The 71,586-nt window shown below is 36.2% G+C and overlaps 7 protein-coding genes and 1 long non-coding RNA gene across 14 annotated transcripts in view; 2 read left to right on the top strand and 6 right to left on the bottom strand.

Moving 5' to 3' along the window:
* Nucleotides 1-218, bottom strand: part of LOC149408294 (protein CLAVATA3 INSENSITIVE RECEPTOR KINASE 5-like) — a 3,277-nt gene extending 3,059 nt beyond the window's left edge. Inside the window, exon 1 of the mRNA XM_089616648.1 lies at nt 1-218. This exon is cut by the window's left edge and continues 261 nt beyond it. The gene's annotated coding sequence lies outside the window, so the exon portion shown is untranslated.
* Nucleotides 219-13,875: 13,657 nt separating this feature from the next.
* On the bottom strand, nt 13,876-16,080 carry LOC149408293 (uncharacterized). 7 transcript variants are annotated; one of them, XR_016301736.1, is made up of 6 exons: nt 15,954-16,080; nt 15,575-15,649; nt 14,953-15,059; nt 14,599-14,859; nt 14,425-14,508; nt 13,876-14,264 (listed from the first exon to the last, which is right to left on the bottom strand). It is a non-coding gene; the product is annotated as an uncharacterized LOC149408293 (long non-coding RNA). The 7 variants fall into 7 exon arrangements; XR_016301732.1 differs by lacking the exon at nt 15,575-15,649 and adding an exon at nt 15,772-15,882 and having other exon boundaries at nt 14,599-15,059; XR_016301733.1 differs by having other exon boundaries at nt 14,587-15,059.
* An 8,900-nt stretch (nt 16,081-24,980) lies between these two features.
* On the bottom strand, nt 24,981-26,194 carry LOC149408292 (Late embryogenesis abundant protein (LEA) family protein). Its single transcript, XM_089624859.1, has 3 exons — nt 26,135-26,194; nt 25,171-25,239; nt 24,981-25,055 (listed from the first exon to the last, which is right to left on the bottom strand). Exons 1-3 carry the CDS (start codon nt 26,192-26,194, stop codon nt 24,981-24,983), a joined length of 204 nt encoding a protein of 67 aa, XP_089480985.1.
* Nucleotides 26,195-30,806: 4,612 nt separating this feature from the next.
* LOC149408291 (uncharacterized) lies at nt 30,807-32,905 on the top strand. The gene has a single exon (XM_089616636.1). It carries the CDS (start codon nt 30,877-30,879, stop codon nt 32,632-32,634), a length of 1,758 nt encoding a protein of 585 aa, XP_089472762.1. The 5' UTR covers nt 30,807-30,876; the 3' UTR covers nt 32,635-32,905.
* Nucleotides 32,906-35,337: 2,432 nt separating this feature from the next.
* On the bottom strand, nt 35,338-37,107 carry LOC149408290 (S-adenosylmethionine decarboxylase proenzyme-like). The gene is made up of 2 exons (XM_089616623.1): nt 36,955-37,107; nt 35,338-36,856 (listed from the first exon to the last, which is right to left on the bottom strand). Exon 2 carries the CDS (start codon nt 36,688-36,690, stop codon nt 35,596-35,598), a length of 1,095 nt encoding a protein of 364 aa, XP_089472749.1. The 5' UTR covers nt 36,691-36,856; nt 36,955-37,107; the 3' UTR covers nt 35,338-35,595.
* Nucleotides 37,108-55,365: 18,258 nt separating this feature from the next.
* On the top strand, nt 55,366-60,525 carry LINC1 (little nuclei1). Its single transcript, XM_089616612.1, has 8 exons — nt 55,366-55,984; nt 56,067-56,276; nt 56,366-56,619; nt 56,701-56,971; nt 57,067-57,150; nt 57,437-59,490; nt 59,584-59,713; nt 59,888-60,525. Exons 1-8 carry the CDS (start codon nt 55,796-55,798, stop codon nt 60,143-60,145), a joined length of 3,450 nt encoding a protein of 1,149 aa, XP_089472738.1. The 5' UTR covers nt 55,366-55,795; the 3' UTR covers nt 60,146-60,525.
* A 729-nt stretch (nt 60,526-61,254) lies between these two features.
* On the bottom strand, nt 61,255-63,685 carry LOC149408288 (histone acetyltransferase HAC12-like). Its single transcript, XM_089624839.1, has 4 exons — nt 63,179-63,685; nt 62,102-63,073; nt 61,868-62,001; nt 61,255-61,759 (listed from the first exon to the last, which is right to left on the bottom strand). The coding sequence occupies exons 1-4, from the start codon at nt 63,683-63,685 to the stop codon at nt 61,255-61,257; spliced, it is 2,118 nt and encodes a 705-aa protein (XP_089480965.1).
* Nucleotides 63,686-66,203: 2,518 nt separating this feature from the next.
* Nucleotides 66,204-67,628, bottom strand: LOC149408287 (aspartic proteinase nepenthesin-1-like). Its single transcript, XM_089624838.1, has one exon. It carries the CDS (start codon nt 67,626-67,628, stop codon nt 66,204-66,206), a length of 1,425 nt encoding a protein of 474 aa, XP_089480964.1.
* Between the last annotated feature and the right edge of the window lie 3,958 nt (nt 67,629-71,586).

Genomic DNA, 71,586 nt, shown 5'->3' with positions numbered 1-71,586 from the left:
TCCCATTCTATTAAAAGTAGTGTTATCCCATTGTCACTCAACCAAGAAAAATCGTTTGTATTCAAAATTAAAAAAAAAAAAAGTTTCTTTTGGTGTGGTCGCAGAGTGTAGTGGTGTTTGTAAAGGAAACAAAGCATGCCAGTCGTGGAGCCAAGAGAAAGAGAAAGTAAAGAATGATATATAATAATTATATATGTAATGTATGTATGCCTTCCCAAGAACTGGTTCAGACAGACAGACCAAACTAGAAACCAACTCTACGAGAGAATTTGAGTACTACAAGGAGAGAATGGGAAATTCCCTTGGAGCAAAGCCAATCATGCATTTCCCCCATAAAGAGAAAAATATAAAACTGTTTTTCAAAGCAATTCGATTCAGTTCATATCATATATCACATAATAAAAATATCTCAGCATTACAAAAACATCTCATATCATAATAAATCCATGGAATATATAAAATTACTCAATTAAATTAGTATCTGGCAACCATATCTTTTTTTTTTTTGCAAGTACTTCTAATATTTATTTGACACCTCGTAAATTATCTCCTCCTAATTATATATATGTAGAAATTATTCTAATATTTTTCCTAATTTTATTTATTTTACTTTTCATCTCAACAAATGTTATTGAATAGAAATGGGATATGGTTTGTTTACTGTATACGTTATAATTTTATGTTTTTTGAAGAATGTATATATATATATATATATATATGTATGTATTGTCTTTTTAAATAGAGTATTTAAAATATTTATCAAAATATCAAAACAGATTAACTTTTAAATTAATAACGTGTTTTACTTAGTCGGGTCTGAACATTAATAATCAGCTTTTGTGATTAATAGCTTAATATTTTTTTTAAAAGAATATTTATAGCTTAATATGAAATCTTCTTTGCGAAACGCGGTATTCCTTTATAGATATATGAAACCCTATTTTCGCCCCCCCAAATACTACATAACTACTCGTTTTAAAATACGACTAAAAGATTTTGAGAAAAAACGATAATGGCATAAATCCTCTCTTAGTATTAAGTATCAATTATTACACATGAATCATTTTCTCGTATCATTTTTGTTTCTGGTTTTGTTTTTGTTTTTCTCGACACAATTTAAGACACATGTAAAAGTGAATCAGTTTGTTTTGTGTTCTGTGTAGTTTTTTTTTTTATTTGCTAAATGTAGAAAAGAGTGGATGATTAATATGTGTGTGGAAGTGGGAAATGCCTTACTTGCTTGGGACTGCGAGGGAATCAAACATTCCCTGGGCATGACCATCATCAAGTAAACTAAACCTCCCAAAAATAAAATATAAATTAAAAGTTTAAAACAAACAATTATATTGTATATATATATATATATATATTTTTTTTTTTATTTAAGGAAACAAGAATGTGAGAATATCGAGGCAATGAGAAGAAAAAAAAAGAGTATATCTTGGGGCTCGATATTGAGGTTATTGGATTTGTTTACCCACTCATTTATTTACTTACTTACTTAACCTTGATTAAGAGTATCTTTACTTTTTTGAAATAGAATTAGTTTTTTTATTTTTTATTTATTAATTGTTGCTATTGTTTTTGTTAATGCAAAGAAACGTATGTGCCCTGCCCATTAGTACTATAGGTGCATGAAATACATGTATACTTTTTATTTATTAAATGGGTAAAGCTGGTTTCTTTTGGCTGGAAATGTTGTGCATGCTTTGTAGATTCTATATTATCAAATCACTATCACTAGTTTTTTTTTTTTTTTTTAAATCAGTTTTACCCATAAACAATAACATATGCTCAATCTCCACTATTCTCTAAAAACAAATAATAAAAAAATTGTTCAAAAAGAGAAATACTTTAAAAAAGTTAAAGCTGCAATTGCCTCCTCTTTTGTCAAGTACCTCTCTCTTTCTATTAATTTATTTAATTCAAGAGATTAATTAAATCATATTCCCAGCTGGTGGTTTTTGTTTAGCTTTTTCAGGATTTATATTTTCTTCATCTTATTAGCTCAACACGCATTAATGAAAACTACACAAAAATTATCACACACACCAAGTTCATAACGCTTTATTGATCATTGTATACCATAAAGAAAGGGTACTATAGCTAAGTAGCTAAAAAGAAACTATAAATTTACAAAATCAAACACAATGTTTTTTGTTGTTTGTGTTCGTTACATAAGAAAATAAAAATGGCTGATAATCATCTACTCTCATGAAACATTTGAATATGTTTGTATATTTGTTCATAACTATTGTTCAAAAATTGGGTTGGATTGTGCTTGCACATTGTTATTAATGTTAATAGTTATTAATATCTATTAGTCAAAGTTAAATATAGTGGGTTGTTGATAATATGAGGAGTTATTATTGATATATGTTACTAATAAACCTTTTCAGATCATGGTTATCAAACGAAACAACATGATAAACAAATTAATAATGGTAAAATAGCAGTTAATACATTAACATTCAAATAGCATAAGTACATAATTATACATGATAAACAAGTTAATAGTAGTTAATACGAATATATTAACTGCAAAAAGTATCATGATAAAACAAGTTAATAGTAGTTAATACGAATATATTAACTGCAAAAAGTATCATGATAAAACAAGTTAATAGTAGTTAATAGGGTTTGCGAACATAAAAAATCACGAACTTACAAAAATCAATAGAAAATTCAAAATTATTTGGAAAAAAAAATGTGAATAAACAAATAACCCTACAAATCAACTACAAACTGAATAAGAACTGATTACTATAGATAAAAACTAAAATAAAAACAAATCAGACGCATTTATTTGCAAATAACTCCACAAAATAGGGAAATAAATTGGTTAATTGATATTTAAAAAGTCAAACCAAATTTCAGATACGATTTGAATTTTGATTCGGATAACTAAATAAAAAATGTGAAAGATAGGAAAAGGTTTCAAACGGAATTTTGCAGCGACATCAATGATGCCACATATATAGAACAAATGGCTATTTTGCTTAAACTTTGTAAATATTGGTTATTTCTCAAACTGTGTAGTTTGATGTGGCTTAGTTAGCTATAATTTTGATAAAGAAACAGGTGTCACAAAAATTAAAATCATGCTTTGTGCACTCTTTTTAAAAACTTTGCACACGAGATTACAGGCTCTACAATTTATATCATATAAATATATTTTTGTAGTAAAAAATAATTCCCTCTTGTGTTTCTTTATGAGTCATGTTTGATGTTCTTTTGCCCTTTGTTGAAGGCTTTTTCTTGCACATCAATATATATATGCATATATATATATATATATATAGAGAGAGAGAGAGAGAGAGAGAGAGGCTTTTTCAAGGTTCAAGCTTTGTTTGAACTTTGAACTTACGGATTAAGCAAATTAACCTTGTAACGGTAAATTTGTTAAAATTGTGATGAACACACTTTAGTCTTTGGTGCTAAACAGCAATATTGCGGCTCTAAATAAAATCTAGATTTGCCATATTTTGTTTTCTGTGCCCACAAAAAAAAAAAATAATTACAAACTCGAAATAGACCAAACACAAGATAAGAACAAAGTAATTTAATTGTTGGAAAATGACAAAACTATCCAGGGCTTCAAATTGCAAGCTAGCAAAATATTGTCCATTTCTTCTTCACATCAGTTCTAACCCAGATTCTCCTCTTCTGATCAGGACCATTACCTTTAGATTTCTTTTTTCTACTTATATTTTGTTTATCATACTTAATTCATCAATTATTTAACCCACCACTCCAATTTTTGTCTGCACTGGGTGTCTTTTTCTCTCTTTTTTCTCACCTATGTTTAGTGGAAATGACAATGATAGTGTGCCCCAAACCTGATTTCGCTACAAGACAGCCAAACAAAATGTGACACCTGGACAGAACAGTGTGACTGTGCTGCTTCTATTCCTTAAGCATTGAAATTAGCTTTTTTTTTTATTTTTTATCATATTCATTTTACTTTAAATGGTAAAAAATAGCGAATTTGTATTGCTCAAGGACAAAAAAAAACTATGTTGAACTTGCAGATCTCATAGTAAAACAAGCACATAAATTACATTTAAAAAAAAAAACCAAGCATATACGCACAAAGGCACTTACCACAAGATAGCTAAAATCAACTTATACAAGTGTACGTATTACCGTGAATCTGTGGTGAACTAGAACTTTGGTAACTAATTAATGGTCTTATATTGTACCAACCGGTACTTGTTATACAATAAGGTAACTTAATTTATTTAACCAAGATTATTTGTTGGGTACTAATGAAAATATGGTCAAAAGTCATTTGCTTTGTTTTATTTAAATCTCCGAAAAACTTTTGATTCAAATGACAAGTAAAAATCCAGACGAAACTCATTGACTTTCTTGCAGTATCCGGTGATTTATTTTTAAGAAATTTCATTTGACGAGTTGCCAAATTTAAAATTTCTCATATAATATATAAGAATGGACATTATAAATGTTGACGGTTGGAAATTGTCTACAATAAAGACGCAAGCAATAGTCGGAATCAAATGTCAAAATTGTAGGTACAAATGCAAAACTTAATGAACACACAATATTATAGAGGTTCGCCGAATTGCAGCTACATCTTCTTAATTATAAGGCTTAGCGATAGAAGTTTTATTATGTAAAAAATAATTACAAGTGTTTGAGTGTAAAAATAACTGACCCTCTCTTCGTTGTTCGAATGGTCTTTCTATAGAGTTGTGCGACAATAAAATTCAATATTTTCAATCTTTAAAAGTGAAAGATATATAGCTTCCTTTAGCGTTGCATGCCAGGTGACTCGAGAGTTTGGAGTGAATAACCATGCGCTCGCGGGTTGACGCAATTCCAAACTTTATAGTATAAAATGTTTGTAAATCAATGCTTCGTTTGTGAGGTAATTGTGATGCTCCGTTTTCAAGCTAACCGTGTTTTTTTTTTTTTTTTTCTCTTTGCGGCTCAATCTTAACTACCTTAACTTGAATAGTTGTATGCCATTTCTCCGGCTGACTAAATTATTGACATTGACTCTTTTTTAATTATCTCAGCTAATTTAGGTCATATAATTGAGTTTTGCCTCCTTGGTGATACTCGAATGAGCTCGAGCTACATCATAAAAATTGCGCTATTAGGTGTCTTAGTTGGACACAAGTTCAACTTTATCAAATTTTTAGTCTCCGTAATAATTAAATTTATCGGTACTTTTTGTTCGAAATAAATCATGGGCTAATTATCACTTATTAACATTTTAATCAGTGACTAGTTTCATTTTGTTCACCTTGACTACCTAAAATAAGAGATGAACCTCTCTATTATTGTGTATATTTGAATCAAGAGAATATGTCTTTTATTTTTCCTTCTTGTTTTGAACGGAAGAGAAGTACGGCTTTGCTCAGTGCATAATTCTATTTCATTTATTGAAAGAAAAAAAAATTGTGAATGAGATATGGTGATCTTGAAAAGACACTAGAAGATTTTGCTTTTCCTTCCTTTTAAGTATCAATCAGATTGCTAGGTGAGCTTTCTTATTCTGAGGCTAATAGGTTTAGAAACTAAACGAATTGATGTTTAGCAAAACAAATAAATAAATAAATAAAAGAGAGATCAGTTACAGTTAGTACTCATTAAAATTCTAACTAAACTATTTAAAATTAAGAAAATAGTATAAACTAAATCATATTTAAAATTAAGAAAATAGACTAAACTAAATCAAGATGCATGTGTCAATATTATAGAGAAGTAGGCATGAGTTATGTTGTTTTTTTAATATTTGAATAATTGATCTGTAATTTTAATGAAAAAAATAGTCATTTGACTAGTTATAACAGTTTTTCTACATTAAATTGATAATATATATATATATATATATATATATATATATATATATATATATATTAGAGACATAGTTGAAAATAAAATATAAGTTATAAACTGGCTTTCTTCCTCTAAAACAAATCTGGCTTTCTTTAGGAAAAATAATAAATAAATTCAAAGAAAAACAATATTTAATGAGAATCAAATAGTGAAGGTTTTTTATGCCAAAAAAAAGAAAAAAAGAAAAAAAAAATTATAAGTGAAGTTTAGACAAACTATGCAATTACAGAATTCTTTTAGATGAAGAATAATTTGTAGTATAATAATTTTAAGGATCCTAATTTTAACTTATCATTATTTAGAGTTAATGTTAGGTTGAGCTTCATGTAAGGTATGCTTTTTTTTTTTTTTTTGGCTTCCATTGTAAGATATATACTGAACTCGTGGTATTATGATCCAAGCTCGAAAAGCTATAAATTATGCACGACAATCATATAAAATAAAAAGTGCAAATATATAATCTGAGAAGAGAGATTCAGGAGACTTTGCCTAATAATATGAGACACTGTTATGAGTCTAATAGTCATCTCTCTACTCTATGAATACTTCCAAAGTTTGTATTTAAACTATTAATTTGTCTTTTAAGCTACGCAGCATATAACCAAATAGTAATGACATTTCAGTAAGTGCTTTACACATTAAATTATATTCAGACAAGTTAGACAAGAAGGGCAGTACTTCAGATCTGACCTCCATTCTTGAAGAAACTACACATCAACAAGAAGGAAGAAAATAATTCAAACAAATAAAAAGAAGGAATAAAAAAAAATTGTATAATAGAAAATAATTTTAATGTATAAGAAGGAAAAGAATATGATGTCAAATATGTGGGGCTGGTTTGGTGGAAGCTAAGAGAGTCAAACAATAAAGATAGTCTCAAATCAGTATGAAATAATTGTTTTTCTTGAACTACTTGGTATGGTTGTTGAGAGGGATTGGGAGGTTTGAATTGAAAGAAGAAGAAGCTCTTCCACTAACTTAATATTGCAAGTACTTTTCATTTCTTCTGGAATGAAAACATCAAGTACATACATAAATATACATACCCACATGATAATAGGGCTAGCTAGCCATTTGGCCATGCAATTGAAATTCAATTGCAAGGGACCTATAGTTTTACATGCATTATTAGACCCCCCATCTTTGTCTCCATTATGTCACGACCCACTAGTAAATTCTCTCAATCCCTCTAATAAATAGATCTCCACAATTTTGAGGAATCTATGTGGTCACCCACTCCTACTACAATGGTACCTTGAATTCTCATTTTCATTGTTTTTTAGTGGGGGTTTTTTATTGGATCATATCATTATTAGGTAGTACTAAACAAAGTCAAATATATGTCATTTAACTTGTTTTGCTAATGGATTGATCATGTTTTGTACTTATGAATTACACTTACACGGCTTGGTTTTGTAGCAATGATCATCTTCTTTGTATTACACAATCATTCTTTAGTGGTTTTAAAAGTCTAATATCCTTGTACACTAGAGACATAAGAGAAAGGTGGTGAATTTTTTAAAAGTTTAATAACTCATAAATTGAAGATTAGGCTAGTCTAAGTTATTTCTTTCAATCTTTATTAATTTTGTTAAAAAAACATTCTAAGAAAAATTATCAAATGTATTTATCGTTTTTCGATTGAAATTAATTTTGGTTAATTTTTGATGTTCTAAACAATTTTATATAAAAAAAGTAATTAATATATATATATATATATATATATATATATTTTACTGAGACGTGCACCTTTAATAACTGTTTCATTTTAGTGAAACACATCACTTTTCACTTCTATAGACAGATAGAGATAAAATGGACCAAACCACTTACTTTCTTATTTTTCACATTTTTTTATTAATCAAAATATAGGGAAAGAAAAATCTAGAAAAGAAAGAAAAATAAGTTGAATGATTCACAAGACCAAAGTGAATTTGTACATTGATAAGAAAGAGAAAGTGATCATCGAAGTGTCGATGAGATGAGCGACAATCATGGTACAAAAATTGCCAAAGAAAGCTGTTTTGAGGGAACAATATGTCCCATCTTTTTTCCCCTTCTTTGATGGATGATAGTATCCCAAAAAAATGGACCCCCAAATATAAAATAAATGAACACGATCACTTCATCCACAACAATTATTTGGTCCCTTGGCACATGCGTTTCCTCTAGCTACTTTAACTTTGTGTAAAACTGTTAAATAAATAAATGCAATGATTTCTCTCATGCTTTCTCACTGTAATTAATCTCCCCACCATTCTTTTTTGGAGGGTAATTATGCCTCCTATCCAAAGGACCACTCATCATCGCGGTTATATTTCAAAGACACATAGTCAGTATGAGTAAAGTAAATCCATATCATGATATCAAATAATTGGGTTTAAACGAGATTCCTAATTTATATTTCGTAACGGTGACTATATGAGGTATCTTCTTTTGAAGTAGTGTTTTTAATACTGCTTTTTTGTTAACGTGTATGGGTGTAGATTCTGTTTACTAAGTTACTTATCATCTGATAATAAAGTTTTCTCGGTTATATTTTGAATGTCTTACGTTATTTTATTCTTATATGAAAAATAACGCAACACGCTGATATACATTTGCCTCGACTCGACACGTCAGTTTTTTCGCCGGTTTGTATTTTGCCAACCGAAAGTAGGGGTTTTTTTTTTTTGGTTTATATGTTTGCCGGTTTTTCAGTGACGTCGATATAAAATTCTGAGAAAACCCCAGTGATTTTTTTTTTCTTTATATAAAATATTCATGGGTCAATCATCAGCAACTGGCAATTTGAACCACGGTCACAGTCTTAATACCGTAAAATCACATGCTTGGTCGAAGTATTTTGAATCAATAACATGACTGAGACATGTCTTGAACTCTTAAACATCAAATTTATAGGTCTCCTAAACTGGCAATATGTGAAGTTGCTGAGAAACAAAGGATAATACACTAGTTTTATGGGGGGGAAATAATAGCAACTCATCATCAAGATATGATAGCAAATTTTGTCTCTGCTATATATATCACAACTTGTCATCTGTTTCTTTGCTAAAAACTGGGTTAAATATATCAACACGGGTTCGTCTGTCATTGAAGAAGCTTTAACACAGTAGAAAACTCCAAACCAAATTCTCGCTCTTATCTTTCTAGAAGAGGAAAACATTCGAAAATTTTCATCATAATACATTGTAGAAAATGCCTCTATGTGGCCTCACTCCTAGTGCCTACGTTGTTGGGTCACTCTCATCACGTTTTGCTCACATCGTTCAGTCTCATTCAATCCTTTTTTTATTTATTTTATGGCTAGATAGGCAAGAACTTGTCTCCAACTGAGAGGGCTCAGGAAAGCTACAAAACGAACAAAACTAGGAACCCAATCCCATAAATGTTTTTTAGGCAACTAATTACATTTCACCCACACCATCATATCATTCAATTCCAGATCAAGTGAAAGTTGCTCTTAAGACCACCACTCACATGGTTTGTCTTGTTATATATTTCTGTGTTTTACATTAGTTCTTGACCGTGAACGTTGGGTCAGGAAACTGGCTCGTATGAGCGATTATGACAATTACTACATCAACAAATATTACAGGAATGGAACCAAAAAGATAGAAAGTTGAGCAATAATAGAATGTGTTTATGTGACGCCCAATAATAGAACCAAGGGCAAAATGATTTTTTTTTTTGTTTTTCATAGAAACTGAATTGATTTTTTTTTTCTTTCTTTGAAAAAGCTTCATCTAGAACGAAGCACGATATACAAGCTAGATGGCACTAGGCCAAACTCGAGAGAGATCAGTCAGGCTATAGGAAATCAAATCTGAATCCTGTCCCAGAGTTCCTCGAAACAGAAATCAGAGTCCTCGAAAACGCTTTTGTTCCGTTGATTCAATAGATAGAGCCCAACATGTTGCTATGAAAGCTGTCGTTGTTCCGGTCAGATGGGCCGGGAAGAGGGGAATTTCACTACCAAATGTGCTTCGAATAGCCATCCTGTAAGTTCCACTTCACTCTCGCAAAGAATTCATTAATAACAGAATAGCCAAGTGCAAAATGATTTCACCCTCTACTAAAACTTGTCACACTCGGAATTGTTAAGGAAAGATAATTTATTTTCTATATCTTCGGCAATCCATAATTGTGGTTTCTGAAGAGCAAGGAAAACAGTCGAGCCAAAAATTCTGAACTACAAATATCTTGCTAGCATGCTACAACAAAACAAATTCCGAAACTACAAAAAGGAAATGCATTTGTGATCTAAATACATATACATAAAAAAAAGGCTTAGTAGGCAAAGGACAGACCGGACCGGAAGCATTGGAAGTGAATAGATTCAAAACATCATGGTTGTTACGAACGCGAGAAGCAAACCGGTCGAGACGCGCTTCTTCGAAATTTCCTTCGCGAATGCTGTCGCTTCTTCTTCCGTTCAACAAATGCAGTCATGGTATTCTCAAGCACCCACTTGACTTGGTGTCCACTAAAAAAACAGGGAGACACTCTTAATGTTGAACCTGTTCTTGGTCTTTGAAGTTGGGTTGTCAATGATGACCAAGTTCTTGCCGAGCTCGGCGACTTTGACATCTTGTTCGGCTTCAAAATGTTTATGGTGTAAGCCCCTTTCGCATTTGAAACAACTCCGCTCCGTAACTCACTTCTCATCCCACCACTCTCAGCTCTCAAACCATCACACATTTCTGCGCCAAAAAGAAACCCACCTCAAGTTACCATTTTTTTTTTTTCATGCATAAAAGAAAAACACGAAGTCACAGGCATGGATGAAGCCAGAAATTCAAAATAGAGGGGCTAATATTCAAAACAAACGTTGAGAGGGGGCTAATTTGTAAACTTTTAGGGTAAAAATTGTAAAAAAGTTTAAAAAAGGGTAAAAAAATGCAAAAAAAAAATGAGGGAGGGCTATAGCCCCCTCTCACTCCCATGTGGCTTCGTGCCTGGTCACAGGAAAATTGGGCACCACCACTCACAGCTCGCTTACCGGGGGCGTGAAGGAGTGAAGCGAGAGATCTGAGCATCTCCGTACAGATGAGGGGATTTGGTAGGGCCTACGAAAACAAACTTCCTCTTCATCTGAGCATGAAGAGGAAGTTTGTTTTTGTTGCCCCTACCAAATCCCCTTAGAAGCTTTTCAAGCGAGCCTTTCTTTTTCTCGTGCTTGTATTGGTGGGAATGAGAATTGAATGGAATAAAATAATAATTGAGCATTGATTCCTGCGATTGCTACCCCGATTTCACCATCTCCGAGCCCGTCACCGTGCTCACCGTCAAGCCCGAAACAAAGCAAATCGTCAAGCTCATCTAAAGTCATTTTTGAAATAGTGGCAATTGCAATGAACATGTTATGATATATATGAAATATGTTTCCAATGGCATGTCTTCTTATTATGGCGTTAACCACAACATTTGTTGTATTTTTCAATGAACTATTTTTTCACCTTGAAAGGGTAGTCGATTTAACCTTCTTCGTCCAACGTTGCTTTTCTTCTTGCGACCAGTTGGTCTCTTTCCTACTGGTACATCAACTTTCATGTTTTCTAATATCTTTCAGTGCGTGCCACTCTTCTTCATTACCATATTTATGATTCTCCATACAAACCTTCTTGAAATATAATAGACAGCACAATGAGTAGACATCAACACTTCGATGCTGTACCAAAGCAATGGTGTGTCTACAAGGGATTCCAAGTTGTTGAAATAAACCGCAAGTGCATGTATTCGCCAACAAATCCACGTCAGAATCAAGTCTTCCACTTGTGACATGACTCTGGTGTTGACTTAGTAGATGCACAGTAACATATTGTGCTTTGTTAATCAGATTTGTTAGATCAGTTTGCATCAACAACATCAATACTGTGTCTAACTTGGTGGCGATCTCGCGTCGATCGTAAAAACAACATTTGTAGTGTGAATCGTATGAACTCAATCAATGTTGTTATAGGAAATGTCTTTGCAGTTCCGTCTTGTGGTTGAAACTTTATGCGTTATTACTTGTCATTATGTTGTACCTGGTGCAAGCATAATTTTGTTTTATTAATACTCCAAGTTATGAACACAATAAATACAATTAATACAAATCGTGACCATCAAGACAAAGTTAGAGCTATACCGTTTACCAAGAAAGGCAAATCTTGCCTAACGTTCAATTCTTACCTTTGCAATTTCTATATCCTTTTGTCTGAGGCATTGAAAATGATGCTCAAATATCTGCTCTCCCGAAGGCATACGTTGCAAGGTAGATTTCTTCGCGATGATAGCAAGTTGCATTAGGAACACCAAGGAACGCAACGTCCATAGCATGTATAATACTAATGTGTTGATCGGATACGAATGATAGATCCTGAACGTCATCACCAATAGCTTCTTTCACCTTCCTTAAGAAATATGTCTATGATGGGTGACACTCGCTGTCTACAACCCAATACGCAATTGGAAATAATTGAGTACTCGCATCTTATGCAATTGCAACCAAGAACTGCCCACAATATTTTTTTTCTTCAAATGTGCACCATCCAAGCTTATGACTGGACGACAATATTTGAATCCTTTATGACATGCTATGAGAAAAGAAACAATACTTGAACTTGTCATCCACTTTCTCGAACTCCGTTAGAGTCACGAGATTCTTTTGTTGCAGATGAACAACTAAGAAAGTAACTTATGATAAGACTCTTCTTGTGTATCCCTCACGTATCCAACAACCTTCTCTTTTGATCTTCAGGCCTTTATATATAAAATGTTTACACCTCATCTCATCTTCATTTCTTCCCTGACGTTATGCGTCGAGAATTCAACCACTGACTGAATAGTAAATTTATCTTTAACTGCATGATCAATGACCCATTGTGCAGCTCCTCGATGTCCATCTGTTCAAACCACACGCGAACACAAATGTCTACTCGCGTATGCATAAATCGGCCACATTTCGAACCACTCATCCTTCACTCCATTGAGCTTCCAAGTAAACATCTCATTTTTACAAAGGACACATCGCTTTTCGATGAATATTTCACTCTAAATTCGAAATTACTTCAGATCATATATGTGAACCTCATTTTTCAACTCTTTCTTGCCAGTTAACATCTTTCCAAGATAAACATTTTCTGAGCTACCTGTATTTTCAAATGTTAATTGAATACGATTGAAAGTATAACTTAATATACCAATATGTCAAATCTCAATACTCGTAGATGACAATGTATATTGACTAGATTATTCTTCCAAGATCTCATCCTCTTTGAACTCTGAAACCTTCCATGAAAAAGGCATGAACTTTATTGTAAGTGCTCTCCGAGACGGCAAGCATGACGGTTGACGTGGTGGTGAATGTACTACAAAATTTTACACGTATTCTTCATAGTCCTCGTAGTTGTGCTCCAAGTGAGTCAATGCTCCGATCGTTCCTTTATTCTCTTTAGCGGGGTATGAACCCAATGCGGAGATCATTGTCCCATCATCTCTATGTATATTATCATATGAACCTCTTATGGCTGCAATATCTTTTTTCATCAAGCTTACACGGAATGGAAATCTCTTTCGATGTTTGTTCTTCATATAATACGCAATATGAGATCGTTATTCACTACTAAAAAAAGCTTACCAGTATAAAGTTGTAGTCATTCTACTTCGACTACAATTTAATGACTGACATCTATCAAACTAGAGTCTTTTCTCTTTGCATACAACTCCAATTTTTTTTTACAGAATTTATTAAACTTATAAAATTGTAGCGAAAACATGTTACTACAATTTATACATGTAGTGTTCACTGGTGTTTACTGATCTTATAAGTTTAAACTACAGTGTAGCAAATAATTTATATAATTCAGTTATTATATATTATAGACTACTTATATTTGTTGTTATCATATTTGAGTATCTTGTTGTTATTTAAAACTACGGTAGTAAATAATAATCTAATAATTATGAAATTATATTACAATAATATAGACTACAGAATCTCTATTGTAGTTTTACGGCACTATCTCCCCCAATTTAAGTTTTTATAATTAAATATAGCAAATTAAAATATTAAATATGATCTAATAACTCCTCTCTTTGACAATGCCATACATATTCTAAGTCATGAATTACAAATTTCTAATTCAACTAAAATATACTAGTAATGGCATAAAAAAACACCTAAAATCAATGAAATATCACTTTAACACCTTTGGATATCTAGCGCCTAGAGTCATCCGGTTCCGAGCAGCGTCACACTTGAACCCATGGCAGCAGCGATGTAGAAGAGACGTGGATGGTTCTCCAGCACTCGAAAAAATTTCAACTCATCTCTTGACTTGTTTTAGCAAAAAGTTTCCTCCAAGAAGCTCGGCCTCCATCACTTTGAGCTCTTCCTCTCGTTCTTGACGTTCCTGTGAACGCATAAACAAATTGCTAGAAGACCAAATCGGCGATTGGATTGACGATGAAAAAAATTCACTCCCTTCACAACATAAGAAGAATAAAAAATAAAAATAAAAATAAAAAAAGCTTTTTTCAAGGTCATAAAATTTGTTAAACACGAAACCATACCTGCAAAATTTGTTAAACCTGACGTCGCAGGGAAGCCCTTTTCCAGTGGCCGTAGCATGTCAGTCTCCACAGCGACCTTTCGTTCTAAAAACACAATCAGATTATACACACACTCATACTCACATACTCGAACACACACAGACACAAAAACATATTACACACACTCACACTCACACTCACAGCAGCGCCGAGGACAAGTTCGGGCAGTATAGCTTCTACGGCGAGATCAGGCAAGCAATGTCAATGGCAAGTTGAAGATATGTTGAGACGGGTTATGATGAAACACGTCAAAGCTCGGCATTCAGCGTGAAACTGCTTTGTCGTTTGACTTGATGTACTCTTGCAGCTCCGCTACGGAGATCATCTCGGGGGATCATGGACTCTCTGCGCAGACCCACGTCTCACGACCAGCAGCATCGTTGCCCTCTCGCAATTCTGCTACGGAACCAAGCCTCACACACACAGACACACACACACACACACACACATATATACATATATAACAAATCCTTACTTCATCCAAATTACCTTAATCGAGGCAGAGAACTTCGGCGAGACGTCCTCATGGACGGCCTTGTCAGAAATGGACTCTGAAATCTCACCAGCAAACCGGATCTGTGGGCGGGGATGAGAATCTGCAATATAAAACAAATTATTACAGGCTACAGCACACAATACAGATCAGTACACACACACATAATTGTATTAAACCCTCTAATTCCTTTTACAATCTACTATCTCTCAAGAATGACAGCAAAAGCAACCTCAACACAGTCTCAGAAAAAAAAAAAAAAAAAAAAAAAAAAAAAACGAAGATCAAATCAGACTAATAATTATCCCAACAAATATTTGTTCAGAAAATTGCATGATCTAGATCAAATTTTACAAACTGAGTAACGTCTTCTGCGTCAACGGAAAATATATATATTAAAAAAATGCCGAACTAAGACCATGAAAAAAAGCTGGTCAATGGCGTGTAGTTAATTCAGTATTTCCAGATCAGATTTCGACGTATCAAAACAGAGTCGGGAATAAGACATATTAAACAAAACCTTGCTGTGTGAAAACGATGATCAGAACAAAACATTATGAAATGATATTTATTCTAAAAGTATATAAACAAACCAACAAAAAAATTTCAAAAACTTACCTTAAAAACCGACGGGAGCGGCGGCGAGCGGTCCAATGGGCGGCGAATGGTAGAAATTGGTGGTACGCGACAAGTCTAAGTGATAGTCAGCAGCCAAGAACAAAACATTAACATCGATAGTGGAATTTAAAAAAAAAAAAAAAAAAAAAAAAAAAAAAAAAAAACCCCACTAAAACCAGAAAACCCATTTCAGCAACCTACGACGACCGGAGGAAGGTAATGACACCGGCGATGGGATGTGTGAGGTCGGAGATGAGTTGAGGCGGGTCGAGTATGAGAGTGGGGAATTTTTTTTTTTTTTAAGCAAACTGTGAGTGCAGAGAATAGAAGATAAGAAGAAGAAGAAAATGTAGAGAAGATAAGAAACCGTGAGAACTACCTCACTTGAACTCCGACGATGATATTTGTGGTGGTGGCGTGGCGGTGGTTTTCGCGGTGATGGTGTCTCCCTCGTTCTCAGCTTCCCTCTTCTTTTTTTTTTTTTGTTCTTTTTTGTTTTCACTCTGAATGGTAAAGTGAAATATTGAAATATTTGTATATTTAGTTAAATTTTGGCCAAATAAAATAATGGAGATAAATTTTCCAACTTGTAAAAATTTGGGTGAATTTTTATGTTTTTGTTATTTAGACTACTTTATTATATTGATCGTAATATATATAAAGTTAATCACTACCGCTGAATTATAATGTGCTAGTTTGGTATTGTTGTGTTTTTAATAAAAGTGCTTTTAAATTTTGTTGTAAAAAAAAAAAGTTGTTAAAAAATTGTTGTATGTTTCAAAAAAAAAAAAAATTGTTGTAAAAAATAGTAAGGTGTTTGGTAAACTATTTTCAAAACTGCTGTTGTTTTAAGCAGAAGCAGATTAAGTGTTTAGTAAAATTTATATGAATATGAAAAATTACTAATATGGAGATGTTTTTTTATAATTAATTATTTATTTATATATAATGGATTTATATATTTAATAAATAAAATATCTATTTATTAATAATTAAAATTGGACAATTACTACTGAAAACTTCATATCACAAATATAATACTTAAGTATCACATAAAAAAAACAAATTATACTAACTTGATGATGGACATGGTAATTTTAATTTGGGTCAAGCGGCTATATAGCCAAATAGAACTTAAGCTTTTGCAAAATAGCCATAGTTTGCCAACTATAAGTAAACTAGCCAAAATAAGATTAATCTAGACTGGATTAAATTTAATCCCAACGAACTATAAAGACAGAATGTAAGTTTTATGAAGGCTGGATTAAAATTAATCGAGGAAGGATTAAAAATCGTAGTACTCTCAATTGGCTATTTTGCTATACCCAATGAAACTATGGCTATTTTGCAAAAGTCATAGTTTGAATTGGCTACTTCATACTATTTTTCCTTTTAATTTAAGAAAATGAATGACGTTCAAATTAACTATTCATTTATCATCTCTATTAAATTTGAAGCACAATATCATGCCTCAATTTAATCGTAGAAGTTTGAAACTCTTCTTCTTTATCTTCAGTTATGTTGTCTTCACCATTTTGCTCATCGTTCGTCTCTTCAAACGTCTCATCACATATTGCATGTCTCCTGATGTAGTTATGTAGAGCCATAGTTGCAATCACTATTTTAACTTGTTTCTTGAATGGATAAGTTGGCATGCCTCTAAGAATCCTCCACATCTTCTCCCACACTCCCAAACTGCGCTTTATACACTTCTAAAGGAAGAATGTGTGCGGTTGAAAATTTTCTTGGGACTAGTAGGTTGTGTTCTTCTCGCGAGGAATTGTTCAAGATGGTACATTTGCCCATTATACGGTCCAAGATATCCAAGCATATTTGGATAGCCTGCATCTACTAGATAATATTTTTCTGTCACAAGTCATCATTCAAACATGATTAGTAAGTTAAAAATATATAATTATTTAAAATTAAATGATACATATACTTTAATACCTTCTGGGGGTTTTGAAAAATGGAGCGTAGTATCACGAAGAGCATCAAGGAATACTCTTGTATCATGTCCACTGCATTCCCAACCAGCATATGCATAAGTGAACTGCATATTGAAATCAGACTGTCATTACGTTTTAAGTCGGAATCTTTTTCTGACCAAGAAATGGTACTTGATCTTCTGACGGCAACGAAGTTGGAACATGAACACCATCTATAACACCAATGCAATCCTTAAGAAAATACAAATAAGTCAATTTTCTTATATATATATATATATATATATATATATATATATATATATATGTGTGTGTGTGTGTGTGTGTGTGTATATATATATATATAATTAAATACTATTATGAAAACAATGAACAAATAATTTAACAATAATATACATTAACATGTAGCATATATCATAAATCTCTTGCTATTTTCTCTGGTATATCTTTAAATTCTGGATCAGATGGTTTGATAACATCTATCGCCATGAGACATAATGCATCCAACATCGATGTAAAATATCGACTGATGGTCTCACCTGAATGTTGAAACATCTCTTGCACTAATCGATTTGCCGATCCATGTCCTAGAATGCTCAGAGTCATTCCTAAAATCTCCAACGCATGTATTCTTCTTGGTCCTTGAAATCCATAACTTGTTTCCAAGTCGTTGCATAAATTTAAGAGTATATGTTTCTCCAATTTGAAATGCACTTTTACATCGACTTTCGTTTCCTCTTAACATTTCTTGCAACCTTACGTGTCCCGTATGATTAGAATCCGTACAAGGAACTTTATGTATATATAATTTGTAATAGCATTCAATCATATGACCAGTGCTGCATACGACGTCATTGAACTCATTGTCATTCGTTTTTACAATGACTTCCAACTCTTCATCTTCAATAACATCCATATATTCCTGAAAATAAATATTATTATTAATATATAAAAGTTATTACATTATTCAGTTCATTGATTATTTAACACATAAAAAAAAACAATTTATAAATAAAAAAAACAATTAGTACCCTTCGGGCCTATTTTTATACTCATAATTAAGCCAACAAAATTTAAGTCTATCTTCTTTCATAGTCGCAAACATCTCCCTCTTCTCTTTATTTAGAAATAGTAGAGTAGCGTGATGTCACAACTCATCTCCAACTTCTATGTTGGGTAGTGATTCAACAAATTTCATCACTTCAGCAATACTAGTACCAGGCATCTCTTTGCGCACTACATACATCGTGTTACTTCGCTTCAATTGAACTTACAAGACGATAAATTTGAGTTGATAATTTGGCCACACCACCAACTTTGTTCCTTCCGTCCACTTTTTTGAACTGCCGACTCTTGTTGATGTTCAGGATTTTTTTTTTCGTTCGTAGTACTTCTAGGATTTAGCTGAGGTGAAGACTCGTCTGCTTCGTCACTACTTTCGTTGAGTGTTTGAGCATCAGCAAACATATCGTTTGTCTCATACTGAATAGGGTATGATGCTGACGAGAAAACATGTACTCCAGTAGCTACTATATCCTTGAACATTAGATCCAACTTATCTTCCATTTCAGGAGAAATGCCGTCTTTGCGAAATTTTGCAACATTTGGGTACGCCTATAAAGAAATAAGTATTATTGTACTACTAATTAGTTCAACATAATTTTTGTGTTTATTTGCTATAGTGAGACGAACCTATATTTTACTTTTCCACCATTCATCAGATGCATCGATCGTGTTTTTCTGCTCACTCCAACCGAGACCGGTTACCTTTCCGATAAGTTGCTTCCATAGTTTTCAATCACCTTTTAGAGAATCTCATTGTTCTTCAGCTGTACCTTTGTGCAAACTTTATTGGTTCTATGACTAAATTTTTTTCACCAAATTCTCTCATCATGCCATAGAAAAGACAATTTACAGCTTCTACCTCTTCAATACAGATGTCACATAATAGATGAAGAGTGTCTTGATGCCATGTCGCTTTAATCGCGACCCGCTACTACTACTTTCAGCCATCTATATAAATGAAATATATATGCGTCATTCACTAAGTAAAATGCATGTATATGACATTGTGTATGGGATTTAAAAATATATCCGAATGCCTTTAGGAAGTTATATGGAAAAACGAGACCAATGCATCTACAAACTTTAATAAAGAACGAATAATATATTAGTACGTTGATATAAAAAGTGGGTATATTTATATTATTTTCTTCTAGCAAAAAAAAAAGATATAGTGTTATTAGTATAGCAAAAATAAGAATATGCATTATTATTATCTACTAGCCTACCACTACTAGTAACATAGGACCTATGGGAGCAATCCGGAAGATAGAAAAAATTACTTGGCAACAAAAAAGTACTTACACAAGACAATTATATTTATATATATGACATATTCTAAACTAAATATTTAATAATATTATAATAAGTATACCGGTTAATTGTATGAAATGGGTACAATAATGACTAAAAGTAATATAATATAAAAAATAAAAAATAAAAAAGTGGGTAGTAGCAAGGTTTAAATTGCTGGGGAATGTCGTGGAAAAGTCGTCGGAATTTCGAAATTTGGAGAAGTCCGGCAAAAAAATGTCCATTTGTCGTTTCTCGTTTATGTGTCGTTGATATTTCCAGAAAATCCTCGTCATTTCGACCGTGTCCACATTATTTCGACGCCATCTGTGCAAAATCAACAATATTTCCATCATTTCTTGGTAATTTCGGCGACATTCTCGTGTTATTCCCACTGTTTTGTGCCGACAATTTGAGTTTGTGATGAAATTGAATTGTTTTTATTTTTTTGGAAAAAGCTTGCTGAATGAAATATGTGTATTTTTGTTATGTGGTTCACATATGTTTTTCTCAATTTTTTTTAATAGAATCCAAATTTATTTGATATTTGAGACTTAGATTTCAAAGTTAGAATTTATTGTTGTTTTTAATAAAACCCGAATTTATTTCATGTTTGAGATTTAGATTTCAAAGTTAGAATTTCTTGTTGTTTTGATAGAATCCGAATTTATTTTAATGGGTTGATTACTGTGATCTCCAAGCACGAATTGGGGGTTACTATCAACTTCACCGCCACTCAACCTACTATTGAGTCTTTTTATCTATGTTGAACTTAGTATGTGTTTTGAACTTATCTTTGTTTTTGAACCTATTAAGTGTTTTGAACCTTTTGTTTATGTTTTTTTATGATGTGTGAACTTATTACGTGTGTTGTAAACTTGAATTTGGACTTTAAACTTATTATGTGTGTGTTTGAAACTAATTTTGTCACGTGTCTGAAGTATGGATTTTATTTGTTATATTAAGAAGTATGCAACATTATTTCCGTCGGCATTTCCATGTTTTATCGAAATTTTCGTCGGCACAATTTTTTCAAATTTCCACATTTTTTCCATCGCAATTCCCATCGGCCACCGCAATTTCCGTTTTTTGAGGTCATCGGCACGAAATCGGCCGTCGGCATTTCAATCATTGGGTAGTAGTATGTAGCAACGAATAAAAGTAAAAAAAAAAAAATAGAAAGAATATTATTATAAACAACTCCACAACTCTAGAGACTAGATGATTAGACTATACAACTTTTGGTACAATCTAATCTTCTTACTAGTTAAAATAGAAATATTATAGTAAATAAAAAAATCTATTTAAGCTCTGCAAAATCTATAATATCAGGTGAATATACAGAAAATGTACAAAAAGAGGTGTTCACATCTGTATTGTTCAGCGAACGTTGGAAAAAAATAGAAATAGTTATAGCTATGACACAAGCCTAAAATACTTTAATATCGTAAATGTATTCCATATTTTTAGCAGAGTCTTTTCTTTCTCACTTTCAAAGCTATTCATAGCCCAAACTTCAAAGTCTCTCTATGAACTTAGTAGAAAAAACCCTCCATAAAAAAAATAAGCAACCCTATAAAAAAGGACGAATTGGTGTCGGGATTTTGCCGCTGCGTTCCCTCCAGAGAAATCGATGATGGTTGAGCTTGGCATCACCAACGTTTTAGTCCCTCCGTCGCACGACGTCAATCAATAATTTCTAATTCTCCTCTCAGCTCGCTTTACTAGGGTTTGTCCAATGTTTTTATTTGAGTTTTATTTTGTTTTTCACTTATTTTTATGTTGTTATTCTTAATTTGTAATATGAGCATTTGTTGAAATATATAAATGTCACGAAAATAAAATATTTGAGAAAGAAGAAAGTACCATCAGGCTAGTGATTCCAACTTCACAATGTTTGGAGGAGATGAATTGATGAGAGTTTCTATAATATATATATATATATATATATATATATATAATAATAATATTTATGTAGTTTTGTCTACATCAATCCATCTAAAGGGTTTAAATAGTTTCAGTACTTATATGAAATTTTATCAGTTGATATGAAATAGGATGATATGAACGTGAACATGTTACTCGTTCTTCTTACCTAGTCTTTAAGCAAATATCATGCTAACTTATTCAAGATTAGAACGTTTACTTTTTGTGTGTAATTTTTTATATTGATCAAGGATAAATCAGTAATTATCTTTCAACAACGATGCTACTTTTTTCAAAGGCTGCGATTTACCTGCTTTTCAACTCTGTACGTATTTTTTAAAAGCGTTTTTTAGCTTTTAGAAAAAAAAATTATTTTACCAAACGCTCAACAACAGTTAAGCTTTTTAAAAAAGCTAAAAACAGTCTGAAAACGCAACCCCAAACGCAGCCAACATATCCCATAAAAATGGTGACCGTAGTCTATGTTAATATATTTCAATTTAAGGCCAAAATGTAATTTTTAAAAAAAATTAAAATTGTAGTTGTAAACAGTTTTTTGGTAGTGCTTGACTGGGGCAGGATCCATTGGAATAGTCCTCATTACATAAGTAACTTCAATCTTTAAGTCAAACATAAATATATCAACGGCAATCGTCTTGTATAGCGTATCCACCGATTGCACGTAGCTAACGTCTTTGGAAACATCAAACTCGAAAGTCACAACATTTGTAAACAACCATTTGTGATCTTCTTTCTTCCAAATCCATTGATTGCAACCAAGACGTCATCGTAAAAAACAGAGAAAAAAAATAAAAATAAAAATAACATTGCAAGGCATCTCTATCCATCGTCAAATGTCGCAAACTGTCGCAAGCTATCTCTACCCGTCGCAACTTACCTTTCGCTAAGAATTCCATCGCTAATTGTCTCCACCAATCACAAGTCATCTCAGACCATCTCAAAGTATCGTAAACCGTCGTTACTCCTTCAAGAATTTAATCGCAAAAAATCGTAATTTCCATCTTTAACAATTGCTAACCGTCGAAAAGTTCCTACAAATTTCCAGAATTTTTAACATTAAATTTAACCTAAATCAAAATATCAATCAAACTTAATCTAAACTTATTCGAAATGTAAAACAAGAGAACTTACCCATTCTTTTGAACTTTAATCCATGAAATCTACGATTTTAGAGAGAATTCGAACTTTGTACTGAGTGAGAAGTGGTAAAATGAAAAAAAAAAGTTGAATATTGTGTATAAACTTCATTCAATGGTATTTTTGTGCGAAAAATAGACAAAAGTCCATTTTAAAATATTATGAGCATAAGAGATCCAATTACGATATTTTGAATATTTTTAAGTATAAAAAATAAAATTTCTCTAATAAGAGTGCCGATATCTACTTTTAGGTTTTTTTTTAAGTTAAATATGGTGCCTCACTCACCTGTCGATGAAGGACTAAACTAAAAGAACATAATTAAACTAAAATAAAAAAAAATTAAAATCTCGGCTTGTGTGAATATAATCGATTCCATAATCAAAATTTTGTTATTCTTTTGCTACAATTGAAAAATAAATAATTTAGAAATTTGAAAATCCTGTATTTTCAATAATCTCAAACTAAAAAAAATATACATTTTCAGTTCAATTTTTGTGAGAATTAATATGCGACTGGAGTAATTTTGAAGCTTTCAATAAGGAGGCAATAGGTCAATAGTCCATTAGTCATCCTATCTTTTTAAAATACCCAAAGTTTCATTTTATTAAGAAAATAGCCCAGTAGGCCGAAGTAAGCCAAAGTAATTAAATTAACTTAACAATAAATTAATTTACTTCGGCCTTGTGGGATATTTTCTTAATAAAATGAAACACTGGTTAGAAACTTGAACGAATCTAAAGAATTGGCTAGTTGCAACAAATTCTTTTTTAATAAACTATATTTTTCCAAAACTAAATCATGGCATATAAGAATATAACACTTTACAACAAGGACAATATATATATATATATATATATATAAATATATATATACACATACATACATGTACTTTTTTTTAAATACAATATTGTAAATTAAATGTTAATGTGCACGATAATATTTGTTTATGCCATTTTTTTTGTTAGCATAATGTCATGTTGGAAAATTGTGTGTTTATTGATATTAAAGAGAATTTAATATCAATTTATTGGATATTAAAGAGAATTTAATATCACATTATTGGCTGATTTGTGGTAAATATTCAAGTAGGGTCCACTCATCGAAACTGAAATGTTATGGCTTATTCTTTTTCTTCATTGCAAGAGGTACAAGATTGGTTATTTATTTGCGTAAATCGGAGCTAAGATAAATGATAAATTGATGCTCAAAGGATGTTCAAAAATAATTTTTTTTTCGTTTTTAGTGCACTAAATGGGCTGGTAATTGACTTTATTAGGCTGTTACTTTGATGCTCCTAAATGAGCATAAAGGGCTTAATGTTTTTCCTCCTTAAGGATGTTTAAAGTGTCATTAAGTTGCATAAGCTTTATTTACACACTAGATTCTTTCCTTCTTTTTCCCCAATCCTCTCGATGTTTGTGGTAGTTTTCAGACATACGTTCAAATTCGTCGGAGTTGAACACGGTGGTGGTTCGTCCAACTCGTACGTCGTTGTACCTTGAGAGGCGATTGCTCATGTTATTCCAGCACCCGGTGGGAGAGCAATAACACTTTAAGCAAATTGTCGAACAAGCCTAGACGTGTTCTCCATTTTCCTTATTTTACCGGTTTCTTGGTGATATCCGGTTTAGTTGTTTTAGCTTATTTATTACATGCATATTATATTAGTTTCGTTGTTTATTTATTTTAATATTTTTATGCAATATGTCTTATTATTTCTCGCGTATTATTAGACTTTTTTTTTCACTATGCTAAAAACATATGTAATTGTAACAACTTAATATTCAAATTTTACGTGTTCGTGAGTTGGAAACAAATATGAGAAGAGATACTACAGATATTAACGACAAAAAATATTAATATGACAAGTCTACGACAAATATCACAAGAGGTACTACAGATATCAACCACAACAACGACATGAAGAAAAAAATCTAAACCCAAAATATCATGGAAGAAATAAGTTCCATGTTTTATTCAAGAACTCAACATTCTTGTGGCTAAAGAGAGTGTTTTTTTTATTTGTTCATCCCAATTGCATCCTTGACAGCGTCAACAGCTCCCTGGGCCTTGGTCTTTGCCTGTGAACCAGCCTTAAAAAAAAAGAAAAAAAAAAAGGAATTACATAAGTAACAAAATTGATTATAAAAATTACAATGATTAAATATATAACAAAGCAATTCAGTGACATTATAATTAGACGTCAACCTCTTGCGCCGACCCCGTGACACATTGAGCTGTGTTGCTAGCATTGTCGAGCATGTTGCTACCCTTTTCCTAAATCAAAATACACATCAATTAAAAATGTATCAATAATAATAATGAGATCTAAACAATGATGCGATACAAACGGCTAGTGGATTTTGAATGGAAACGGCTCAAAAACAAAAAACTTACGGCTATCGCCCTAACATCATACATTTTTCAGGCGAATTTCATCAGTTAGGCCTTCAAAACAGCACTTCTGTTTTTTTTTTTCAGCAACTTTTTCAATTTTAGGATAGTTATATGATTGATATTTGTTTTTGGATTATTTACGGGTATCAAGACCTTATAAATACCTATTTTACGGTAAAAATCAATTTTGAAGAAATAAAAATCAAACCTGGTTTCCTTTACATAAGTTTTATGTGTTTCCTATAACCTGGCTTACATCAAATAGTCTAGCAAAAACTAAATCTTAGAAATTTAACAACTGTTACCAATAAACTACGTACAACTATGTTAACCGCATATTGTAAGCACGTGTTGAACATGATAATCAGACATAAAAATTTCTTTCATATTATATATGTTATTTATATTAATGTATAAATTTTAATAATGAAAATATTCTCAAATATTTATTAATAAATAGTTGGACCTAAAAATACTAAGATGCATATTTGTTTAATTCATAGATAAAAATATATATTAATAAATTTAAAAAACGAAACGAGAGAAAAAAAACGGAAAAGAGAGTGAAACAAGAAAAAAGAAAAAGAAATAAGAAAAATTAAGTTAAGAAAATACATTGACACGAGTCAAAATCTATAAATTCGCAAACATATGTTATAGACATATTAACAATGTCAATGTCGAATGCTTTTAAACATGGATTTTATATGCATTTCGTAATTAATTATGAGGTATGAAGTTAAAAAAATAAAAAATAAATAAATAAAAGGTGAACCTGAGCTTGACCCTTGGCCTCTCCAGCCTGGTGGCTCAACTTCTGGGAAGCGTCTTCCATTTTTATTAGCTTCCTTTGAAATTAGAAAACAAACAACCAAACAATATTGATTTGTATATTTCGTTTATCTATCAACTTCTTAGTGATTCAAAGTCTCTGGTAATTGGTTGGTTTATATAGTTATTAGAACCAAGCCAAATACTACTCGTGCGTCGCCATGGGATTTATCTATGGCGTTTGACTAGGACATTTTAATTACCTTTTTAACACCATTCAATATTCAGAGGTTAATATTGCTATCTTAAGGGTCTCTTTTGACATATTCCATAGCATAAAGCGAATTGCTAGGTCGATAATGATAAAATAAGACTTTTTTTCTATTTTAATAAGAGGAACAAGACTTCTAAAAAGAATATAGGCTTTAAAGTATACAAATAATTAGCGAACTAGTCATATTTACACTTTTAAATTATTATTTAACCAAACTTTAGTAAACATTTGGTAAATAGTTACGTTCACGTATTTACACCTGTAAATTAACTAAAATACTCTATTTTATTTCCCGCCTAATGTGTAAATAAAATGAGATATTTTAGTCAACTTATTGATGTAAATACGTGAACGTGGTTATATACCAAATATTTAAAAATTGGCTACATAAAAATCTAAAAGTGTAAATATGATTATATATCTAATGAACCCTAATATATATATATATATATATATATATATATATATATATATATATATATATAAGTTAAAAACACACTAACTTACTATTGACAAGCTTTTTGTAGCTAAGAAAACGTGTCAAAAGGTTGGACCATACAGCCCAAGCTCATACTATTAGGTAGGTCAGAATAATAATAAGGGCATAGTAAGTTAGTAACCATGTAGCCAAAATAAAACTATATTTAAAATAGCCAACGTTTAGAAAAATAGTGACACGTCATACATTGATCAAATTATATGTCTAATTTACCTTTGAACTAAACCGTTGATTTCTTTAAAATAAATTGGGAAATTATATTAAAAAAATACATTAATGACGCGTCATAAATCAGTTCCTATATTTAATAACTCTTTGATTGATATAACCAGAATTTATACGTGGAATAAAAAATTTGACTATTAGGATTTCTAGCACAATTAAGTTGTTGATTTCTTTCCAAATTAATAGGAAGTTGTTACCCACAACTGATTTAGTCTGTTCAATATTAATTTTGGCAATAGCATTAATTAGAAAGATTTTGTGCGTCGAAGATTTTTGCAACATATACAAAATACGCATGCATGTCTATTTCTAAATATTTCCATTTATTTTCAAATATTTTCAGTACTCAGTTAAGAGAAATTAACATAAATTTATTGCGATAAAGAATTGAGCGAAAGGGAGAGATTCCACCTAGTGAAATCCGCAATGACGATGATAAAGCACCACCACGGAGCCAACCTGAGAGTGTGAGCCACGCCTAGAACGTGGTTCATAACTCCTTATGACATGAGATTGGGTGCTCATGAATCTCGTTCCCTCGTCGCCGTGGTTCGCCCACCATGGCTGAACAATTCGAAACCGAAGCTTCTGGTTTTTAAACCCTTGAAGTCGAAACAAAACAATTTCTTTTATCGTGTGTGTATTTTTAAAAACCCAGTATCATCTCTAGAAGCCCGGAATTTCCCATGGGTGAAGAGAGAATTACTGAACGCTGAAAAAAAAAAAACATCATAATTCAAATAATTGCTTATAATCACCAATAACCAACCACTGCTATAAAGGAAAATAAATGTGTCTTTAATTACCCAAAAAAATAATAAATAAATCAATCAATCACTAATATTTGTTAAATGACGTATCAGACATTTGAACATGCTTATTTAATTACCAACTCATCATTTTGGCTATTTGTTTAAAATTGTTTAAACATTGGCTATAATAAAAACAATAAGTTTGATGTGGCCTAGTTGATTACAATTTTCTAATAATAATATGTAAAAAGTGTTTCTCGAAATTAGTTTTAAATTAGTGTATTTATTGCGAAAATCATATTTTTTAAGGCGTAATAGTCATTTTTTATGTTAATAATTTTTAATTTTTTTTATTATAATTAAGGCTCTATTTTTTTTTTGTTACAATTTTATTTTTTTAATAAAATATAATCTCAAATAATTATTTACTATTGTATAAAATACTCTTTGTGAAAGGATTTAAAACAATCACTACTTTAAGAATAATATATTGTGATTTTCCATCATAATATTGGGGGAGGATAAAATGGTTCTATAGAATTTGAGAGATGTGATTCATTGATCTCGATTTTATTAAAAAAAAAACGGTACAGGAAAATTCTAAAACTATTTTTTATGAGACCGAGAATTTTAGGTATCATATTTTACTATTGCGAGCGTCTCATATTTTTATTTTAATTTATTTTAGTTTGTTCTTAATTACTTCAATTTTAAAACAGCTTACATATGTTTTAAAAAAAATGCAAACAACACAACTTAGAAACAAACACTCATGGTACTAAATGGGACTAAACAAGGAATTCAATTCTACCCCACTTCCAGTAGGACAAATAACACTTTTGAATGCGATAAAAATGGCATACAAAAGTCACAAAGTCTCATCCAATTGTCAAAATGGATGCGACTTTGGATGCAATTTTGTCACGCCCAATATTCCGCATCTGATGACCCTGGATACGACTAGTTGCATCCAATAATCCAGGTTATTGGATGCGACTTTTAGAATGCGACAGAAGCGAGAGAGAGAGAGAGAGAGAGAGAGAGAGAGAGAGTACCTGCAGGCGACGGCGGCGAAGACCCAGAGCCGACGAAGATGGCGGCGACCCGACGAGCTAGAGGCTGAAGGTGACGGCGGCGCGACGAGAGGCTGAAGGCGGCGACGTGCGCGACGAGAGGCCGGTGAGAGTGAAAGTAAGACTAGAGAGTAGACCGATTTGGGTGAGAGTCAGAGGAGAAGAAGAAGACGCAAGGAAGAAGAAGAAGAAGAAGTCGATATTTGAATAGAACTGACCTACAAATTGGATGCGACCAATGATATTTTTGGATGCAACTAGTGGTATTCAAATTTCATATAAATACGACTTGTCGCATCCGAAGGTAATAAAAAAAATGGGGGAAAAAATGCCACGTCATTAATTGAATGAAAAATTAAAGGGGGGAATTATATTCCGCTTTAAATTTTGAGTATTGGATGCGACTTAGTCATCCAAATTTTAACGTTATTTAGAAGAGCCAAAAATGGATAGGAACATCGAGCTAGACACTCTCGCCTATTGAAAGTTAAATGAACAAAAAATTGGCTACGTAAGCCACCTAAACTATATGAATTGTAAATTAGTCAACCTTTGGTAAATACTTTGTAAATAGTCAACTTGCATACGTGGCAGCCTATTAACTACCTTTTTTTTACATGTTTGGCTGGATTAAATAAGTATTTTATTAATCTGTTAATAAGTTAACTTGGCTATTTACAATAAATTAACGAAATGTGGGCTATATCTCAATTCACTATAACCGTGTGGTTATATAACTTAATAACCCTTAAATGAATGTCAATATCCTATCGTTGCAGCAATGGTTCGTGATATATTAACCATTCCCCAAGTGTTGCTTCGGAATCTTCGTTTAGTACCAGCGGTAGAGTTTTGGATGCATATCGTAGCCGACTTATTCCTAGCATGGTCGAGGCATTAGTTTGCACTCGTGATTGGCTTTATGGTAATTATGTTTTTTTATATTTTATTTTATCATTTTAGTTTTATTAGTCTTGAATTTATTTTTGTGTTGATATATTTAACTAATTATAAAATTTATGTAGGATCAGATGGAGATGCCGATGGTTTTATAAATTTAAGTTACATGATGAGGATGTAGAATCCGAAGGTTCAAGGATTCGTATTGATTAAAACTAATCGTATGTCTTTTTTATTTGTTTTTTTGTGAAAGATAATTGTATTTTGGAGTTTTATTTTCATATGACTATTATGTTTGTGATAATTTTATTTTGTTAAGAGTATATCTTTTTCTTATGACTAATACGTTTTTTTTATAATTTAATCGCAATTAAACACGATTTAATAATCCATTTAACACGAGTATTAAATGGTTTAGTTTAAATTATTATAGATCTGTAAAAAAAAATAAACGGTCGGATTTGAAACTAGATTTTAAATACATATAACAAATAGTCGAATTTTGTTCTAACTAATGCAAACACGATTAACACGACACAATTACGCCATGAACACAAAATTGTCATCCTTATTTTGGACCGACAATTTCAAATAGTAATTCATTATTTATTCCTCTTTTCTGAACTTTGATGAGCAGGCCAATTAGTATATATATATATATATATATATATATCAACTGTTTACAAAAGCTATATTATATGTGACCACGAACCGTAGCAAAACTTTACTTACACGAACAAAGGTGGAACAAAAAATTCAAAGGCCAATTGATGCCATTTTTCATAATAAAAGCTGTATTTATTTAATTCTCATTAAAAAAAATAATAATACTGTATTTATTTTTATGGCCTTGTTCGTATACACACATTATATATATATATATATACACACATTATATATATATATATATATATATATATATATATATTTTGTAGCAATCATCATATGGCAACAAAGGGCATGCATTCCTAACTTGACAATAACTAAAAAAATGAGAATGGTCGGTCAGTGAGTCGGTCTCCGATGGCCGGCGACGCGAGACTCGTCCAGAGCCTATGTGCGGCGGTGCTGAAAGGCAGTTGGAACAGCCTGGGCTCTCTCCGTCTCACTTCTCCGACCACCGTCGCTCAGCTTCTTCTCCAACTCTCTCTCCGAGGCTACGGCATTTCTCACTCCTGGCCCTTCTTCACATGGCTCCACGGCTCCTCCAAGTCCCTCCACTCTCCGCAAGCCACGTGGACCATGATCCACGTCCTCACCAGACACAAACACTACAGGGCCGCACAGAGCCTGCTCGACAAAATCTCCCACAGAAACTTTTTATCTTCTCCGACGGTTCTGAACGCGCTCATTTCGACGACCCGCGATGACGCAGACGCGAACGCTCACGTGCTGAGCTGGCTGGTGATATCCTACGCGAAATCGAGGATGACCCAAGACGCCCTCCACGTGTTCGACCAAATGTTTCGCCGGGGTTTGAAGCCGCACCCGCACGCCTGCACTTCGCTGCTGAACAGCCTCGTGAGAGACAGAATGAGCGACACGGCGTGGAAGGTTTTCAAGAAGACGAGCCGGCTCGGAGCGGAGCCGAACCTCCACGTGTACAACGTGATGATCCACGCTTGCAGCGTCTCGGGCGACGCGGAGAGAGCGGAGGCGTTGATGTCGGAGATGGAGCGGAAGCGCGTGAGCCCGGATCTGGTGACGTTCAACACCCTGATCTCGCTGTACTGCAAGCGGAGCCTCCACTACGAGGCTCTCTCGGTGCGGCACCGCATGGACAGCGCCGGGGTCGAGCCGGACATGGTGACCCACAACTCGATCCTCCACTCGCTCTGCCGCGAGGCTCGCACGAGAGAGGCGTTGCAGATGATTAGGGACACCAAAGGCCTCGTCCCGAACGAGGTCACGTACTCGATCCTCGTCGACGGGTTTTCGCGGTGCGGCGACCTCGACGAGTGCCTCAGAGTCCTCGACTTGATGAGGTCCAGAGGGGTTCCCCCGGGCGTGGTCGCGTACAATTCCGTCCTCCGCTTGCTGTGCCGCGAGGGTCGGCTGAGAGAGGCGAACCGCCTGTTGGTCGAGATGAGCGACCGCCGAGTCGAGCCCGACAACGCCACCTGCAACACGCTCCTCAACGCCTACTGCAAGATCGGCGACGTGGGGTCCGCGGCCCGGGTGCGGGACCGGATGCTCGGGTCCGGTCTCGCCCTCGATGCCTTCACGCACAAGGCGCTCGTCCACGGCTTCTGCAGAGCCCGGGAGATGGGGAGCGCCAAGGAGGCTCTGTTCGCGATGATCGCAGCGGGTTTCGCACCCAACCACGCGGTGCTCTCGTGGATCGTGGACGGGCTCGTCGACTCCGGGGACGGGGGATCGGTCGCGGGTCTCGCGGCCGAGATCGCGGACAAGGGCTTGCTCGTCGACGAGGCCGCGGTTTCCCGGTCGTTGATCCGCCGGCTCTGCAAGCGAGGCAAGCTCGAGCTCGCGGAGGACGTCTTTCGGCTTAGCCGAGCCAAGATCGAGGGCTGGGACGGCGACTGCTTGGTCTACGCCAGCCTGGCTTACGCGAACTTGAAGGCCGGGAAATCCAAGGGCTTCAATGAGATCGGAGAGGAGATGTATCGGAGGAGGTTTATGATTACGCGCAAGATTTACATGAGCTTCAACCACTCCAGATCCAGAGAGGACCATGCCTTGTTGCCCAAGTTTTGGGATATGTTAGCTGATAGGCTTGTGATGTCAAGAGATCTCCTGAACGATATCCGCAAGGGTATATGAAAAATAAAATTTATAATTGAATTGGGAATTGATTTTTGGCACAACTCACGATTTTCAACGATCCACTCAAAAGTTGACACGTGTCCACCAACATCCACGTGTCAACTTCTGAGTGGATCATTGAAAATCGTGAGTTGTGCCAAATAGCATTACTCAATTGAATTTGAGATTTTAGCCTCGTTTCTTCTTTTTTTTTCCGACCTCTCTCGGCCTAACCACCTCAGTACTAGCTCACTCACCCAATTGATAAAAAAATTGAATGAAAGTTAAATACAGCTCTAGTGATATTCTGTTTCAATTCTTACCCGAAAAAGATCTTTTTTTTTTTTGGGAAATCTTTATAATTGGATTTTGAGAAATATCAATATAGGTATGATGCAAGTGTTATTCTAAGTTACAAGATAAGAGACGTTTTAACTCTTTTTAGTTCATAATAAAGGAAACAATGTTTTTTTGAACATAGTACGAAGAACTGTGACTTGAAGTCATTTTTGAAGAAATGAGTTGAAGAATGAATTTGTGAGGACATGAGTTGAGGAGTAAGTCTTATTTATATAATGAGTTAGTGAAAACAAGATGTGACGATACAATGCAACGGCTAGATTTTAGATCTAGAAATTCAATGGTCTAGATCTATTTGTTTCTTTCTGATAATGTTGAGAGACAAGATGTGACAATACAATGCAACGGCTAGATTTTAGATCTAGAAATTCAATGGGATCTATTTGTTTCTTTCTGATAATATTGAGAGACAAGATGTGACAATACAATGCAACGGCTAGATTTTAGATCTATAAATTCAATGGTCTAGATCTATATGTTTCTTTCTGATAATGCTAAGAAATAAGATGTGACAATGCAATGCAACAGCTAGATTTTAGATCTAAAAATTCAATGGTCTAGATCTATTTGTTTCTTTCTATAAGTGATGAGTTTCATACTTAAAAAAAATGTCATCACCTTCTTTACCGTATACTTCTTCTCATCATAAAGATAAATTTTCAATATGGTAGTTCCTCTTATATACCATCTTCTTCTTTTTCTTCTTCTTACTCTTCTTCTTCTTCTTCAGGATAATGAATTTAATGAAGATCTAGAAAACAAAGTCATATATCAAATTACTGAAAATAACAATTTTATGCTAAATCAAATTTTAACTAAACCTAAAATAATCAAATCTGGTGATTTCTTCTCTGTGTTTTAACTAAACCTAAAATAATCAAATTTTAGTTCCTTTTAGAAATTACCAGAAAAATATATGTTTTCTTCAAATTTACCATTTCTTCAAATATATCCTCATGTGCAGTGCACATTAAAATTTTGTTTATTAACGTAATAGAAGGACTAATTTTTCCAATAAAGAAAAAGGTTAATGATGATTTTGCGTCTAAAAAAATTTCAAAGACAAAAATGCCTCAAACATAAAAGGTTAGGGACTTATTGAACCAAAAAATCCAACTATTCTTTTTCATAATAAAAATACGCGTGTATAGTATACATAATCCTTCGAGACAAGAAACAACAATTGCTCAAATGGTTAAAGTGAAGCCAAAAACATGTTTTTTCTATAAGGGTTGAGATTCGATTCTTATCCTTAGTGTTTTTCTTTATCTTTTATCTCATATTTTTGTTATTTACAATTATAAACGAGTAGGCTCTCTCTCAACATTTTCATTAGTTTGTGGTACCAAAAATGAGTTTTATAATGCATCAATACGAACCACACGTTTGATGAACTTTTTAAAATACCTTTCTTCTGATTGTGTTTCTAATATATCAATGGATACAATGTATTATATAGTGGAAACTACCTGCATCATTACAAAATATTTGTTATAGTATCTCATTCTTATTATGAGAAAATCCCATTCTTTGCATATGCCCTTACTTCATGCCTTCGTTTTTGAAAAAAAAAAAAAAAAAAAAAAAAAAAAAAAAATCAGACTCGCCGACGATGTTAGATTGGAGATTATTCGCAAAAGTTAAGATGGTTTAAATGTATGTAGTATGGAGTATAATCTCAATGACATTTTGGTCCGAATATGTAACGTGAGGTATACAATGAGTGATTTCAAACATGTGGTATTTAGGATTTTTGTTTTTTAATTCGAGGTAGTTAAATGATTTCCCCAATTTTATATCATTTATCTTTAACAAAAGTTCAATGAACTACTTAGATGCTATATATGGGTATAAAGAAATTTCTTGGAACTAAAAAATTAAAATAAAAAATCTTAATCTAAAAATCATGTCTTGATTGCTAACTTAATATCTTTGTACATAGTTTTTTTACAGCATTATTTGCTGAATCCCGAATAGTTTCTTTCCTTTTATTTTTTTATTCTTTTTATTTTGCTTTATCAATCAATTATTTTCTGGAAATGGCATGGTTTCAAAAGGATGGCGTTCTACCGTTCCCAATGTGATTCGCTGTGAAAGTGACATACCGACAATCCATGTTGCAAATCCTATTGCTTTTTATTTATTTAAAGTCGAAAATAAATCTGCACAAGTCAAATCTGAATGAATTTGCAACCACACACACACGCCTAAAGTGTTCCAAGAATAATAGAGAAAGAGATGGCATTGCAAGTTGTGATTTCCCCTTTTTAAATCAAACAACTTGCTTTACGTAGTTACCAGGAAAAGGAAAGAGAGATCAATCTAGTCTATAAATAATAAAACTGATAACGACGTTACCAATGAATATAAAAAATAAAATTAAGATTTATTTGAATGGTCAACACTCACCACCACCACAAGGTGGAAAAATGCACGACGAAACAGACAGACGCAAATATTAAAAACAACAGCAAACGCTCAGTATAGGTATTATTGTTCATAAGACATTATTTTCTGAGCAGAATAACACAATAGAAAAAATAGAAATAAAGACACCCCTCAACATAAGGAAAAAAAAAAACAGAAAGAAGATGGATTGTGGTTGAAAAGCTATTCCTCTTAGCCTTCACTTTCCTCGTCCTCGCTCCAGCAGTTGTTCTTCAGAGTGGATCGTGGCGACAAACTCTCTCCCGTCTTCACAAAGCTGTAGTAGATCTGAGTCCCTCCCATCCCGAGCTTCTCAGAGTTGATTTCCTCGACAGAATATCCCTTCAGGTACACCGGAAACTTGGCCAGAAGATCTTCTCCGGCGACAGACGAGTGCAGAGCCACAGAGAACTCGCTCGGCTGAAAGCAGACCAAGACCCTCTTGACCAGCTGGCTCAGATCGACCTCTTCAAAGTTGTAGCCCATGCTCTCAAAGCTCGCATAGCTGAAACCGTCCTCGGGAGTCACGTGGATGGTCGATATCGCCGCTCCCTCGATAGAGTTCATCGAGTAACCACACGGGTCAAACTCAAAGTCGCAAATCTCCGATTTCGGGAGAATCTTTCTGATCCCGGAGTCTTGGGTCATGGTGGCCGCGGAGCTCTGCTGGGTCTTGTAGAACACCGAGGCTCTTTCCCTGTCGAGGCCGGTCATGCACATCTCGAGAGTGTGGACCGAGGCAGTCTTCTTGGCGCCCCAGACAAGGCTTGCGAGCTGTGCGTCGGCAGAGTAAACGTGCCACTTGCGTTCCTGGTCCGGGCTGCCCATCATGAATGCCTTGCTGGCCAAGCCGAGCTTGCCGAAATAGCCGTCGAGTACGGTCACTTCCTCGCCGAAGCTGCGGTGCGGGTAAGACTGGGCGCCGGGGAAGATGAAGCTCCCGCGAGTGTACCTCACTGACCTCACGGCGAGGGACAGTGCTCCGGCGAGCTTGAGAAGGGCCGGGATCGAACGGAGAAGCTTTGTGGTGCCACAGGTTTTGATGATGACCTTGTAGGGGTACACAAAGAAGCTCGACTCCGAGAGGACGTACGAGTCGAGATCGTCGTTGGAGAGAGACGAAACGATGGTGCACTCTGCCGGGGTTAGGATCTCATCCAGCTGGGATTTCGTCAGGGATCGGAGGCCCATTCCAGACGGGTCTGAAAACACTCCGGGCTCAAAGAAAGAGACTTCGAGCCTCTTCTCGAAGCCCTCGAAACCGATTGCAGAGACGGGGTCGGCCATTTCAAAATTTTAGGAGAGAGGAAAGGGAAAGGGAAAGGGAAAGGAAGCAGAAACAGGAAGGCAAGAGGGTAAAAAGGAGAGGGGTGACAAAATAAAAAAACAACAGTAAAAAAATAAAAAAAACTGGTTCAGCGCACAAGACGAGTCAGGATGGCTTCCTCACGCACTGCATAACAACAACAAAAAGTAGACTAGTGAGTAAATTAAAAGGCATACATTTGAAACCAAGAGACAGACAGAGCAGCAATGGAAACAAGAACTCACGTTGGAGTAAGCGGCTGATCTGAACTTCTCGATTCCTCCTGCTGGGCGAATGTCTTCAATGCTGTAACCGAGGGGAGCTTCGTAACACAGGGATTTACTACTACTACTAGACTTCTTTTTTCCACCTTTAGACTCCATTAGTTCATTCAGTTCCTGAAATTTATCAATCACATAGTTAGAACACATTTCCTCCAACAAACAGACCTCTCACATATAAATAAAAATCCATCCATTGTCCTAAGGTTTACAAATACTAAGATCAATAGCAAATGAATCAAACCATCAACCCTAACAAACACCCAGAGGAAAATTGCAATTTCTCATCTTTTGTGGAACACTTCAGAATGGACATATTATTTTCATATGATAAAAGGTTAAAAAGTGCCCTATTTAGTTTGAAATGCCTAACCTATATCGGTTTACGAGTAAACTCGGATCCAACAATATAAAAAAATAATAATCTACAGATAAACAGATTTGAATATTGAACCTAATGACTCCACGCGAACAAATAATGTATTTACACGAAAGGCCTGAATATTTATAATACAAACTCCTTCAAGTATGAACATGAACGAACTCCTAGGTATCAAGGTAACAATCAATACAGTATGATAAAACCAACAACGATATTGATTTCCCGCATCAAAAAACATATATAGAGATCGTAACATTTAGATACAAATAGGCTGAAACAATTGAGCAATACTTACAAAGTGGGAAAATTCGTTGAATAGGCCAGAAACTTCTCCAAGAACACCTTTTTTGAAGGCTCAAATCAAACCCTAGAAATCCAACCAGATACTCCAATAAATAAACAACCAAGCAACAGCGAAGAAAAAAGCAAACAACATTAACATTTAAGTAAAATCTTTACCTGATAACGATGATCGATGAAAAAAAAAAATTTGAATAAGCGAATTCCGAGAGGAAAATTTGCGGCTTGTTCTTGAGAGAAATAAAACACCAGGTGCAGTTTAGGTTGAGAAGCTATAAGAAATCGATACACGCTTTATACAGAAAAAGGGCCGAGGGTTCGATAACTTTTAGCCACGCGTTTTCATCTTAATTACGACGCGTGCCATTAAACCTAATATATCTACAATGACTACGCCTCTTCACGACGACCATGGAAATATCTGCGCTGACTAAAATACCCTCTCTAACTTCTGGATTTAGGGGCTAGTATTGTAACGTGACAGCCACGCGTCTCGGGAACCGATACCCAAGATTATCGGCCGTGTAACGCGGCGCGTTAGAAGCACGCATACGCCTTGTAGATTATAAGGGCTATTTGCGGTAGTCAAAAGAATTACACGTGCCGATATGTGATTGGATAACGAAGCGAGACCACGCAAAAAGGAATCGGATTGAAAGGGTTGACGATTTATTTAATAATTTGTTGGCCAGTTGGCTACGTGATAATCTTTTACGTTTATTGTCCTTTCGTGTCAGAGTCAATTACTTTCCACGCCTTAGAGCATCTTCAAAGGTAAACTAATGTCAAATTAGCTTTATCATGCCACATAAGTCATAAAAAATACAACTTATTTAAGTTAAATCATCCACAATGATAAGCTAATTTATCATCTTTCTTAAGTTTATCCCATTTATCAATTTCTATTTTTGTTTATTTTTTATTCAATTTTCACTTGTTAAAACTATAATTTTTTTATTAAGTGGGTCCCATGTTTTTGCTTAAGCAAGTAGCTCTATAGAGCCAATTTCTCTAACCAATTACATAGCCAAATTGCCAAATAATGGTTAAGCAAATAGCTTAATATTTCTCTTAATTGCAAGCAAGTCCTTAAAGTTGTTAAACTAAACACCATTAAAGATGCTCTTACTTGGGTTGCATGGCTGATCTTGGCCCAAATTTTGTCTTTTACCCTCCTACCTATACATTAAAAATTATATCACTAAAGTATCATTTTAAAAAAAACTGTATCACGCCGTTCAAGTGTGATTTGGATTCAAATTAATCTCACACAACAAAGGAGGATTTATTCTTACACTTTGTTTGGTTAGAAGGATGGAGAGTAGAAGGGATGGATAGAATAAGAAGGATGGAGATGATGGTGGAGGGAGAGGATAAGTGCCATCTTTTGAAGATTTCTCTTCCTTTGTTTGGTATAAGAAGGGTTTTATGAAGGATGGATGTTTTAATTTGTACAATTACTATTTTATCAAACATATTCTTGGCTATGGAATTGTGAAATAATGTTACTATCAAACACGGTTCAAAATGCCGGCGAAAATCTAGGAAAGTCGCTAGAAATGTCGTTTTCGGACAGCTGACGGCCGAAGAAAAGAAGAACGCTGTTTATCGTCGTTTTGTCGTTCGAAAATCGACGACATGGGCATGTCGTTTCCAGCCGGTCATTTTCGTTTTTATATCTTAAAGTTTATAGGAAGAAGATGGAGATGGCAGCGTGAGGAAGAAGAAGAAGAAATAGGAAGAAGATGGAGATTGATGATGGTGGCTGTGGTTGCTGTTGTTGTTGTGTTTGTTTGTTTTTTTTTTCGTTTCAGTTGCAGATGGCGCACGAAGAAGAAGAAGAAGAAAGGAAGAAGAAGAAAATAAACTAATTGAGCAAGAGTTGGTTAATTGCTCAATTAAGTCCTCAACTTTTAGCCTAAGCTTCACTTCTGACCCAAAATTAACTTTTTTGTTGCAACTGGATCCTTAATTTTTGTTGCAAATGGGTCATATCCATTTAATTCCTTATTCAAGTCCACAATTAAATGGATAATATCACACATAGTCTAATATATAATATCACACATTTAAAAATTATATATAGTATCCAATTCTATTATATATAATATCACATATACTATGAGACAATTCTAATACATAATATCACACATTTATAAATTATATATATTAAATATTATTAATAGCACACATTTATAAAATATTATATATATACAATTTTCTATTAAAAAAGATTATATGCATAATGTATTTTCTTTATATCTGTTTAAAAATTGAAAAATTTATGTATGTATTACATGTATATATTTTAAATATATTTTACCACATTTTTTCCGTTCGGTTTTCCATCGGCACGTCGGTTTTCCATGGAAAACGGCATTTCACTTGCCCTTTTCCACATTTTTTCCGTTCGATTTTCCATCGGCATGACGACTTTCTGTAAATCAGGAGCCTCGAAACGGCAACGAAAACGGTATTTTTTTCCTTCCTATCAAATATATATAAATAATAAATTTAAATCTATATATCATTAACTTAAATAAATAAAGTTACCAAAAAAAGTTATAGAAATAAATTGAACATTAATGTAAAAAAAAAAAAAAAAAAAAAAAAAAAAAAAAAAAAAAAAAAACTATCACCAATGCAAGCCAATAGTTAGTATAATAATATTGATATTGATATGGATGTTGGCATTACAAAATATTTCAAGGTCTTACTGCATGTTTTAACAAAAGTTACAAAATATAGACATCAACAATACAAAACCATATCTCTAGACATATGTTCTAGAATCAAAAGATCTTATCTTCAGCTTTTTCCTAAGTTTGATGTTTCATAACTATGATATCTTCTTATAGAGACCAAAAAGAACATACAAAAGTCATCAAGTATATCCAATTGTCATCAAGTACAATCAAGAATCGTCAGCTTTGAGCATCATTTTGGAAAGCAATACACACCTTAGTGCACTAGGGACGGCAAACAAGGCTCTTGTTTTTGCTGGACATTTAATAAGAAATAGAAAGGCGTCAAGTTGTTGATGGTCAGGAACACCAATGTTCAGGTAATTCTGCATAAATATCTTGCTCTTCGTGAATTCTTGGTCGAGCCTTTTCAAAAGCAACTATTCCTTTCTCGGCAATAACATTTCCTTCTCTAATTGCTTCAGCAACATTATTAATACCAGATTGGATTGTTTCAACATATTTCTCAAGTGGATCAAGTACTGAGGCTTTTCTTTTATGCCTTTGGAAGAGTTTTCACCTTGAGGATTATTTTGCGAAGGTAAAACGCTAGGGGAATCTAATGTTGCCTCTTCCACGCGCTCAATATCTGAAAATTGATTAGAACTACCATTTTTTTTACCATCCTTGGACTTTTTCCTTTGCACTCATAGCACCATCACCGGTAGCTCTGTCCCTTGAAAACAACTCTGATAGCTTACCATAGTTTTGAATTTCAATCACTCTCCACTTTTTTGCGTGAGGTTTAGCCTACAATTAAGAAAATAAAAATTGAGAGATTTAGCAATGTACTTAATTTTTTTTCAAAAAAAAAAGTGATGACTACAAATTTAAAAGGCACAAAGACTAACCTCAATAAGAGTATTCCATACTTCAGGTTCCGCTTCAAACATTTTTGTTATTGGATTCCAAGCAAACCCACTTAGACCTTTGAAAAGATCATGACATGCATTAAAATTGATCTTTAAAGTTTTGATTCTATTTTTCAGATGAATTTTATCAAATGGATATTTGAGTTCCTCTCGACAAATCTTGAGAATATTGCTGTAAGCAGTAGTAGTAAATGTGTCATCCACTCTATTTCCATTAGCTTGCTGCTCCAACAGTGCATCAATTAGGACGATATCCATATTCTCGGTCCACTTCACTGTATCTTTTCTTTGTTGCTCGCCATCGTTATTTTCCTTTGCTTTTTTAGCCATCCTACCAATCTGTATAATCAAGCAATATTTAAAAACATGACAAAATATAACATGATAAAATATATAAGAACCAAAATATTATTAGATAACATGATATGCATTATAAAATTAAGAAACTAAGACCAACAAAAAGTACCAAACAATGGCACTGACACAATATTTTTCTAATTAACATAAATAGTATTGCCACATTCTACATATAAGAAGTTCATTCTATAACATATTCTTGCCACATCCTTTGTGCTATCTCAGCTCTTATAGATGTTCCTTTTCTAGTCTCTTCATCATTGTTTTGTCTACTATAAAACTCTCTAATCGTAGGATTTTGATTACGGAGCTCTTCTTCAACTTCATCAATATTCAATTCTTGATCGGGATCTACTCCCATTAAATAGTTGTGCAATATGCAACACGCCAAAACAATTTCTATAACTGTTTCCACTTCAAAATGAGGCTTTGTTGCACCCGAAATGATAGGAAATCTCTTTTTTAGAACTTCGAATGATCTTTCTATAACATTGCGAAGTGACGAATGTTGGAGATTAAATAATTCTTCTGGATTTTCTGGGGCACGAGCAGAATATTCTTTTAAATGTTATCGTACTCCTCGATAAGGTGTGATTAGTCCACTTCGTAACATGTAACCCGCATCAACCAAGTAATATTTTTCTGTCAACAAAGTTAAAATTTAGTCTAGTCATAACTTTAATTTTTTTTAAATAAAGAGAACAATTTTGATACGACTTATAAATTGTACCTCTTGGAATTAGAAGCTTATCATCTCTAACCAAAGCATTTTTAATAATTCTTGAGTCTGACGCGGTCCCTTCCCATCCCAGCAAAACATACGTAAATCTCATATCAAATCCACATGCGGCCATTACATTTTGAGTGGTATAATCTTTCCTTCCACGGTATCGTGGTGCTTCACTTTAGAAACTTTGACCCGAATATGCGTTCCATCGATCGCTCCAACACAGTCCTAAAATTTAAATAACGATTTAGTATCAATAAATACAAAAAAAAAAAAAATTGTTACCTTAAAATATGGATAGAATCTATGGTTGTTGAAAATTTCTTCAGGGACATTAACTCCGTTTGGTTGTCTTAAGAATTGGTCTTCCATAGAAATAATTGCCCGCAACACTTCATGAAAATGCCTACTTATTGTCTCACCCGACCGACGAAAAAAGAAAGACATACTACGATTTCTAACATTATTATGAGCTAACACATGTAGGAACTTTGCAACCCGTTCTTCAACTATTGAATTTTTGTTGTCTTTGAGTCGACCGGTGTCTCATAGTAATACACACAATTTAGAAAATGTCAATGGGCTCATACGTATTATATCCTTGCATTTCTCACTTTTTATGAGTTGGCGCATAAGTTGATCTCGAACTATTTGACTTTCTTCACTACTATTTTTGAACTCGTCATCAACATAGTTAGAATGATGAAATACACCCATAATATAAATATATTGGACCAAATAACAAACAAATTGTATGGATGTCATACGTCTCTGTCTCTCCCAATAACTTAAAAACATTTTAAAACTTTGAGAACTTTGGTTCATACTCTCATCTCCACTCAAATCCAAATTTCCATCTTCATCCATATCATTTTCGTTTTCCAGTCCATCCATCTACTAACCATATTCATTAAAATAATAGGATTGATGATATTTTAATAAGAAGTTAAAGTTAAAATAAAAGCTAAAAGTAAAAATAAGGTTTGATAAAGTACCTTTTGTCTTGATATTTTGTTGAGGAAATACAGGGTGTGCGTAGAGAAAGAAAGAGAGTGTGGAAGAAGGAAGATTGAAGAAGGTACAAATTTATAATATAAAAAAGAAGTGAAAAAAAAGTGAGGATAAATTTGTCTTTGTAACTCTCTTAATATTCCCTTCAATTTTTTTGGCTATCTCATCCCTCCGTATCCCGAATGATTAATTTTTGTGGGATCCAAGGGGGAGCATTTCCTCCCATTAATCATTTCCCCCCTTATTTCTTTTTAACCAAACAATGGAATTCAACCTTTCTTCAACTCCTCTCCCTCCAACCCTCTCCCTCCACTCATCTATCCACCCTACCAAACAAAGTGTTAAAGAAAGTTTAAGGTCTATTTAATTTTTTTACTGGATAAACACTTTTATTAAATGTATATATTTTTTTTACTATTTTTTCATTGATATATTGTATACTTAATTACATGAAACATTTAAGCTCGAATTACAAAATAATTCTTTAAACTTCAATAATGAAGACATTACTATTTCGATGAATTGCACTCATATTCTCACGCAAGAGAAGATCTCATATGTAGAAGGTAATGCTACACAAATTTAATGCTTTGGAGTTTTTTTAAATAGGAAATGAAGGTATAAATATCTATTGTTTCGTTTGGATACAATTTACTACGTAATCTTTTTTTTTTAGATTAAATGCCTATTAACTTGTTTGAGTGTCACTATTATTATCTAGGATATTAAGCTTTAACAAAATGCCACGTCTAACAATCTGATTTTAAGAGGGGCAAATTTTAAACAGAATACAATTTTAAAAGAGAAAAATGAATATTAATTAATTGTATAAATAATAAAAACAAATCAATTAAATAATAGGAAGGGAAATACTGAAACATTAATCGATTATACCAAATTCTAAACGTCCATGTGTTTGACTTTAAATCAACTACAAATGACTCAGCTCCAAATAAGGTTACTTGAAACATTGCATTACCAGTAAAGTGTAAAAATAAACACCATAGAGTAAGAGATAAAACAAAACAAAAAAAGTAAAATCAAATCAAATAAAGTTACCAAAAACTTTGCATTATCAGCCAATGTGGATTGACAATACATATGATGCTTTGGTATGCTTCTCAGTTATTGTCATTATACTGCTTCCTACTAGATGAGCCCACTTTGAACATCACCTCGCTTAGTTATATTGTTTGCAGGCAATATGGCTTAGTTGAAGCTTTCACAAAAGTTGTACAAGAGCATATCACATTTTACATTTGCCTTTAAATGTGATTTGCTCTACTCCTTTTGGTTCTTTTGCACTAGCCAACAATATGCATTCTCATCCTCGTCATTGAGTTCTTTCATTCTCTGTTAGAATCAGCCTCGTAGTTGCCCTAGCACATGCCCACAACATTTGCTTTAGAAGCAATCCATTATGATTAGTCTCGAAGTTTGAGTGTAGATGCCTAACACGTGATCGAATTTTTGAGTTATCTGGATCGATACCCACAACAGTAAGTAACATATCCTTACAAGAAAACTGTAGGGGTATAAAGATAAATTTTCATCATTTATGGGGCTTTAGTTCGGCTAAAGCCCAATAAGTGATTCAGTTCGGCTCCAAGCGAAAAGCTCAAGCCCAGCTCACTTAAAGGTGAACAGATCGCTCACGTTGGTCCAGTCAAGGAACGAAGTCGTACTCAAGCTGTAACCTCACCGATCGAGTAGACCGGATCTAAGACCTGATCAATCTGCGACGTGGCGAGGACGAGCTAATCAACACGTGTCCAAGAGATGATTCTTTCTTCGTTTAAAAATAACGATTGTTGTATTCATTTTCTGACACAAGCTTTCACTCTGGCTCGCACTTTTTATTCAAATCCTTTTGGTCTTTTGTTGAGTTCGCCTGCTTGAGCTCCACACTTCGTCATTTGTAAACGTTCAATATTAATAAAGATCCATTTCTTTTATATTTCGTATCAATATTTCTTTTGAATTAAATCGAGTTTTATTTTATTTCTTATACGAAGTCTTCTGAGACCTATTATTAAATAAAACAAATATATATCGTATAACTATATATGATTGTTGACGATCCCGAAATCGACATCAACAATTTGGCGCCGCATGTGGGAATCTTCAGAAACACCAACATCGAAAGAAACAACTCTCCCAAAAAAGAAATATCATGTCTTCCACCCCGACTCATTATGAATTAGGAGAAGAAATCCCTCCGCGGATCAAGGCAATCCTGGATATCACTACTACATATATGATATTTAAATACATGAATTTTAAGACGTTTTCTAAATTGAACGACTTTAATAGTCTAAATTCCGATGTTAGCGTTTCAAGTCATCTCGAAAATGACTCCAATAAACATTTCAACACATTGGAAAAGTGACTTGAAAACCTTCATACAAATATTTTAAGTCACTTTAAAATGACTTTAAATGAGTATATATTTTTAAGACGTTTAAAGTACAATTTTAAAAGATATTGTTAAGATTTTTTAAAAACGACTTTGTAAATAACTTTTTTCTTATGTAAAGTCATTTTATAAATGTCTTCAAAATCTACTTAAAGTTGTTTTATAAATGACTTCAAATGCCTTCTTTGAATTACTTGTAAATCAATTTTTTTTTTAATATAATGCAATTTTAATAACTTCCATATATGTGGGTAACTTCCACGTTTATTGATGAAAAAAAATTCAAACGTTTGAATAATCATAATTTATTGCTAAAAAAATCATAATTCATTGCGCTTTTTTTTTATTATTATTTCCATGTATTTAGGTAATTGCCATATTTGTTGATGAAACAAAACCTTTCACGTTTGAAATTCTTATTTATTGCGTTTTTATTTATTTATTTATAATTTCCATGTTAGTAGGTAACTTCACGATTCTTTAACTATTTTAGGGGATCCATTATTTTCTCTTATACATCAAAGTAAATTTTAACAAATATGCGTTTTGTCAAATATAAATATACGTGACTAATACTCCAATGAAAAAAATTAAAAGGAAAAAAAAACCTAACTATTATCCTTCAAAGAGGAAGAAGAAGTCGAAAAGCGGTCGATGCGGCATAGCCGACTGTTGTTGATTTAGATGCTTATAAGGAAAAGAAGAGGCTAGCTGATATCGACCAGAGATCTCCGTCCACCCGTCACACCGCGGCCGCGGTTACCTCGAGCAATGGTGACGAACGAGAAGGAATAGCGAAATACAAAATAGAGAGAATTGGGACAATTTTCTGATACATTTGATAATCAAATCCTTCCGGTGGTTCGTACAAGGTATTTGACAGTTGAAGTTTCTTCAGCCCCGTACACACACAAAATACCTAGTGATTCCTTCTAGAAGGCTAAACAACGACATGAAAAAAAGAGTAAAAAAACACTACAGACTCTAAAATAAGAAACGACACTTTGACTTTTAACAACAAACAACATACTAGACCTCACACTTCTATTTTATTCTATGACAGTAATTATTTAATACCAGATTCACAACGTCACCTCCCCCTCGAAAAAACATTCCTTGTCCTCAAGGAAGTACGAAATCTGGAAAATTCTTCGCGAACTCTGGCTTGCGCTCCCATGAAGCGTCCTCAATGGTGCTACCGATCCAACGAACAAGGACCTCATGTACTCCGTCGGGGCTGGTTCGATTATGCAGTATCTCGGCCTAAATTTGGATAGAAGAGAGCTCCGAATCTGGAAGTGGGTCTGTGGAGGCAGTGTGCTCGTCAATGTACTTCTTGAGCCGAGAGACGTGGAAGACGGGATGGAAATGACTATCCGGTGGTAGGGCCAACCTATACGCTACAGATCCGATGCGCGCTAACACTGTATAGGGCCCGTAGAAACGGGGTGAGAGCTTGTGATGTTTCCTCAGCTCCACTGAGTGTTGGCGGTAGGTTTGGAGCTTAAGGAAAACATGATCATCTACATCGAACTCGACATCGGTGTGCTTGCTTTCGTAGACCTGCTTCATACGATTTTGCGCCGCCTTCATATTAGTCCGCATCATGGCTACGATCTGATCCCGAGCACGTAAGGTCTCATCAACTTCTGCTTGTCTTGCTGTTCCCGAGACATAATTCAACAGGGTCGGGGGTCGGGGGTTCTCGTCCGTAGACGGCGATGAACGGAGTGGATTTGATGGCCGAGTGCCAACTCGTGTTGTAACAATATTCCACCCACGGTAGCCAGCGTACCCAATCTGTGGGACGGGAACTCGTGAGACGGCGCAAGTACATTTCCACCGTGCGGTTGAGCACCTCCGTTTGTCCATCGCTTTGGGGGTGGTAGGCAGAGGTGTAGTTGAAAGTAACACCTTGAAGACGAAATAGCTCGTTCCAAAACCGACTAGTGAAGGTCGGGTCACAGTCGCACACGATCGATCCGGAATCCCATGGAGGCGAAAAATCTGCTCAAAGAAAAGTTGAGCCACGGTCTCTGCCTTGTAAGGGTGGGCTAACGGAATAAAGTGAACGTACTTGGAGAGACGGTCAATGACTACAAACAACACAGATTTTCCACGGGATTTAGGAAGTCCTTCGACAAAGTCCATGGAAATATGCGACCAAATCTGTGTGGGAATAGGAAGAGGCTGAAGAAGACTGCCGGGAAGTTGTCGATCAGACTTGTGGCGTTGGCAGGTCTCGCAACTCCGAACCCAATCTAAAACACGTTTTGTCATCCTCTTCCAATAGAAGCACGAGCAAAGGCGAGATATTGTCTTGTACATCCCTTCGTGTCCCAGGTCATGAAATTGGCAAAGGAGAACCAGTATGTAGTCAGAGTCATGAGGAATGTAGATGCGATCCTTAAAGAAAATGACACCTCTTTTGATGGACCACGAGCTAGCCATTGTGCCTTCGCTAAACTGTCTATGGAGAATCAGGAGTTTGGGGTGGGTGGTGTTGATTTCCATAATTGAATTCCACCACTCCGGTTCGGGCAAGGAGATAGCACCGAGTCTGGCTAGGTTGTCTCGCCGTGAGAGGGCGTCCGCGACGAGGTTGTGGCTACCCAACTTGTATTCGATAGTGAATTCATCATGAGCTTGATAATCCACCGTTGTTGTGCCTTGTAGTGATTTGTTGCTCGAGGAGATACTTGAGACTCTTGTGATCGGTTCGAACGCGGAACCGACGACCCAACAAGCATGACCGCCAATGGTGTACGGCTAACGCGAGGGCCATTAATTCCTTCTCATAGGTTGAGAGAAAAACATTCTTACCCTTGAGAGCAGCGCTGAAAAATGCAAGAGGGTGTCCTCGTTGCATCAATACTGCGCCAATACCGGTCTTTGAGGCATCACATTCTACCACAAACTCCTCGGTGAAGTCGGGTATGACAACAATTATCATGAAAAAATTACATTTAATGCCAACTTTCATGAAAAAAATATTTTTAATTAATATTTATATTGTCATACTTTAGTAATAAATTGCTCATACTAGATAAAGAAAAAAACGCTATGAAATAGTCATACTTTTGGAATAATATCCGTAGAAATATTATGAGGTTTTCAACTCAAAACCGATTGACAATAAATAGTGTAACACATAACTTTATAAAATTTACTAAGCTCAATCATCTTTTCGACGTGGGATCACATATAGCTGAGATTATAACTTTTTTAATTTTTTTTTTAAAGAAGTAGGGTGTGACCGTGAGATATTTAGTTCCATTTTACCAAAGTCTTACAGTGTCAACATTTTTTTGTGTGTTCATAAAGCAATGTGGTTAGGGATATATTTGAAGTTCAAATAATAGGAGATTAATATAAGATTGTGTACATACATAAACATAAATTTTCCGAAAGCAATGAAACTTGTTAATTAACTTTAAAGAGATGAAAAAAATAAATACAGCATTTGGTTTTTGTTCATTAATAATTTACTTGCACTTAATTTGGTAATTAGGTCTAACAGATGTAAGAAATCCATGTTGCAAAAGTTTGTTCAACAGGACTTCTGGGATGCGATGCGAACACGATGCGAACACGAAGTTCTTTTGGGATGCTTTTCATTTGACTGAGCCTGTCTGCTCCCTCATCGCGGCTCGCTGCTTCGATGACGCTTCTGTTTGCTCTCCCACCCTTAGGCAGCTCACACAATTGGTGAAATGAAATTCCTATTGAAATCAAGTTTAATTTAATTTTAATTTGGTATATAATTGTGGATCATTTTTATGTGTGTTATTCAATTAATCACTTAATAACAGCTTATGTTGGAATTATTCCCACAAAGCAGCGTGTACTATTTGTATGATGTGTAATAAATTATTTTGAGACATTGTAATATTACTGATTTGTTTATAATAAATCTGAGGTGTTCGTGGTTCATCGTTCGTATCTTTAACCGTTTATATCAATGGATGAGTGATGTACAAAGTTATAAATAAACATGTTGAAATTAGGTTCCCCTATATATGGATCCATAATGTTACCGCTAGAGGTATTTTGTAGTAAATTTTATCCCGATGTGAATACAAGGCTTTTAACAACATTTGATATGTCCATTAGTGTAATTTCTAATTTGTCCTTACCCTGCGATGAACCGACGGTAATAACCCGTTAATCCTAAGAACCCACGGAGCTTGCGGACATTCTTTGGTTCAGGCCACGTCTTCATCGCCTCAATCTTAACCGGGCCCGCCTTCACTCCCCCCGCGCAAACAATGTGACCCAGGTAGGACACCTCCGATTGGGCCAAAGAGCACTTGTCTTGTCGCACCACCAGTTGGTTTCACGCGAGGAGCTCACACACGTGCGCTAGATGCTTCCAATGTGCCTGAATAGTGGGACTATACACAAGAATGTCATCGAAAAAGACTAGCATAAATTTCCTTGTTACCTCTTTGAACACCTCGTTCACGAGGCTTTGGAAGGTCGAGGGAGCATTGGTGAGCCCAAATGGCATAACCAAGAACTCATTGTGACCGTTATGAGTACGGAATGCGGTCTTTTTTATATCATCCTCCACCATTCGAACTTGGTGGTACCCAGAGCAAAGATCAAGTTTGGTGAAGACTTTAGCACCGTGAAGTTCGTCGAGAAGCTCCTCGATGAGCGGAATGGGGAACTTGTCGTGCACCGTGAGTTTGTTCATCCCTCTGTAATCCACACAAAATCTCTAAGACCCATCACGCTTCTTCACCAATAGGACCGGTGAGGAATAAGGGTTGCGACTCGGTCGAACAATTCCTTGGTCCAATATGTCGGTGACGAGCTTCTCAATTTCTTGTTTCTGATACTGGGGGTACCGGTAGGGGCGCAAGTTCACGAGGCATGTGCCAGGTAGTAGTGGAATCTTATGGTCCTGAGGTCGCCGAGGTGGAAGCCCACGTATCTCGCCGAAGACCGTCGGGAATCGACGAGCCCACGGTGCCCGTGCTGTGTCATCATTGGTTGTTTTTTCTTTCTCCGTCAAACAGATTTGGAGCAGCATTCCTATGCTCGAGCTCGCTCGCAGCGCCTTGTTGGCGGTCTTGAAGTTCACCTGAGTACTTGGAGGATCATGCCCACCAAACAAATTTTTTGGCCCCGAACAGTGAACTCCATCTCCATTGTCTCAAAATCCCAGATAATCTTACCCAAAGTCCGCAACCATTGGACCCCAATCACCGCATCGCACCCTTCCAACTTAAACAAGTGGAAATCGATTAGAAAATGAGAATCGTGGAGATCGAGTTTTACCTCACGGCACACTCCCGGACTCCGAACCCGCTGACCGTTCGCGACCACAACTCGGAGTGTAGAGCATTCCTCGACCTGGAGCCCCAAACGTTTGGCGAATGACTCGTGAAGGAAGTTGTGGGTTGATCGATGATGAACGTACCTTGGATCTTTCCCAACTTCGTCATTATCCTCATTGTTTGTGGCACCGAGACCCTTATCATGCCATTTAAAAATATCTCTGGTCCTTCCGTCTCTTCCTCGGGGTTATCTGGTGTATCTCTACCCATCTCGCCTTCGTCTTCCTCAAGCTCGATCTAGAAAAGCTTCTTGCAAGCGAGCCCCGGAAAATAGCGGTCATCACAGTGGAAGCAAAGACCTTGAGCTCGGCGGTTCTGTAGCTCGTGGGGTGTGAAACGTCGGACCGTCGAAGATGGTTTTGTCTAGTTGGGCTCGCCCGGGGTATTCTGTGTTTGGTTCGGGGTAGGAGCCATGAGCTTGGGTGGGTTATGGGCCCATTTGTACGTCGCCTGATGTCGCCCTCGTAGATCCTCGCCAACCCGATGGCCGATGATAGTGTTGACGGTCGCTGCGCTCTAACGTCTGCCTGGATCAGCTCTCGAAGACCGCTGATGAAACACGTTGTCTCTTGCTCCACGCAAAGAACGCCAGCCTTGCTTAGTAGGCATTCGAATCGGCCTTGAAACTCCTTCACGGTGCTCATTTGACGAAGCTTGCAGAGCTCTCCGAAGGCATCTTCATACGGTACAGATCCGAATCGTAGGATGAGCTCCTCCTTGAACATAACCCAACTAGGATTTGGGTGTAGTGTGCGCTGGCGATGGGCCCAGATCTGCGCGTTGCCCTCCAAATAGTACGCCGCAAGATGCACCTTCTCATCATCTTGCACCGCCTGGAAATTGAAGTATTATTCAGCTTGACACAGCCAAATCATGGGGTCGTTTTGACCATCGAACGTGGGAAATTCCAAACGAACAGGACTTGCTGGAGCTCGAGCAAGTTGCGGTGGTGGTGGAGGTTCGCCGACCGGAATGACGCGATGCGCTGCTGTGGTGGTCTCGTCCCTCGCATACATGGCCTGAAGAATTTCCGCCATCTGGCTCATCATTCTTTCCTGCCCTTCACCAAGAGTCGCAACCTGTTGTTTGAGGCGTTGGAGACGCTTGTCCTTGGCCATGGCTGGCTCTGATACCACGCTGATATCGACCGGAGATCTCCGTCCACCTGTCACACCGCGGCCGCGGTTACCTCGAGCAATGGTGACGAATGAGAAGGAATAGCGAAATACAAAACAGAGAGAATTGGGACGATTTTCTGATATATTTGATAATCAAATCCTTCAGGTGGTTCGTACAAGGTATTTGACAGCTGAAGTTTCTTCAGTCCCGTACACACACAAAATACCTAGTGATTCCTTCTAGAAGGCTAAACAACGACATGAAAAAAAGAGTAAAAAATACTACAGACTCTAAAATAAGAAACGACACTTTGACTCTTAACAACAAACGACATACGAGACCTCACACTTCTATTTTATTCTATGAAAGTAATTATTTGATACCAGATTCATAACATCACCAAAAAAGAGAAGGATTTGAAGACATATTTTATTAAAAAAAAATCATTTAACATACATTCGTTTTTATTTTTTGCAGTCAAGAGATTCTCTTAGTGAATTAAAGAAATTGGTATGGATCTGTATCGAACCATTCTTAAAGTAAAATTCGAGCCATCTGCGGTGTGTTCATTTTTTCGAGATTGCCTAACAGAATAGATGGTATGAATGCGTTAGCAGGGTTTTTTTTTTGTTTTAGATTTATAATTTTTCATAGTCTAGGGTTTTGTTGGTTTTATGTTTTACTGATTGTGTTGATCTCATGCATTACTTTTTTGAGGATTTCATATAGCTATAGAACACATAATTCTGACCAGAAGAAAGCTCTTTGTTTGAAGAAATTGAATACCATTGAAGATATCATTTATTACGAGGAGAGGCTGCCTTGGTGCAAATAAACTATTATGTCAAAACTGGTCTATCTACACCACAATCAATTCCCCTAAGCCCATGGAGGAGGCTTCTTTGCGTTGGTAATACTCTTAAAGGTTGTGTCTAATACTGATAGAAATGTTGTGCATGATAGAATTAATAATACTATCATACTGTGTATGATTTTGCCTGTTGGTTTTGTCTGTGTATGCTAGGTGGACCTGACTTACTGCGGCGAGTCCAGCATGAGCAAGAGCAGCAACGAATGTGCATATTCTCTTTCAGTCGGTTAATTTTTTTTTGCTTCAATCTTTCAGTCGGATTCGGATTTAGTCGTACTATTTTTAATGTTCTTTTTTATGTGTATATATCATTGTAATCTAACTCTTTACATTATGGATTTTTTGTAAAATATATCACGATTTCTTCTTTGTTTGCATTTTATAAAAGGTATTGTTATATAATGCTTTCATATTAAACTATTAAAATCTAAAAAGGGGAAATAAAAGGGAGTTGGATATAAAATATAAAAATCCATATTTGGAGGTCGTTTTTTTCTTCAGAATTTGGAATCTTTTTTAGATTTGAAGACGTGTTATAAACATCTTCAAAACATAGACACGTAAGCAAATTTTGAATTTTTTTTGCCCATGTGGACCTTTTTTTAAGTCATTTTTTCATGATTTGGAGTTATTTTTCTGATAGATTTGATGACGTTTTTTCAAATGTCTTTAAAAAGCACTTACACGTCAGCAATATTACACCTACGTGGATAATTTTTTAAGTCACTTTTTTTAGATACAAAGTCGTTTTTTTTAGAGATTTGAAGACGTTTTATAAACGTCTTGAAAAACATAGACTTTTTAAGTCACTCACATAGATGTCATTTTTTTAACGACTCCGAATATTTTTTAAGTCAAGTAAATGATGTCTTAAAATGCAATATATGTAGTAGTGTATGCTGAATAAGAAGTTGAAAAATCAGGAAGAAACCAACCGAGCTCTCAACGCTTGGCTGGACTCCCTCACGACCCCTCTGAACACTCTGGATCCACGATCTGGATCCGGCGAAATGACCACCTCTGAGTCGGCTCGGAATGCGGCGTCAGCTGCACAGACGGGCCGAGCTCTTCCTCAACAATCATCACCTTAGCCAAAATTTCATTCGTTACCAACACTTCACAAAGCCCTTTAGGCTAATATAAGAAACATATAAAAATAAAGGATAGTGAACTAATACATTTCACACAAAGTAACACATTTACAGCAACACACACAAAAACAGAAACTTACGAGTAAGCGGATAGGGAGGGACGGCGCAGCTCGGAATGTACAGCGGCTCAATCTGAATCCTAAAAATAAAGTAGAGATATCAACGAACTTTGAATTTCATCAATAAACAATGAAGCCCAAGTCATCGTAATTTGAACCCCAAGTCGAAATCCCTCGTTTTTTCAACAGTCCAAAACCTCAGCTTTAATTTTGGTCCAAAAAATATGAAATAAAGTACAAAATTTCACTCGGTCAATACCACAACAACAATCATGAGAAATATAAGCTAATTTAAGCCTCAATCTTCTTTCTATCTTTCTCCGTGGTCTCTCTCTCGTTCTGATGTCGGTTCTAACGAGGAACCTTGTTTTTAAACCGTTTTTAACTTTCTCAAAAGATACGATTTGTAATTTTTCCAAATTACGTTTAATTTTTAGAAGCGTTTTTAAATTTTTTATTAAAAGTTATTTTAAACCATTTAAAACGACTAAAGCTTAAAAAAAACTAAAATATATATTTAGCCAAACAGAATCATTATTTATCGGCTGGCAGTCCACATGATGGCCTAAAGAAAGCCCACATGGGACAAAGCATTAGATGCTTATCTTCAAATCTCTATCAAATTCAAACCCAACAACATTATAAATAAAAATAATTTTAATAAGGTTTCTTTCCCAAAAAAAATAAAAAAAGCAGAACAGCTCTTGTACACCGTGGCATTCGCGTACATATAAAGTACATTCTTTTTTCATTTATCGGAAACACAAGAACCGCTTTCAAAGTACCGAAAATACCCTCTTACTAACCGCCCGAGTGGCCTCAGAGAGGAAGGGTAGTTCCGTCATGGTTGAGAACACACGCGATCACTCCCACGTTGTATTCCACGGGGTTCTTTTAACCCCGAAACACCCCCGGTCACAGGCCGCTTCAAAGAGTCGAAGTAAGGGTGTTTTGGTACTTTCGGAGAGAGGTGTGGGCCCAGATACAATGAATTAAACCATATTTGAAAAATAAAGAACGTGAGTGATCCGCGCGAAGCATTCGAAAGGTGGCTGTGAAGAGAGAGATACAGAGAGAAAGCTATTACTTTTTTTTTTTTTTTTTTTCCCTTTTTTCCTTTTGCCCTTTATAATTTCCGTTTTGAGACGTTATTTGTCATGTCTGGTTTAGGGTTTTGAGATAAAGACAGAGAGAAGAGAAGTAAAGAGAGAAATAATCGGGAGAACTTCGAAGTCAAGCCTTTTCGAAACGTTTTCTTGAAGAATATTCTCTCTGCTTGAAGTTAGATTCGCCACCTGGATTCTGTGCCAACACTGTTTCGTTAGACTCAGTGTTCGAAAGCAAGAAATTAGGGTTTCTTTTGTGTGGTGTTACGAGCCTTCTCGGCTTATGAAGTTGAATTGTCGGTCTGCAATTTCGGTGACTTGGCTGCTTCTGTGGTGATTTTCGTGATGTTCACGCCGCATAAGGGTTTTCAGGGCTGGTCGCCCACGCCGAAGAGCGGCGGAACCGGGTCGGGTCGGAACCCGGTCGGAGATGAGGGAAAGACTCCAGCTTCGGCGTTGGCGGTCGAAAATGGCGGGCTAGCGTCGACGGAACCGGTCTCTGGCCATGACGGGTTGGCCCAGATTGAACACGAGGTCGGTTTCATTTGATTTTGATGTACATGTTCTGTTAAATTTATGAAAATATGTGTGAAGAGTTTACGCTTTTTGTGGGCAGCTTTTTGAGTATCAGTACCACATGGGAATTCTGTTGATTGAGAAGAAAGAATGGACTTCGAAATGCGAAGAGCTGAGGGAGGGATTGGCCGAAGCAATGGATGCCCTTAAAAGGGAACAAGCTGCTCACTCCATTGCCATGTCGGATGTTGAGAAACGGGAAGAGAATCTAAGAAAGGCATTGGGGGTTGAGAAACAGTGTGTCGTTGACGTAACCATTATATCCCTCTTCACTCATCTTCTTCAATTTTTTGTGTGTTCGTCGATTTGTTAATCAATGGTTGTTGGAGGGTTTTGCAGCTAGAGAAGGCTTTGCGTGAGATTCGTGCAGAAAATGCTGAAATAAAGTATAATGCGGACTCAAAGTTGGCGGAGGCAAATGGTTTGGTGACGAGCATTGAAGAGAAATCCCTTGAGCTCGAAGCAAAGCTGCACTCAGCGGATGCTAAGCTTGCTGAGGTGAGCCGAAAGACTTCAGAGATCGCAAGGAAGTCCCAAGACTTGGAGGCTCAAGAAAGTGCACTCCGAAAGAATCGTCTCTCGTTTATGGAGGAGTATGACAGATCATTCCATATTCTTTTTGAAGTTTCGACTGGTAAATATTAAAATTCACATTTTTGTTTTGTTTTTGGCAGGCAAAAGGCTCATGAATCTAGCCTGTCCAGGCAGAGAGAGGATTTGAGAGAATGGGAAAAGAAACTTCAAGAGGGAGAGGAAAGGCTAGCCAAAGGGCAGATGATTCTCAACCAGAGAGAGGAGAGGTCAAATGAGAATGACAGGGTTTTCAAGCAGAAGCAAAAGGAACTTGAAGTTGCTCAGAAGAAAATCGATGAAAGTAGCAAAGTTTTGAAAAGTAAAGAAGACGACATTAGCAGTAGAATAGCGAATCTAACCGTAAAAGAGAAGGCAAGAAATTCTTCACGCTCGTTTCTTTTCTAATTTCGCTTATAATCATGTTTCATTAACTTGTGGAATATTTTTTGATTTTTTTTTTGATGCAGGAATTTGATGCTCTGAAGACAGATCTGGAGATGAAAGAGGAGGCGTTACACCTTTTGGAGGACAAGCTCAACACTAGGGAAAAAGTGAGTTATTTTTTATTTTCATCTTGTACACTCTTATGCAATTTGATAGATATAAGAGGTTGGTGTCATAGGATGTTCTTATATTCTACTGTGCATCAAATCCTTTCCAATCCAAAATCATATTACATTATTTCATTAAAATCATGATGAGTGTGAGCACTGTACTACCCTTCTTGTTTTTTTCCCTATCTTATTACCTTTTTAATCTTGATAAATGACGATATGCTATTTGGAAAGTGTTCCTCATTCATGACTAAAGGTTCTTGTGCTTATCGAATGACTTCAGATTGAATTACAAAAGCTTACCGACGAGCATAATGCCATTTTGGAGACAAAGAAGCGTGAATTTGAGATCGAAATCGAGGAGAAGAGAAAAGCACTAGACGATGAACTGAAAAACAAGGTGGTAGACGTGGAGAAGAAAGAAGCTGAGATCAACCACAAGGAGGAGAAGCTTGTGAAACGAGAACAGGCATTGGAGAAGAGGTTGGAGAAGTTTAGGGAGAAAGAAAAAGACTACGAAGCGAAATCGAAAGCTCTGAAGGAAAGAGAGAAAGCCGTTAAATCCGAGGAGAAGAGTTTAGAGAAAGAGAAGGAGGAGATACTTGCTGATAAAGAGGAATTGCTTGGACTTACTTCTGAGGTTGAGAAGATCAAATCTGCAAATGAAGCCCAATTACAGAGCATAATGGACGAGAGAGACCGTCTTAAAGTGACCGAGGAAGAGAGGTCAGATTTCCAGCGACTGCAATCAGAACTGAAGCAGGAAATCGAAACGTATAGGCGTCAGAAAGAATTGGTTTTGAAGGAAGCCGAGGATCTGAGGCAGCAGAAGGAGGTTTTCGAGAGGGACTGGGAAGTGATTGATGAGAAAAGAGCGGAGCTCGAGAAAGAGATCGTGAGAGTGAGCGAGCAGAAGGAAGAGTTCGAAAAACTGAAAGGAATTGAAGAAGAAAGGTTGATGAACGAGAAAGCGACTGCGCTGGAAAACATAAGAAGAGAGCAGGAAGATCTTAAGTTGGTCCAGGAATCTTTCAAGGCCCAGATGGAACACGAAAAATCGTTATTGGCCGAGAAAGTAGAGAGCGATAGGAATTTGATGGTCCACGATTACGAGGCGAGGAAAAGAGAACTCGAGGCCGACATGCAGAACCGGCTCGAGGAGATGGAGAAGTCAATACGCGAGAAGGAGAAGGATTTCGAGGATGAGAGGAAGAGAGAGCTTGACAACATTAGTTACCTGAGAGAAGTGGCTCGGAGAGAAATGGAAGAGTTGAAATCGGAGAGAAGTAAAATTGACAAGGAGAGAGTCGAAGCGGATGCGAACAGGCATCATCTGGAGAGCCAAAGAGTTGAAATACGGAAAGACATTGATGGTCTTTTCGAGCTGAGCAACAAGCTCCGCGATCAACGCCAACAGTTTGTCGACGAGAGAGAGCGCTTCCTTTCGTTCGTCGAGAAGCTCAAGGGCTGTAATAACTGCGGCAACACGATCTCCGACTTCGTGCTCTCTGATTTACAACCCTTGGCTGAAATCGAGAACGCTCAAGTGCCTCCCGTACCGAAGCTATCAGATTATGCCAAAGACTTGAAGGGTCAAAACAAGGACCCATCTCCGATCGCTGATGCGAAATCTCCGATTTCGTGGCTTCGCAAATGTACTTCCAAGCTGTTCAAAATCTCTCCCGGGAAAAACTTCGAGTTCACCGCGGTGCGTAACTTGGCCGAAGAGGAACCGTTCTCTGGAGGGCAGAATCTGGAAGACCCAATCGATGATAAAGTGACCTCCGAAATTGAGGCGGAGCACTCGTTCGCCGCCGCAAGCGAGTCCTTTGATGTACAGATTGTCCAATCGGACACGAGCATAAGAGAGACCGAAGGCGGCAGTCAAGATCAATTGGCAGATGACGCCAGCAACATAAACAGCAAGCGACCGGAACCGGAACCGGAACGGGAACCGGAACCTCAACCTCGGAGAAAAGGCAAGGCAAAGATCGTTCGGTCTTGCTCCGTCAGAGCAGTCGTTGAAGACGCGAAGAAGATACTAGGGGACGAATTTCAAGTGAGCGAAGACGGAGGAGGGTATCAGAATGGGAAAGAGGATTCTGAGAACGCCGTAACGGGAATGACGCGGAAACGGGGCCGGCCTTCGAAGTCTCAAGCCACTGTGAGTGAGCACAGCGAAGGCCCTTCGGACAGTGTTGGCGGAGCCCAGCCAAAGAAGAGGCGCGCTAAGGCTCCGGTGAGAAAGCACCAAACTCTGGTTGATGAGCACCAACCTCAGGTGAGCGATCAGCCAGCTGGCGCTGAGATTCGTTACAATCTCCGTCGACCCAAAAGGTATTTTACAACTTTGTTTGTAGAGAGTGTGTTCTGTTCATTTATTTATATATTTTTAAATGTAACCAACCCGTGTTTGCGTTGTCTCCTCAGTCAAGTTACTGCCGTAGCCGCTAGAGCTTCTCGTGGCAGGAAAAATAAGGAACAGACTGACGTCGCAGTTCCTACTTCTTCGGTGGGAGTGACCAGTGAGAATGACGACACTACTTTCCGCCTAGTGCGGGTAAGTTTACATCTGTATAGAGTTTTATTTGGTTTCTGTGTTTTGTTTTCCTGATATTTTTTTGCTTCATCTTACTAAACATTTTTTTGCTTCATCTTACTAAACATTTTTTTGCTAAAACAAGGGCAATGAAATAAATTGTTGATATGGATTGAATGTCTTTTTTTGGGGCAGTGTACAACTGTTGCAACGACGGAAGAGGTGACAATGAACATGGAAGAGGTGACGAAGAACATGGTTGAGAACAGAGCGGCGTTGAGCGAAGAGGTGAACGAGTACCAGGGTGATTCCCCTGCAGCAGATTACACCAGCAACGTCGAAGAAGAAGAAGAAGATGAGGACGAAGAAGAAGACGAAGAGTCTCAGCATCCGGGTCAAGCGTCGATAGGAAAGAAGATCGGAAAGAAGCTCTGGACCTTCCTCACCACATAAGAGCTTTCATGGTTTGACTTTAGGTGACGTTGCTTTTTAGGAGCTCTCCTAATGTGTAGTAGAAGAACAACAAGTGTGCATTAACAATTTCGGTTTGTAGCTAGAAATGTTTCAGAGCACAGGGGTGATTGGCTTATACTTTGCCCCTGCCATATTCTCTGTAGAGGTTAGGAATCGGGCCCGTTTTAATCTCTCTATTTTTTTTTTTTTTTGTTGGGATAAAATGATTTTTTAGACATTCCCACATTGTTTGTATCTTGTGCTTGTATCTCTTTTGCTCTCTCTCTCTCTCTCATAGATTTATCTGTTAAGAGGTTCTGCTCTACGACTTGACCTTGTGACCGTTATTGACTTTTGGAAATTTATGATACTAAAAGGTTGTTTCGGCAAACCACGCACATAAATTTACACTCATTTGAGCGTGACCAATAGTAATTTTTGGTGTCTAAAGCAAATAGTGTAGATCTTCTGAAATAAGAATGTGTGTATACAGCATTAACTTGTGTTGTCGTCGTTGAAATATAATCATCTACTATCTAAGGTCATATGTCAATGTTACAGTAGTAGTACAAATTGTTGTGATGTTGAAAAAAAAGCACAGTTAAAGTGGTAAAAACTAAAATATGAACAAAAAAAGAAGACATTTTTTATAATGAAACCTAGATAGGATTAACATATCACGCAAAAATAATCGCATCGCAACTAGGTTTGCATTGACTAACTTGATGATTATGTACTTCTAAACTTGATTATGGTAAATCTAAAATCATCGTTGTTTTGTTACCCTCAGGTTTACATAAAAGTGAAAAGAACTTTACACAAAAAAGATACGGGGTGGGATACGATTCGGCTTCAAAATGATACTCTTCATTGGCGTAGATGAAAAGACCTTGTAACCTTGCGAGGGATAAAACTCGTAGGAATGGCCGAAATTTGCCAAAGTGGGGGTATGGCCTAATACCGTGTTAGAGATGTGAGATTTGTATCGGTCAGAAACTGCTCTGTTGTTCAACAAAGAGTTGAAGTAATTGATTGTATTAGCACTTATAAAGAAAGCATAATAATGGTATTAGTGAGAAGTCGGGTTTGGCCTAATGCTATGTTACAAGTCAGGTATTCTTCAATTGAGTGCAGTAAGGGATGTGACAGTTGGGTTGGGAGCAGGCGAGGGAGTGGCAGTGGAGAGTGTACCAAAGCTTGTGGCACACGATGCAGCCTCCCTCGTAGCCCCCATTCTGGCACCCGCTGCTTACGTGTCTGAACATCCCATGCATTTCTCTGCACCCAAACATCTCGCACGATTCTCTGCACTTGCTCACGTGCCCCAGAATCTCTACCACTTCCCAACTCTGCATCACCGCCGCCGAATCGACACCGCTAGTTTCTGAGAGACCGTTCAGTATGCGCCGCAGGATCATCACTGACGAGTACTTTGCTCGCCGCAGACTGTCGAATTGGTAATGTCTCTCCCCACAGAACCTCAAGAATTTATATCGGTTCTCGCACACTTCGTTCTCCAGCGTCCCGTCTTCGTCTTTGGTCTCCCATGCCACATCTTCCACAATCTCATAGCTAGACACCGAATCTCTGTCGTGCTCCGTCAGATCATGGCATCTGCAAAATCAATAAAACAGGAGTCAATTCTGGTCAAGAGAGAAGAGAATGAATATATATATATATATATATATATATATATATATATATTTGTGTCTAAATTATTACCTTTGACATAGATAAGAGTTTCTCGTGGCGAGATATCGGTTCCCAAAGAGAATGGGGTCGTGGCAGTGAGCGCAGGAGTGATGTAAGTCGATAACCATGAAATTCTCTTTGAATGGCAACATGGCTTGCCCGAGCTGTATTGAAAATAAACCCATAAAAATAAAGTTATATAAACATATTGATACGTGGGCATATACATATATATGTGATAAGAATAGAAGTGGGCGACTATACCTTTTGCATGAAGAGGACGCTGTTGTTGCTGGCATGAGAAGGGTCGGTGATACCCAAGACCTTCATAGAAGTGTGGGTCACCATTTTGGAAATCCCCTTTCTGGCGCGCTCTTTGGCCTGGTCATCGATCTCCTTGAGGATGGGGTCCACCATCGTCGGCCAGTAGTCTCCGTCGAAATACGGCAGCCGCGCTGCACTCACTGGCGCTCCCGACGGCACAAAGAATCGGTCGTACAGAGTGGTCTTGTTCACTACGATCCCCTCTTGCGTCGCCTTCTTCAGAAGCCTCAGATACCACTGCCTGAGTCTGTCGGGGTTTGGCGTTTTCTGAGTCTGGGGATGGCAATTCAGAATGTATTGCTCTCCTTTCAGAGGCGGGCAAGACCAGAGGTAGCACCTCGCGAACCCTCTGCGCTTAACGTAGTCCATGTAGCTGATCAGAATCTCGTGATAGGCGACGGTTCGGAGAGACTCTCCGGTGGAAGCGGAGATGTTGGGAGTGAAGTACTTGGCGGAGTCGATGTAAGAAATGCAGACGTAGCGGCGGTTGGGGACGGGGCAGTCGGAGCCGTACTCGTGAACGTACATTGTGAATATGCAGACATCGATGCCCTCGATCTTCTGAAACAACAACACCATCTTCGCCGTGTATGGGAACTCCGCCGGGTAGTCCTCGCAGTCCTCACGCAGGATACCAAGAAGGCCGGTGTTGACCGGCAGAGTCTTCTTCGACGACATCACCACCCGAACAACCAGATCGGGAACCCATCTGCTCTCCTCTCTCATCCGCGTCTCGAGCTGCTTCTGAATGAAGTTTCCGAGGATCGTCTCAGGCAGGTCCGAGGCCCTCACGAGGCCCGGATCGTCGGTGGCGAGCCGGCATTCAGGGCATCTGTACCTCTTCTCTCCCACCTCGTCGTGGAGACCGCATATCACGTGGTTCCTTACGCCGCAAGTTACACATTCCACCCACTACAAAAAAGAAAAAAAGAAAAACCTGATTTAGTACTCTACTATTGACTGTAAATCATATGCACATGTGCACACGCAATAATGATTGACGACTAAAAGTTATACCGATTCTTCGATTTCTTGGACATTTTTGGCGACGAGAAGCGTCTTTTTCAGAAAGTGGCGGGCGCCGCCAAATACGGGGATCCCGGTCCGCGGAGACTGCTTGTAGCACGAAACGCAGAAGCTGTGGTGGTGCTCCGGCAACGGCGCCGACGAAGTAGAGGCTTCGTCGGTGCGATAGTACTTGATGCCGGGCTTGATGATTTTGGTGCAGCAAGAGCAGTAGCGCGGCATCGGCGCAAGCAAAAGCCTCCCCTTCCCACACAGCGAGCACAGCGCAGACTCGTCTCCGTCGATCTCCGGCGATTCCCACCGGAGTCCGGCAATGTGGTCCCTGAGCCGCTCCTCCTGATCGGCGGTCTTGCTTATGTGTTCAAGGTGGTGAGTGATTAGAGAATTCCACGATTTGCAAACGGTTCGGAATCGCCGCAGAGACGTCGTCGACAACTTGGACAGTATTTGCTCCTCCAACTCCCGCGGAAGATCGAACTCACCCGCTTTCCGCTTCATCTCCTTATTCTTAATAACTCTGTGTTTCAGTTTCTACGTATACGCTATAGTGGGAACGAATATGTTAGGAAAGCCTTTTATATTTATATTTGTGAGCGAACTAAGAAACCTCGTGAAATCCTAATCCGACTTTTTTTTTTTTTTTTTTGTGGGAAATCCTAATCCTACTTTGTATGTGCGTGGGAATAATTATTTGGGTTTTCAGGGCTGGTCGCTCACGGCGAAGAGCGGCGGAACCGGGTCGGGTCAGAACCCGGTCGGAGAGAAGGGAAAGACTCCAGAACCCGGTTCGGCGCCGGCGGTCGAAGATGGCGGGCTCGTGTCGATGATTGGGCCAATGAAGTATTTTCTTCGAGGTAAACACATTTCGATAGCTCTGATGGGTTTTTCTCTGATCTAGTTTCATACTATATTATGGCTGTTTATTTTTTAGGAGAACTATATTATGGCTGTTTAATTGCGAATCTGATAGCTCTTGGGTATATGTACGGAGCGTTTCATATGAAGTTAGTCAGTTCTCTTCCAGAATTGAATTCCTCGACTTATCTATGCTGTCAGATTAACTGTCAAATGTTTGCGTTGTTTAGTAACAACCCACTAAGCCAACCAAAAAATATCATAAAGTAACTTGAGATCTCTCTGCATGATCACGATATATCTGCTACTACTCATGCCCTGAACACTCCCCCCCAAAAACTTTGCCAGGTGTGACATCCTTCTCTTCAACAAATTGGTAGCACCCAAATCCCTCGATAGCTCTGATGAGTTGGCCCAGAAGCTCTCGCAGATTGAACACGAGGTTGGTTTCGTTGTATTTTGATGTACATGTTCTGTTAAATTTATATTCTACTGTGCATCAAATCACTTTCCAATCCAAAATCATATTGCATTATTTCATTAAAATCATGATGAGTGTGAGCACTCTACTACCCTTCTCGTTTTTTTCCCTAGCCGATTACCTTTTTTTTTATTATTGATAAATGACGATATGCTATTTGGAAAGTGTTTCTCATTCATGCCTCAAGGTTCTTGTGCACTTAAACTTTGAATGGAATGGCTTCAGATTGAATTACAAAAGCTTACCGACGAGCATAATGCCATTTTGGAAACAAAGAAGCGTGAATTTGAGATCGAAATCGAGGAGAAGAGAAAAGCACTAGACGATGAACTGAAAAACAAGGTGGTAGACGTGGAGAAGAAAGATGCTGAGATCAACCACAAGGAGGAGAAGCTTGTGAAACGAGAACAGGCGTTGGAGAAGAGGTTTAGGGAGAAAGAAGAGGACTATGAAGCGAAATCGAAAGCTCTGAAGGAAAGAGAGAAAGCCGTTAAATCCGAGGAGAAGGGTTTAGAGAAAGAGAAGGAGGAGATACTTGCTGATAAAGAGGAATTGCTTGGACTTACTTCTGAGGTTGAGAAGATCAAATCTGCAAATGAAGCCCAATTACAGAGCATAATGGACGAGAGAGACCGTCTCAAAGTGACCGAGGAAGAGAGGTCAGATTTCCAGCGACTGCAATCAGAACTGAAGCAGGAAATCGAAACGTATAGGCGTCAGAAAGAATTGGTTTTGAAGGAAACCGAGGATCTGAGGCAGCAGAAGGAGGTTTTCGAGAGGGACTGGGAAGTGATTGATGAGAAAAGAGCGGATCTCGAGAAGTAAGAGTTCGAAAAACTGAAAGGAACTGAAGAAGAAAGGTTGATGAACGAGAAAGCGACTGCGCTGGAAAACATAAGAAAGGTTGCAATGAACAGTCACATTGCTGACATTTGTTTATCTCTTTTGGTGGGTTATGTACATTTAGGAACCCATTGGGTCAGATGCCTCAGTTTGTGATTGTAACTCCGGAGGAGGGAGAAGCCATTGAACGCGTGTGTTTTTTTAGCTCCTTTTATTATAAATCATTAACACAAGTGAAATTTTAGTCTAAAAATGAAAATCTTTGTTGGTTCTCTTGTGTAGCAATGGGATTCAACAGAAACATAGTGTTGGAAGTATAATTTGATAGCGACATGGACGAGGAATTGGATTCCAACTATCTTTTGGATCACAAGCACGGGTTCGAAGACAACCCAAGTTCACTTTTTTTTTTTCTTCTCTTTTCTTGGTGACATGAAGTTACAAATATAGTTATTGCATATAGGAGGAGCCCCATTCAAATTTTTTCTTCTCACTCAATGGTTTCAGCTACTTATTACTTTCTTATGTTTTTTTATTTTTTTTATTTTATATAACATCCTCATGATTTTCTCTCTTATCTTTCTCATCTTCTTTGCATTCATTAGAGTTGAGAGCATGTCCTTGCAATTTTTCTCAGCAGTGTCAAAGAAATTATCTGGTTGCACGCATCACAGAATCTAAAACACAGACTGCTTTTGATAATTTATTAAGCTTCCCGATATAACTTTCGATACATTTGACATGATCTCCTTCATTTATTCTATAAAGTTGATATAAATTGAGCCAAAAAGAAAAGCATTCAGTCTTTAGAAACCAAAACAAAAATGAACAGAAGACTCACCCATTTGTTGCACAATTTTCAGGGCCGAAATGCAACCTCTTTAGAGCGACATCAAATACGAGACGTTGATTGGTCTGCTGATAAGCCCCAATCATCGAAACGCCGCCTTTGGAAGGGTTGTAGTCAGACGGAAGCACTGCCATACAAAACATGTTTCTCCGAGTGCCGCTGAGATAGAAGGTCCCCTCCGGAGGAACCACCATGTCGGCCCACCCGCCGAAATGAAACGTCAAGCTCGGTAGACCGGCAAATGATTCTTCCGGCCTCGTGAAGCAGAGCTTGAAGTAATTCGGCAGGTGAATCCTAGTCAACCCAGGGATTGTAGACATCAAGTGCCGAGTCATTGCTTCCTCCAGAATCGCGTAAGCCGGCTCGACGAGAAAGGAATAGTTCGATCCGGAGTCAATGATCACGCCACTCATGGAGTCCTGATGAGGCCGTCTGGAGAGAAACGGGGCTGGGATTCGGAGCCTTCGGTTTGCGACGCTGATATCCATCAGGTTCACGAAATAAGGCATAAACGAGTGCAGCTGGACCAAGTTCGTGGTTCTTAACCTCGTAGGCGACGATGGAACGTCGGACCCAAAACGGAGATACGAGTGTGCGCCGGAGCTGACTGGGTTGAGGCAGTACGAGAACCGGTGTTGGACGCGGTGCCCTAATTGGCCCACGAGCGACTGCCGGCCCCACGCGAGGCCCATGATCCCAGCGACTTTTCCGGTGGTTCCGTAGTTCATGTTGCGTTGGTCGAAACCGCACCCGAAGAGGATCCTCGGAACGGTTTCCCATCTTGACGGAGCGCCAAATGAAAAAGTCTCGGTGGCCAGAAATCCTTCAGTGGAGGCACCGTCGTCGTAACGGAGGCGGTAAATGCAAAAGCCTCCGGAGCACCGTCCCGGAAAGCAAAGAGGGTGTCGGGCGCAAGGGATTTTGTGGTAAGACCGGGATCGGGAGTCACGGAAAATCGGCTCGTTTTGGTGAAAGCATTGGTGGCCGGGGGAGCGACAGCCTTCGCACTGAGTCCACGTCAGACTGCTTCCGGTGTCCATGTGTAACAAGTAAGGAATGGTCGACGATCCGAATGTGCCGATTCCCACTTGGCCCAGATACACCGAGTTCACAAGGCCTTCCACAACGGAACTCAAGGCTTCCGTGTCGAATATCTTGGTTGTGTTTGGATTTCGATTTTGGTTAATATGGTCTCTGTTGCTGGCAAGGTGAGCTAGTCGAGATTTTGATTGAAGGATGAGATTCTCGGTTCGCTGTGTTTCGGTGAGGTTGGGTTTGAAGAGAGGAGATTCTGACGAGTCGCGGTGGAGGAGCTTGATGCTCAAGCCGCGATCCCACGGCTTGGATCCATAGACCATGAAAAAGAAAGCTTGGAATGCAAGAAAGATTGAAGTAATGAGTGATTTGCCCATTATGTCAGTCAAATACTGATGTATATGCTATCCTTAGTTTACCTGTTCCATTGTGCAGTTTTAGAGCGTGTTATGGTTTATATATATATATGCTTCTGTTGTGATGTTAATGCGGTAATCAATTCAGACCTTCTTAGATTTGGAAATAGAACAAATCTAATTGATATATATGTGATTAAGGTGCATAAAGTTGATCTATAGTCAAAAGTACCTTCACAATTATAAATTGCATTTCCATCCCAGTGCTAGATCATTCATAAATCTAAAATAAATCCAAATAATCTCCTGTCAAATCCAATTCCGTTATCCGCATAATTATTTGCTTATGCTAAGACATTGCTGCGATGTTTCATTGATTTCATGAATAGATCCCATAAATGAAAAAGGAAATGTGGTATCAATTATTATGTTGATAACTCTGGATTCGCAGACGTTTGATAGTTATGGTGTATGAGCATATAATTAAACCGAAGATAAACGTGATTATCTACTTATGTTACCTGTCTTTATATTTTCTTATTTTAATGTGGGATCCTATAATAAATATAAAATTAAGATGATGGTTAACCCATGTTACTAGTGTATCAATCCATTTATGACTAGATAGCATATTTGTTGAAAAGAGATTTTCTGAGATATCTCATATACTTGTACTTATCGCAAAGTTTATAAACTATAAGAGAAATTATATATATCATAGTGTTAGAGGTCAGATAAATTATATATTGCACACGTATCAATCTGTGTGGCAGCTTATTATTAAATATTGAAAGAAGAAAACGTTAACTTGTAGCCAACTTGGCGTATATTGATTAGGAAAAAAAATTATACTACAGTGTTTTACCACTTTTTTTTAGTTATATGTATAATGTATAATGTATAATGAGAGCGAGAATATTAACAAAAGTTATCAACCTCTTATATACTAGTTCAACAACGTGCAATGCGTGAATCAACAAAATTATTCTTGTTTTTAAACAAAAAGTGGAAAACAAAAATAAGGAAAATAGAGTAAGTCGAAGACTTTTAATTGTATTAAATTAAATTTAGCAAAATCGTTGTCAATGATTTTTAAAAAGCAACAAAAGGTAGAAAAATAAATTCTTTTATGATTCAAAGTTTTTCAAAATATTGCATGTTTTTCTATCTGTCAGATTTCTTAGAAGTATTATGGACAAAAAAAAATTTAAGTAAATAAAAGTTGAAGTTAAATTTTGATAGAAGAAATTAAAAAAAAAGATATAGAGAAATAGAAAGTAAGAAAAATTTCTTATATTTATATTAATAATATATATATTGTTATGTTAAATTGCAAAAGTGTATTATATCGAACAATAACATATAAAATCTACGTGTAATATTAATTACCACATAGTTTTTCTAAGAATGTATATATATATATATATATATATATATATATAATAATAATAATAATATATACTCAAAATAATGTATGTTATTGATATAATATAATATAGTATTAGTAATTATGATTATAATATACATAAAAAAATTATACAAAATATATTGATGAGAGAGGGAGAAAAAAATAATATACATAAAAAAAAGAGGAAATGTCGGCATAAATACTCAATATTTTCGAAAACATACACTTAAATACCTTTTTTTTTTGCGACAAAAATACCTAATGTTAGGTTTTAGTTCAACCATTAAATAAATCTGTTAAATCTAACGAAAATCCACATGAAAGCCTCAAATTAAACATGGTTTAATGTTTTTTTTTCATAAAAATAACTAAAAATTAATACATCATTATAATAATAATTTTTTTTTAATTATAAGCGACTTCTATATTATAATTAGACATTAATAGTATTATTAAAACAATTTTATATTTATTTATTTATATTAATCAAGTATGAAAATATTCTTTTTATTGAAAAATGTTTAATTGATTTTTTAATATAAAAAACGTTTTTAGTAATATTATTTATTGCTTGATTATAATATCAAAGTTATTTTTAGTTAACTATTTTGTTATAAATTTTTCGATAAAAAAGATTAAAAAAAATGATTTTACATTCTGTATAATACACATTAATTCAAATTTTTGAATGGTTAGTACTATTTATTTAACAAATTTGATTGACTACGAATAGTTATTTGTGTTGTTATAAAATTTTAATTAAAAAAATATTTTCAAACATGATTTTTATAAATAAATGAATATGAAATCATTTTAATAATACTATTAATGTCTAATTATAACATAAAATTCGTTTATAATTAAAAAAATTATTATTAAAAATGATATTATTAATTTTAAGTTGATTGTATAAGAAAAACATTGAATCATGTTTAATTTGAGGTTTTCATGTGAATTTCCGTTAGATTTAACAGATTTATTTGACTGTGGAATTGAAACCTAATATTCGATATTTTTGCCGCGAAAAAAATAAGTATTTAAGTGTATGTTTCCGAAAACACCGGATATTTATGCCGACATTTCCTCTAAAAAAAAAATTATACAAAATATATTGATGAGAGAAAAAAAAAATTAAAGGCAAAAAAAAAAATATTAAAGCCGCCACGCGTCATCGCCTGGTGACGTCACGTGACGGCCTTAGGATGAAAGTGGGAGAGGAGATGTTTTTATTATCTATGTTATAGATTTGTTCGGTTTTCGATTTGTAAAGAGAATTATAATTTATAGATATAAGCTCTACTTTTGAGATTTCGGTTTAACCTTATAGCTACATCCATTTAATGCATTTAAAGTCTGTAGAAAAGTCCAAAGTATCTTTTAAGATTTCACGATAACTACACGCGCGACTAACTATAGCCAAGTTGCATTAAGGGAACACACAATTTAAATTTCATATTTGATGATAATAATAATTATACTATTAAACAACAATACAAATCATTAACAAGTTTTTTCTGCACAATTGTTTTTTTATGAAGAGTTGGTGTACCCTTTAAACATTTTTTCATGAGATTTGTAAACAATTAGTCTTCTTCTTATAGATGTGGCTTTTAAATTATAGCCCAACTATCTATTTATTTAGGCAAATAGTCCATATTTTTCATTCTTCCAAAATTACCATTCATTTAAACTGTTTTAATTGACTCTCTTTCTCATTTCGTTCCTCCGATCAATTTCACGGCGATTTTTTCTTCCAAAGCACGGCACGAGAAGAGAATAGGCGATTTGCATCTCACGGCAACGATTTCTAGATTCTTCCTTGGATTTGCGTTTCCTATTTCTTCTACTGGTTTGAATTAGCTTTTTTTAATTGATTCCATGATTATACAACCAGGATCATCGATTTGGCTTCGTTGGAATATATTTTTAGGATCATCGATTTGTAGATTTTCATATATTTTTCTTATATTGTTCAGAATCGACTTCGTTGGAATATATATTCTGTGTGTCTATATTTGAATCATGGAATTGGCCAAATCTGAGACAGGTATGTTGGTTTTTTCAAATGGTAAATATTATTTACTATCGAACGGCGATTTGTAAATATTATTTACTATCGAACGGCGATTTGTAAATAATATTTACTTATCATTTTTATGAATAATCTAACCCAAAATCGTTCGGAGATGACGTCTAGGGTTCAGTTAATAATATTTACTTACAATTTAATGGTTAATCTAACACAAAATTGAACGGGGATGAGGTCTAGGGTTTCAGTTTAGGTGTTTTATGAGATCGCAAAGAATTGTTAATAATATTTACTAACCTATTTACTTCGTCGGCGCCGGAAGTGGAGAGATTGAAGGATTTGAAATTGACAGAGATTGAAGGTTGAGTTACTCACCATTTTTTCTTCGTCGGCTCGGAAGTGGAGAGATCGACGGATTCGAAATCGACTCAGGGATTGAAGGTTTTAGTGTCCGCGAATGAGGGGAAAAGAAATTCTGTTTGGCGGAGTGGTTTGAGTTTCGAATGAGGGTAAGGAAATTGTGTTTGGCGGTGTATTATTTG

Source organism: Urtica dioica, chromosome 1, assembly GCF_054948205.1.
Source record: "Urtica dioica subsp. dioica isolate 48M chromosome 1, U.dioica_male_clone48M_v1_H2, whole genome shotgun sequence".
NCBI classification, from domain to species: Eukaryota; Viridiplantae; Streptophyta; class Magnoliopsida; order Rosales; family Urticaceae; genus Urtica; species Urtica dioica.
Note: the sequence above shows the minus strand (reverse complement) of the source record. Positions and strands in the feature narration are given on the sequence as shown.

What these genes read in the sequence shown, in the direction of transcription:
- LOC149408292 (XM_089624859.1), bottom strand. Translation starts at nt 26,194, where the DNA reads ATGGAAGACGCTTCCCAGAAGTTGAGCCACCAGGCTGGAGAGGCCAAG. An exon ending in AGGCCAAGGGTCAAGCTCAG is followed by an intron (nt 25,240 to 26,134) that starts GTTCACCTTTTA and finishes ATTTTGATTTAG; the next exon opens with GAAAAGGGTAGCAACATGCT. An exon ending in TCACGGGGTCGGCGCAAGAG is followed by an intron (nt 25,056 to 25,170) that starts GTTGACGTCTAA and finishes TTTTTTTTTAAG; the next exon opens with GCTGGTTCACAGGCAAAGAC.
- LINC1 (XM_089616612.1), top strand. Translation starts at nt 55,796, where the DNA reads ATGTTCACGCCGCATAAGGGTTTTCAGGGCTGGTCGCCCACGCCGAAG. An exon ending in AGAAACAGTGTGTCGTTGAC is followed by an intron (nt 56,277 to 56,365) that starts GTAACCATTATA and finishes AGGGTTTTGCAG; the next exon opens with CTAGAGAAGGCTTTGCGTGA. An exon ending in CTACTTTCCGCCTAGTGCGG is followed by an intron (nt 59,714 to 59,887) that starts GTAAGTTTACAT and finishes TTTTTGGGGCAG; the next exon opens with TGTACAACTGTTGCAACGAC.
- LOC149408287 (XM_089624838.1), bottom strand. Translation starts at nt 67,628, where the DNA reads ATGGGCAAATCACTCATTACTTCAATCTTTCTTGCATTCCAAGCTTTC.
- LOC149408288 (XM_089624839.1), bottom strand. Translation starts at nt 63,685, where the DNA reads ATGAAGCGGAAAGCGGGTGAGTTCGATCTTCCGCGGGAGTTGGAGGAG. An exon ending in GCGTCCTCTTCATGCAAAAG is followed by an intron (nt 62,002 to 62,101) that starts GTATAGTCGCCC and finishes TTTTCAATACAG; the next exon opens with CTCGGGCAAGCCATGTTGCC. An exon ending in AACTCTTATCTATGTCAAAG is followed by an intron (nt 61,760 to 61,867) that starts GTAATAATTTAG and finishes TTGATTTTGCAG; the next exon opens with ATGCCATGATCTGACGGAGC.
- LOC149408291 (XM_089616636.1), top strand. Translation starts at nt 30,877, where the DNA reads ATGGCCGGCGACGCGAGACTCGTCCAGAGCCTATGTGCGGCGGTGCTG.
- LOC149408290 (XM_089616623.1), bottom strand. Translation starts at nt 36,690, where the DNA reads ATGGCCGACCCCGTCTCTGCAATCGGTTTCGAGGGCTTCGAGAAGAGG.